The sequence below is a fragment of the Magnolia sinica genome, chromosome 2, assembly GCF_029962835.1.
Source record: "Magnolia sinica isolate HGM2019 chromosome 2, MsV1, whole genome shotgun sequence".
Lineage (NCBI taxonomy): Eukaryota > Viridiplantae > Streptophyta > Magnoliopsida > Magnoliales > Magnoliaceae > Magnolia > Magnolia sinica.
The window spans coordinates 132,506,115-132,578,203 of NC_080574.1; the positions used below are offsets into that span (position 1 = coordinate 132,506,115).

Consider the following 72,089-nt stretch of genomic DNA (forward strand, 5'->3'; position numbering starts at 1 on the left):
AAGGTTCTAGGAAAGAGGGATAGACTAGATGTGATATGGAGCAAGGGGATGCCTCCCTCCATCCATAGTTGATAAGTTCCAGGAGTTCGAAGACACTGTAGCTACAACACGAAAACACAAAGTGAAATAACTAGTTGACTACAGCGGGGAAGAGCACATCCTTGGGATGTGAAGTTCCCCAATCCTTGCTCATTAACTAGATTTGACTAAGTTAGATGAGAGAGGATTTGTCTCATTTGCTGTGAGAGGCGTAATTGGACCGCTTCGAACTCCAAATCACATCTCAAACTCAATGTAGCTACGGCTAGCATGCACTGATAGTGCATCGCAACGACGGCTAAAGGCGGATTATGACATGATCCATTCTACGGGAGGTGTAGCTGACCTCGCCCTTGTCTAGTAACCATTCTAAGGGGGATACGAGTAGCATGAGATGATTAAATCATCGAACTTCATATCTGGAACTTGTTTGGGGGGCTACCGCGAGATAGGTTGACCCTTGGAACAAATTTTGATACCCACCCGTCACTAGATAGGGCTGACCTATAAGCGCTGCATCAAAAGCCAAATGAGTCTTTCACTACCTATGTAGGGCGATGTGTTCTAACTCCTCGTTAGACAATATCGAATTGAACCACCATTTTTCCATAGAGCCTTCCTGTCCCCTATTTGAAAATACTTAGGTGGGGTAGTGGGCTAGGCTTACGAACGAGGCCGGTAAGTGGGCAAAGATGCTTGCTTTGGGAATGAGAAAGAAAAAGGCAGCATGATATGATGTTATATGTGCGTACGTACCATTCCTTATCTATGGTCAACAACTCTACTAAATGAGTACGAGTACTTTGTTGAATCGGAAAAAAGAGAGATTCTAGTTATAAAATATCTAATGAAACCATTGCTAGAATTGAGATCTCATTCAAAGATAAAGATATCAAATATTTGGAGTTTCTTTTTGTATATTATATTGATGATCCGATCCGCAAGTTACTAGGATGTTTTCTTTCTTCTGGACTTTTGCCTTCTTCTGCTTTTTGGTTCTTCCTCTGTTAATCTGCCCCAAACACAGTCGTCACAATCGCAGATGTCCCACCAGATGTGGCCTGATTCATCTTTAGTCTGTCGGAGAGGGGTGCCATTCAAGTAATAGGCAACAATAGGAAACTCCCAGTCAGGTTATTAGCCTTACGAGTCTTCCTTTCTCGAATTGAGGCACCGAAGGTGTCGGTGAATGTACTGATAGGTATTCACTTTAATGAAATACTGCGAGATTGACATGCTTCCCTGCTTTAGTGTGCCAATCTCATTTTCCAGGAGTTGTAGACAAGCATCATTTGCCCGGGAAAATAGCACAGCAAATGAGTCCCAAGCTTCTTTCGGAGTCTTGGCTTCCCGAATGTGCTCTAATAGTTCCTTCTGCACCGATGCTTTGATAACAAACATCGCCTTCCCAGCTCAAGTTAGAGGAGAAGATTAGCAAAGCGGGAAAAGACAGAGGGAGGGGGAGTAGCATCTTATTCTCTTCGCTAGAACTTCTGGATCGGATAAGCAACAACGGTCGGCCAGGGACTGGCAGAACCGATTCTATAAAGATTTTTTAATCGTCATCGAATGATTCTTGACATTCCTGGTTCCACTCAAATGTCGGCATCTTTGCGAAGAAGTCGATGAAATGGCTCGCACCTCGTGGCTCTAAGCGATATGAATCTTATTATAGCTTGGATGCGGCCCTGGATCACTCCACGCAAACTAGAATGTGTTTGCTCCTGGTTGAATGAGTCTGTCCAGACTCCACATCTTAAACGGTTCAACTGCTATTACCAGGTGATAAGGCATGGCTTCGCTCTTCCATCTGCTGGAGAGATACCAAATCAACTTCCAACTATAGGGAGGGCGGGGCAGAGTTTTAAAAAGGGGTGCAGGAGTAGAAGCAACTACAAAAACACACGGCCTCGTCAAGGGACTAAGAAGGCGAAAGAATGATGATGGAGAGTTGACCGAAATGAGCACTGTAGACTTTTTGACTCACCTACGGACTAGTAAGGCGTACTTACTGATGGGGTTGCGGTCGCTGCTAATGGGGTTGCTGCTGTACTGGAGGCTGCTGCTGAGGTCGTTGCTGTGCTGGAGGCTGCTGTGGCCCTCTCAATTGCTGCAGATGACGGCGAGGGCACTTAGACAGGCGGTGCCCTGTCTCACCGCATCTAAAATAAGTCCCTACAAATGGCTGCTGGGGTGGCGTTGGAGGCGCTGTTGGTGCTCCAGTAGGTGGGTGGCTCCTATACCTTTGTGGGTGTCGATGCTGGTGGGAGCTACTGGAGGGGGCCTGCCTCTTCCGACCTCTCCTCTAATCTCGATTGCTCTGCCCGTCGGCCTACTCAGTCTCATAAATCTGAGCCCTCCGCACTACTGCGTGCAAAGTCGAGAGCTCGTGAGTAATCACACGGCCTCAAAGACTGTAACGTAAGTCGTTCTTGAAATGGTGGGCCTTCCGCCCCTCATCATCAACCATATAAGGCGTGAACCTCGATAGCGCCACAAAATGGGCCACGTACTGTGCTACTGACATATCTCCCTACACCAAGGTCTCGAACTCCAGCGCTCTCTGACATCGAATGTGGTCAGGGAAGTACTGCTCCTCGAATCGGTCGATAAAGTCCTCCCATGTCTAGACATAATCAGGTCCTGCAACACGGGTAATAGAGATCCACCAGTGCTCGACCTCACCCTGGAAAAGAAATACTACTAACCAGACTCGCTGCTCGGTAGAACATAACATGGTATCGAAGATCTTCTCCACATCGGAGCGCCATCTCTCGGCTACAGACGGATCTGGCTCGCCCTGAAAACGCGGAGGATCGAGCTGTCGGAACTCACGAAGAAGGGCGCTTGCGCGCTCCTGTTCGGCCTGGGTTGGAGAAATAATTGGGTGCTTGCCCTGCCCCTGAAGCGCAGCAGTCACAGCCTGCAACATCACAGGCACAGTCGGATCCGCACCGGCATCAGGTGGAGGAACGTCATCCTCAGGCAAGAGAGCAGGGATCTCTGGCGGTAGAACGGGAAGCGCAGGTGGTAAAGCTGGAGCCTCAGGTGGTGGAGTGGGGTGCACTTGGGTCGCTCTCCTGGGTGGCATGTCCTATAGGAAAGAACAATGACACCAATCAACCTTGAGAATCACACGTTAGGGAACTCAATCGAAAGGTTTCGCACTCGGAACTTAATTGTCCTAAACTCATAGTAAACATGTGATGCCGTTCTTGGTTATTCCCTAGTTATGCTCTGATACCAACTTTTGTCATGCCCCAAACTTAGAAACCGGGCTCACAAAACTTTCGATCGCCGAATCCGGCGCCGACAGCCTCCGTATAACCTCATTCTCGGCTCCCGGCACCCATTTACCAGGTTCTGATCCTGGGATCCTACAAGGAGGATTTCTAATGTCAGTTTGATTTGTAATGAGCATAACCAAAAGCATAACCCACGAACAATAATCACAAGAACACCATCACCAAATCCACTCCAGCCATTAGATTCCACGGTCCAAGATCGACCAAATGAGTCCAATATGCGGCCTGTTTTTGGTGAGTAAAAAGATCCAGATGATTTTCAATGGTAAACACCACTATTACCTATGGTATGGCCCGCCAAAAAATGGGATCAGCTTCATTTTTTGGCTCAACGCCTAAAATGAGCTGGGGAACGGAATGGACGGCTTGGATTATATGCATACATCAAGGTGGGGCCTACATGAGCAGCCCACCCCAAAAGTAAATTTTTTTTATGGCTTTGTTAGTACACACCCACGTCAGTACATGCACTCCATATTAGCCAACTCATGTCCAGCGTCCAGGGACGTTGGACGGTGCAAACACAGGCATCATGGTGGGGCTCCACATGCACGTGGCCCACCTGCATGTATATACATATATAATATATATCTTATATTATATATATACAATATATATTATATTATATATATCATATATATATACATATAAAATATAATATATAGAAAGAAGGGTGTATTGGGTCCATCTAAACAGTGGATGGTGTGGATCATCACCTGTAATAGGGTGGGCCACACCGTCTGATGTTGATGGACGGGGTAGATATAACACATATTGGTGGGATCTACACCATCATAATGAAAGGAGAGAGAGAGAGAGAGAGAGAGAGAGAGAGAGAGAGAGAGAGAGAGAGAGAGAGAGAGAGAGAGAGATCAGTGGAGTGGAGGGACCCTGCCACTATGGGCCCCTCTTTAATCACATACACATACATCAAGTAGGTCCCATCATAAGTGGGCCCCCTTAAAGAGAGAATTAACGGTGGATCACCCACCTATCGGCCTTCTGCTTGCTTCCTTAGCCTCCTTAGCTCCTATGATCAACCTCCAACGGTGGATGATGGAGTTTCGATGGTGAGGATGAGAGATGAGAGGGTGGGCCACACTTGGCTTGGGAGAGAGAAGCTTGGACGTGTGGGGTTGCTTGGGAGGTTTGAGAAATGAGAGAGAGAGAGAGAGGATGGGATGATATGGAGGGGGTGATGTGGTGGTTGTAAGGAAAGGAGATGGAGGGGTATGGTTTGGTTTGAAAATTTTGTAAAGAGGGATGAGTTTATTTGAAAACTTGTAAAAGAGGAGTGGTGAGGGGAGAGAGAGGGTTGACTTGTGGGAAAAGAGAGAGAGGCCACTTGTACTTGTTATTGGGTGAGGTGGTATGGAGGTAAGGTGGTGTACTTGACTTGATTTGATGTGACATATCGTAGAGATTCCCTTGAAGTTCGCAATGCGTGGCGTTTCTTCAGAATGAATGCAGACTCGCAACTTCTAGCCTGGGTATCGGTTCGATGCGCGACTCGCGACGTTGGAACCGCGGCGACGGCGCAGTTGCTAGGGTACAAGTTTCGGTTCGAGACGACTTTAATATGCGGGACCCAGTTTAGGATCGGGCGCAAATGTTGGATACGGGTCGAGGGTTGCCAGAATTCAACCAAAAGAACCGCGGAAGCCAACAGAACGGTATAGACTAGGACATGGATCTTACACCGTGTCTTTCCAAATCCTTAAACATTTTCTGCAGATTCTCGATTTCTGCTCTGTCTACAGCAGCCATATCGGGGGCCCGGAACAAAGAGACCCCTCTGTCGAGATCACGCACATCGAGGACGAGCGGGAACTCTTCTTCCAGGGCCTCCCGGTTGTCGATCTTGGGGGACGCCCTCCTGCCCTGGGTTGGTTTGGCCTAGGATCCCTGGAGCGAGGTAGCTAGGATGAGAGGTACCTCATTAATGTACCTACTCTAGCGGGATTGAGTGAACATACTCCCCATCATTGACTCCTTTTAGATTTGTGCATCTTTCTTTCCTTTCTCCCCTGCTTTCTGTTGGTCAACAACTAACCAACCAGTTAGTTCTTCACTACTTGGATAGGGTGGGTTGCTAATTTATAAAAATCTTTCTTTAGTCCAATCTTTTCTAGCGAGTGGAGTGCATAAGCCCAACAGCTACAGGGGCGAGCCTTAAGCTGAAGGATTTTGGCTCTTCTTGAACTCTTTTCCGTAATGCCGGTTGGCTCTAGCACCCTAAACCCAATGTGACTTTTTCTATTTTGACTTGCTCCCCCACCATGATCGAATGGGAATGGATAAGAGGCTCATGGGATTAACGTGAGAGGGTAGGGTGTGCAGGGGAAAAGGAGGTCAAGGCCATCCCAATAGGTTACCAGAATACCTCAGCCTCCCGTGATAAGGCGTAATGGCAGTCCACTTCCCCTGGGTTGCGGAATGAAGTCCCAATGGAAGCAGGTAGAGGGTGATTGCCCCTTCTGCCGATCACGACCCTTGCCTTAAGTGCCTATGGACTGTTGAGATTCTGCCGTAGATCGAGTTCTGGATGGGACGAAGGTCTGATCCTCGAACTCCCAGCGACCAATCAATTTGGTCTAGTTAGGTACGGAGTTACCTCATTAAAAAAAGGGACTTCTAGGAACTCAAGAACCCAGGGGAGTGCTCATGGGCTTGGAGGAAAATTCTGAAGCTAAGAGACATAGCTCGGGGAAAGATGATATCTGTAGGAGGTGATGGTAGACCCAAGATGTTGTGGTTGGGGTCCCCCAATGGTACATTCTCAGTTAGTAGAGCATGGGAGGATATCTGGAACAGGAGTACGCAGGTGCCATGGTATAGAGTGGTGTGGTTCAAGGGTCAAGTACCCAGACTCCATTTATATTGCTACGCTAAATCGACCTAGATTAGGAATAACACAATTTTCTTCTATTTACGTCGAGTGTTAGGTCACAAGGATGACTTTTTCTTTTCTTTCTCAGTATTGTATTTACCTTCGTCTATGCCAAGTCACTAAACTAAGGAATACTTAAATATAGGGCCTTGCCATATACACCACAAAAGTTGGATTACTAATAAATACTTTTGTAAGTTTTTATTTTTAACTTTTGTGAGTTTTTTATTTCTATTTCAATTAATGCAACTGAGTTCCTTATACTCTCACTTTACGCAAATTGGGTTATCTTTGTTACTACAGGGGAGAAATGACGACTGAAAAATAAAAAGAACTCATTAAAATAAAGAACCATTTCCTTTGCAAATCATCTAATTTCATTTACAAGTGTTTGAATAGACGGGCGAATTGCATTGATTCTTGGTCATAGAGGACTGCTCACCGTCTCTTTTCTATGTCGACACTTGGGGTCATAAGTATTTAGTTTGGATTGAGCTATAAAAGGCTCTGGCACACTTGACACTATGCACACATACCAATGACCGAATTTTGAGCCAAACTGAGTGGGATGCGGTTCAGGTCTTAGTTAACCCGTGTGCTACCCAACCAATTCAAATAGGGAAGTTGAAATAGATATTTCATTACGTGAAAGGTACTTCTAAGGTAGTTATTTGTTATAGTGATAAACATTTAGAGTTAATTAACTTTGTGAATGTAAACTATATAAGAGAACTTGATTAAAAAAATATTTATCAAAGATTATGTTTTCTCTTTGTCTAGTGGTGTAGTACTTAAATATTGAGATTGCAATCAGTGGTGGTAAGAACACTGCCCATTAACATATAAGAACACGAGCACATGTAAAAGATCTAATATTTATATCACGTGGGATACACCTTTTTAGATTTGTGGCCTATAAAGGAGCCACCTAAATCCTTATGTGGCTCACTAGAGTTGTGAAACTGCCTGATTTTTTTTTTTATATAGAAGATCTATAAAGTATTTCCAACCACATGGAAAGCTTTGATCTTAGACAAGGGTTTTGGTATCGACACGTACCTTGCTCATGAATGGGATCAGCTCCATACTTCAATGGACAAATCGCCTAAAGATGTGAAGGAATGCATTGTTGTGGATAGAATGGGTTTAGGGACTGAATTGGATGTAAATGAGGTAAAACACTAAACTTTGTCTAGTAAGCTTTTTGGTGCCCAAATATTTTTATGATAGGCCTTTCTTTAAAAGCATAGATTTTGTTTGGGTAAAGTAATTAGGGCTGTCAACAGGTTGGGTCATGTAGTATACCTCACTACAAGAAAACCGGGTATCGCCAATGTTTGCAGGAGATCCTTTGCCGGCAGGAGATCCTTTGCTGGCACTAATTAAAACTACAAGCTGGTAAAGTATCCTTATAAATAAAAATAAAAATAAACCTACCCCTGTTTTCGACCAATCTCTCCCGGCCCCCAACTCTCTCCCTCTCTCTCCCCTCCGTCATGGCCGTGCCTTCTACTCCTCTACTCAAAGACGAGCTCAACATCATCATCCCCACCATCAGGAACTTGGATTTCTTGGAGATATGGAAGCCTTTCTTCTAGCCATACCATCCGATTATCGTCCAAGATGGATATATGATTTTTTTTTTCAAGGTCCCTGAGGGATTTGACTACGAGCTCTATAACCATGATGACATCAATCGGATCTTAGGTCCCAAAGCGTCTTGCATCTCCTTCAAGGACTCTCCACCAATAGAAGAATCTCCCAATCTTCAAGATCTGTTGAAGTAAGTTCTGAAAATCCGAATCCCATTTTTGATTTTGTAGATTTGACTTTCGTTTGGATTCATCTATTTGAAATGCAGATTTTTGTGTTGTTCATAGCTGAGTTCTAGGGTTTCTTTAGTTTTTATATTGGATTAGGGCAGATGATTGTCCTTCCCCCTTTTTTGGGCTGTAGATATTCTGATTCTTTGGTAGCTTTTAGGCATCTATTGTTTGGATGAGTTAAACGTGTTGTAATGTGATGAAAGAGAGGAATTTTTTTTTTTTCATAGATGCACAGGGGGATGACAAGAGAAGCTGGGGATAAGGGAGGGATGGGAAGGGTCAAAGAGCCATGGGAGGAGGTGAGAATCTCCTCCAACTATTTGAATAGGCGCTCAAGCTCGAGAGCAGTCATTTCAAGACCAAAACTGGGAGGGATGATTTGGTCAGGTGAGAAGGTGGTTAGGAGGGACATGACAGACCCTTTTTGTTGTTACTTGGAGCTAGCTTTTACTGTAAAGACAGTAATAGAAGGGGGTCAGATGTGAGATGTGTTGCTGCCACTTTGATGAGTGGAGCTCAACCTGATGGTGGAATCTGAAAGCAGAGTGCCGTCAAAGCAGCAGCGAGGAATAACAGAAAAGGATATTTAGCAGATCTTGCCAAGTGCCAACTGTAATGGAGTCATAGAATTGTCATTGGTTCTTTTATGTTTGTCAAAAAGGACTAGCAGACCTTAGCTATATTTATTCTCAAAGGTTTAATTTTCTTATGGTTCTACTTCTTGTGGGAATGTAAGAGGAAATATAAAATGTTCAATTGACATTTGCTTGGCCCTATAAATGTGGGATCCACCTTAGGTGGTCTAAATAGTTCATATTTTGGCTTCATTGCGCATAGAACATCCCCACAATGTTCCTCTGTCTTCTACTACAAGTTTTATGTGTTTATATCGGAAAGCCATTGTTTTATGTTATGTTTGCAGCTTTTCATGCTGCACTTACACTTCCTCTGTTTTCTACTACAAGTGTCATTCATGTTGAGTTTGTATTACCATTTTTCATATCTTTCTGATTTATTATTATATTTTTTGATGAGTCACATGATTGATGATGTTTCTTGGCCCTGAAAGTTCAGAGGAGATTTTCTCCAGAGGTTTTTTTTTTTTTTTTGGAATGTTATCTGGAAAATCTCAAAGAAAAAATATTTTAAGAGTTTCTTATACATCTAAAATTTAAATATATATTTATATATTTGTATAATAAGCCTGTAATGTTTTACTATTTCTCATGTTAATGTTGGCATAGGAATGTGATATTTAGAATCTGGTGAGTTTTTGAAAATCTTGTGATGGTATCTCAAGATTTTAAAAATCGTATTTCTTGCACTGACCGGAACCATATAATTTCTCACAATTTAATTATGATATGAGGTCATATAAAATATATGTTTAGTCATGTGATATTAAATCCTTGTCAGATCTCGACCCTTTGAAAGCTTTGAGCTGTTGGCCAGTGATGATATCCATTTACAAAAATACCACCTTTCGGGACTGAATGGCATTGAAGCCTTGTTGTTATTCTACAATTTTGAGGCCTTTCAATTTATTGATTGTAAAGCTTGTACTATAGTTTCTGTTTCATTAATTTTCAATATGTTTGATTAGTCTGTTTGAAACATCCAGCCCTTGGTGGATGTTAGTGTGTTAGAAAAAACACTGTGTCATTATAATTGCCAGCAGTTACACCATCCAGGCATTGCAATACCTGGTAATTGAAATATCTAGTGCATCTAGATGCCCCCAATTCAAATGATCCTGAAGTAATCTCACATAGTTTTGTTTCTTAAAATTCTAAAGAGTTACCTTTATAATTGGTAAAATTGGAGAAGCTATATTGGTGGGTATTTTGGAAGTGGCTTATTTCCCAATGTACTCATTAAGTCAAAGCACAATTCTAACTTACCTAAAAAAATGCTATGATTAGTTTGATATTTTCCATGTTTCAGGACTTGCACATTTGTGTAAGGACAATGGATTTTTAATCTTTTAGAGTTTATTAACTACTCCCAAGAGCAGTTGAAGTTGGCAAAGCTAGGCCTTCTCTCCTTGTTCAGGTCTGTTCATGGCTCTGGAGGTGGATGGTCCCTTGTAGGACAATGGTTTTGAAGCTTTTTAAGAGAAGGGGCTTTTTTTTGGGGAAAATTTAGATTTTTTTTCCTGAATTTCACAGGAATTTTGGAAAGCATCCATGTCATATATGAAATGCTGCATGTATCAATCAATGATGCAATTTTCAAGTTATTTGCTCCCTCATCCTTGATATCGTCTACAGTTTCTTCATTAGTCAGAGAGAGATGCTTAGTTACATACTTGCCACAGAACTTATGTTATCCATTTTCTCTTATGCTGCAAGAAACAATTGAATGGAAACCTCCATTTTTTGCTTTATTTTTTTGGGGTTGTGTGGCTTGTTAGCCCTTCGGTTTTTTGAGACTGTTTGCCTGCTTGACGGAATTTGTGTGGTTAAACACCTGATTTTTGGTAAAGTTTTAGTTCCCATTTCCTATTATTGTGGTAGATTTGCAAGTGAGTGTAAAGTGTGCTTAATAATAAAAGTTTAGTTTTTAGCTTTGCTACATACATTTGTTGGTTGACTAGTGCAGTGCTTGTTCTCCGTGTTCTACAATAAGTGTTCTAACTTGGTTTTTGAAGGGATTATTTTTCTTAAAATTTGCAATTACCTCTCTGTTATATGTGGTCTATTTTAGCTACAAACTGATAATTGCTAGGTTCTCCTAATTCTTTTGGTGACTTGGCCTTGAAAGATGCTCTACTTCTTTTAGTGGAAAGACGATTGAGCTCATTGATGTTACTTTCCATCAATGTATGATGACAAGGTTTAACTCGAAAATGACTATTAGTTTTGTGCCACCTGATGGTGAATTTGAATTAATGAAGTAAGCTTTTTATTCCCTCACAAGGCTTATTTTCCAGTGTACCCATTTTTGTCCTTTGCCGATTACTTCCGGCCGAAGTTTTTTCTTTTAGAAAACGTGAGGAATTTTGTTTCTTTTAACAAAGGGCAGACATTCTGATTAACGCTTGCTTCACTTCTTGAAATGGGTTATCAGGTATTGTCCCTTTGCATGTACTTGGGATCTTCTTCTTCTTCTTCTTTTTCTCTTGTAAAGCAGCTATATAATTTCTGTGTGTGCCTTTTTAGGTGAGATTTGGTGTTCTAAAGGCTGGAGCATTTGGTGTTTCTCAGTCTAGGAAACGAGCATTCATATGGGTAGCTTCTCCAGAAGAGACACTCCCAGAGTGGCCATAGCCAATGCATGTCTTTGCAGGCCCATAACTGAAAATCACATTACCAGGGGATGTACAATATGCTGCCGTCAGGAGTATAGCTGGAGGGGCACCCTTCCTTGCAATAACCGTGAGAGATACAATTGGAGATCTCCCACCTATTGGAAATGGAGCATCTAAAACAGAGATGTATGTGAGTTTTTTGATGAAATCTTGTCCTCAGTTGTTTGCACAAAACAAATTTAGTTAAAACTTCTAGTGAAGGAATACACTTTGAGATATCCTTTTCACCTTCATTTTACCAATGGTCTATTTTCATTGCTCTACCAAAAGAAAAGGTACTTACATCACTGATTCCAGTGCTACTAACAGTGATGGATTAAACTAATCAGCTAACAAAATACTCTTTGACAGTACATGTTGGATTTTATATCAGTTTTCCTCCAACTTTTTAATAAACTCAAATGTTTGTGGTGTGATGCCTTACAATGTCTACAAAATGCAGGTTAAACTGTTTACTAGTCAAATGATGGATTTGATACCTTGGTGCTTGCAACGGAGCAGAGCTCGATAAATGCTTGCATGAATGGAAAGAATCAGGTGTCTGTGATATGAAAGAAGTGGAGATCAAGTTACCATAACATAATTCAAAATGTCCAACTGTTCCTTCTCCACAGCATAGTGTAAGTTGAAAATCCTCAACCCGACCGAACCTAAACTTTACCTTATATGCAGAACATCTCTTCATAGTGAAGAATCCATACCCCAACTTACATGCACAATGGGATTTTGTTCCCTTAATGAGTTTATTCATTGCAGTACTCTTGCTGGTGTGATCAGTAAGAGCAGTGGGGATGAGGATAAGATCAACTATGTGATGCCAAGAATAAATTTTGATCTTATCACCTTCCCTAGGATGGTCTTCAGACTCTTCACTTTAAGAATCTGAGTTTTAATCAGGACAATGAAACAGTCCCAAAAAGGCTAAAGAAAAATATGAGGTTCACATCCTCAGTTTCGTAGCACTTAAAAATGAAATCAAAATGAGTTGGTTGTTGTTTACATGTAAATATATCCCTTGAATTTGTGGATGATGTGATTATGACAATATATCTCAAGATTTACAAGATAAGCTTATATTTTCCTCATAAAATGAGCTTATGGTCCAATTTGACAAATTGTCTTTTACTAATTTCTGTGTAGTTTTGTGTTTATGCTACTTCTATTAGCTACATGAATACAGAACTGATCCTTATCCATTTGTCTTAACAATAGTGAGAATGAGGAAAGTGAACTCCCTGCTGCAAGCTCAACAAATTTGAAAGAAGAAGGATCTTCACCATCCCTAACTCTGATCAGAAAGTAGGTAGATATGCTATACCAGCTCATAAATTCACCAGTTAAATGGTTAGTCTTGTAAAATGTGGAATGTTGATTATAAAGTTTTCTATTTTCAGGCCAGTGATGGATTGATGTATGTGTTATATCCTACAAAAATCCTGATCTGTCGGACTTTGTTGCGGATCCCAGCAACACTTGTTTATATGCTATGTAGATTCAAAATTATTATTTGTAGTTTATCTTGGGTTTGGAATTTTGTTTCTGTACTTGATTATTTCATTGCTTCATGTATGTTTAATAAGTTAATAATTTCAACAGTTAAATAACTGATTAGAGTTTTTTGTCCATTCAAAACATTGGAACTGATGGTTCTTTCATTTTCAGCTGACTGAGAGGATCACTATTCTGTCTACCTACTATTACGGTGAGGATCAAATCACCCAAGATCCCAGAAGTTTATGATGTGCTCCTTATTTCTTTTTCGTTTCATTTATTTCTATGAATAACGTGATGGAATTCACCATATCTTCCTGCCAATAATGTTTTTGGGATTTGAGTGTATTCTAAATCCCCATTTTGCAAGGTTTTTAAAATGCAATTCTGAGGTGAAGACTCTTTTTTGCAGTATGCTCTGTTCCAATCCCTCTGTCCAGTCTTGGACTGTCATTGCTGCCTGCTGCAACTTGTTTTTGCAAGTGTCAAATGTGTCTTTGATTTTGGCAGCATTAGCCCAATGATGTCATTAGTGCATTTAAGTGTGATTTTCTATTTATGTGGTAGAACTGATAGTGCCAAAAGCTTGCTAGATTGTGATTGTCATTACCTTTAATTTGGTTGTCTTTAATGCTGTGATGCTGGTAGTTGATTTATCTAGGTTGTTAATTAGAAAGATGCAGAAGTGCTGAAAGATGCAAAGGCCTTGGTTGACAGAAATTTGGTAAACATCTTCAACCAATTGCAGGCTGGTACGTTAATGCTTGTTGAATGATTCAATACATTTTTCCTTCTCAAATTATTTCCTGAATATAATTTTGAATACAACATATATCTTTTACATTAGAGGGATTCTCATCTCGTTGGATATTCAGGTCCATTTTCATAAACATGGATGGCACATTTACTTCACATGGGTTCTTTTGTAAGACATTTACTTAAAAATATTCATTTCAAGCTTGGATGCTCTACTTTTGATAATAAAGGTTTTGTTCTATGCATTGATCTTCTTATTTCTTCTACTATAGTTATTCTATGATTTCTTCTTTTACACCTTATTTCATGATTAAATTTTCAGGTTTCAAAGTTTAAAGATCCTCGTGATGCATGTGCTGTAATTGTTGCTGAATCCTATCATCTTTTCTTCCATGATCCGGTTTATGAGTCTCATTGTTCCTATTTGGCTAGTCATGTATTTTATTTTAAGTAACCATTTTGAATTCCATGCCAGAAAAGTGGGTCTCACATTTCAACAATCTATTTATTGGGCTGTTGAGTCTCACCGTGGATGGAGAATGCCCAAAAAATCTCTCACATTGGATCTTTTTCAGTTGAATATGGACCATTGTTCAATTTCTCTTCTTAACTGCTTCTATAGGCTACAAATTGGTAGATTAAGATTGCCCTATCAGTGGGATTTTTAAGGCATAGTCCAATTGTTGATGGGTAAAATTGATCAAAGGTATGGATTCTAATCCACATAACCCGCTTGTCTGAGTTGAAAGCTTGTGTATACCATGCAAAGATGCAGGCCACATATCTTGTAATTCCTCAATTATGGCAGTTAGCTTAATTGATGTTAAATTTGGATATGCAGGCCACATATACTGTAATTCCTTAATAACTGATTAGAGTTTTTTGTCTCTTTCTTTTTTTTTTTTTTTTCTTTTTCTTTTCTCATGATAGGCTGATATGGGGCCTGAAGACCAGTGTCAGGAGGAGATCGACTTGGCTTTGTTCAGCTTTATGAAAATGTGTCTATCAAAAATATCCTTTAGCCTAGTTAGTGCGACATGATTGATGTCTGATATAACTGCATACTGGAGACAACAAAAGCCATTGGCATCTTCATGCAGGACAACAATCTTGAAGCATCTGCCTCATGGCATACCTGAAGCAGTTATTTCCAGGTCATGGTTATACAAATTAGAGGAGTGAAGGATTTAAAGATACTTGAAATTGATCTGTCTGATCATCAGTGAAAGTTAGTGGGCCATGCCAAATACTATTTTAGGTCTCACTATTATAATGCTATAAATTTTTGGCCAACAGGGAATAAATTTGTTAGCAGGAGTGGAAGCAGTCATAAGCCATTAGTAGTGAAGGATTTCCAGATCCCTTGTGCTCATGCACCTGCATTGGCACCTCTTCCTCTAAGCTCATCCTTATTCCCAAGATCTACTGCTGAAGAGGTTTGTAGATCTCTCATTTCAATATATCAGAAAACCACGTCTCCTTTTCTTCTTCTTGTTTTTTTTTAAATAATAAAATAAAATTTATGAGAAAGATATGCCGTATGGCTACGGTTTAACCCGTAGCCTTTGACCAATTTCTGAAAAACTTAGATTTAGGGGCGTCTAGTACAACCGCAAGTTAAGGTCCTTAAACGCTAGAAAAGCCTTTACCGACGCAACTTTTACCGGCGGTTATTTGACCGCCGTTAAATCCTCATTTTTGCCTAGTTAAAACCGCCGGTAAATTCCCGTTTTATTGTGCTGCCTATATCCAGCCTAACTGAATTTGGGTCTTGTGGGGTAGGGTACCCAACGGGTCTTTAGTTATAGGTTTCTACTTAATTTGGATCATATAAGAGTTCTTATATGGTTGGCCCACTTAATGGATGGCTTCTATGACTTGAGAAAGCTTATTCAATTGCTAGAATAAATAAGATATTTTATAAGAGATACTTTCAAGTCCAATTAATTGGATAGACCATACCTCAGGTTTAACCCATTTAGATTTTGTTAATTTAAATTAATACCATGTAGAAAAGAATTATTTTATAACTTGAAAAAAACACCATATATACTTTGCATTTATTATTATATTTATTTATTACATTTATAACACCAATTTTTATTTCATACCACTTATTTGTTACTAGCAATAACATTAATTAATCGCCACTAATTGAAGTGGTTGTATAGTTCAACGGTTAAACTAGAGAGTTTCTCATTATATGTACTATGAGCTCGACCTCCCCGGAAGCTCACATGAGGTTGAGCTTTGTGGGCTGCATTGTGATGTTTGAAGGGCATCTAACCCATCAATCAGCTGCACACTTTCATGTTGAACTATGGACCTAAAAATCACGCCAATCCATGACTTAGGCGGGCCACACCACAAACAAAAGTTGAGCTTGGATGCCCACCTATTGAAACCTTCTTGATCATATAAAGGGCCTCGTAAAATGTGGTTTAGACATCTAGCGTATCCATTATGTGTCCCCCACTTGGATGAGGGGTCATACCAAATTTCAGGCCGTTCTAAAATTCAGGTGAGCCCCACCGAGTGCTTTTAGATGGTGTGGACTACCCAAGTTCTAGATACAGCTTATTTTTTAGTACATCCCATGACCTAGAGAGGACCTACCAAAAGCACAGTGTGGGTGTACATCACACATCATGGTGGCCCCATGGAGCTTGGCCTCATGGGAAGCTCCCATGAGGTCAACCTTACAATACGATTTCCCATATACAGGGGTGTGTGTGCGCGCGCGTGCACATGCGTGTGTTGAACTATACCCCAGGTCTAACGTGGGTTCTAACACCCATAGGTGGTGAAATCCCACTACGGAATGAGTGTGTGGGGTGTGTGTGCGTGTGAAAAAAAAGGGTCCTTCCTGCTTAGAAATTGAAATTTAAATAATGATTAATTAATGTTAATTAATACTGGTTCCATTGTAGTATTTATGCGAAATCCACCATGACCATAAGGGGAAACACCCTATGTTATGCAAAAAAAAAAAAAAAAACTTAATCCTATCTGCGATTCAGGTGCACCACATGATTTGAAATAATATAAAAGGCAACACTCACCTTCTAAATTGTTTCTCTTAGTGTGGCCCACCTGAATCACAAATGACCCTAATTTTTAGGTCCAATGCCTAAGTTTTATTGTGTCATCTAATGGTTACAGTGGATTGCATATAATCACCCGGGCGAGCCCCATAAAAACCAAGAGTGGACGTCTATCTCCTAACTGTTTCCCTTGGTAGGGCCCACTTAAATTACTGGTCAGCCTGATTTTTTTTGGCTTTAAGCCTGATGATAGATTTGGCATCTAATGGTTAGAAAAGACAAGAATTTCAATTTATGTGAAATGCCGCAGTGCTCACCGAGAACTACAAGTCATAATGCTTCTAGTTGCTTAATTTGGAACCCTTGGATAATATAATCGATCAATCTGAACTGTCCATCAAGTCCAAGTCACATTTCATAGGTTACCACCTTTCAAAAATCACTCTGGTTGCGTCAATACACTACACACTTTACTTGGTTAGGATTAAAATTAAGATTTTAATCGTGTAGATTTAGGATTTTGGTCTTAGATCTAGGTTTAAACAAGAATAATATTAAGATATTGAAATTGAACAGGATTTAATACAAAATCATAAAAATAGAACAACAAGACACTCACATGTTAGACTAATTCAAGCTCGGCTCGACTCAGTTCAACTCGGTTGCACCATAGGCTGAACTCGGTTTCTTTCGAACTCATGGCCTTCCAAACAACAATTTCCAGCGTTGCTGGATTCGGCTCGACCTAAACCCGCTCGGTCTTTAGCAACACAGCCCTGAGTCGACTCAGTGCACAACTCGTTGCTGATTTCCTTTTCTCTTTCTTTCTCTTCTTCTTCTTCTTCCTCCTCCTCTTCTTTTCTTTTCTTTTCTTTTCTTTTCTTTCTCTCTCTGTTTCGTCCAGAGGCTGGACTTAGATACTGGCCATGGCATCAACACAGTCAATGAACCTCACTGACTCGACAGTTGCTCTCTCTCTCTCTCTCTCTCTTTCTCTCTCTCTCTCTCTCTCTCTCGGAGGGGATTTTATGAAGTTATCTGCTCTATTCCAAACTCCCAGAAACCTCCTACGCAATGGTTTAGGGTCGAGCTGACGCGGAACAATGTTAGTCACGAAATGTTTCTTGGAAACTATTTGATTGAGGTATGCGGATTTTGAATTGTATTTTCTTGATTGAATGGTGATCAAATGACGTATCTGAGGAATGGTTTGGATTTCAGATCAAAGGCCACATCAGCATCTAGGTTGGACATTTATCTGTGAAGAAAAAGGGCTGTCTTAATTGCATTTTTCGTATCGAGGAGTTTTTCTTCAATCTGATCTTCATGGACGGTCAAGATACGTTGTATGAAGCTTCTGGGCCAAGAATTTAGAAGGTTCTGATCGATTTTCGTGGTGGGGCCCACTGTAACGTATGTTCCTTACATCTGTGCCATCCATCTTTTTTGACTAATCATTTTAGGGATGATCCAAAAAATGACACAGATCAAAATCTTAGGTGGACTGAACCACAGGAAACAGTTGTGGTTGAATACCCACCATTAAAATTTTCTTGGGGGCCATCGGAATGTTTATTTGCCATCCAACCTATTGATAAGGTCACAAAGACCTGGATGAAAGGACTGTACAAATATTATCTTGATCCAAAACTTTCGTGGCTAACAATAAGTTTTTAACGGTCAACACCACTTTTTATGTGGCATGGTCCACCTTAGAATTGGATCATGCTCAAAATGGATGGACAGCATGGATGTAAGGCTCATTATCAAGGTGGGCTCCACTCCACAGTCAGGGCTGGGATCCGCCCACCTTGATCTACCGAAGCTGCTCTGTAGACGTGGCCCTCATCGTGGGGTCTACCTTGATATATGTATTGTATATCCACACAGTTCATCCATTTTTCAATATCATTTTATGGAATGAGCCAAAAAATTGAAGCAGATCCAAACTTAAGTAGACCATATCTTAGAAAACAGTGGTGATTGAATGTGCACCATTTAAAACTTACAAGGGCTTACCTTAATGCCCACAGTATCTAATTGATAAGGTCACACAGAACTGGATGAATGGCAAAAACAAGTATGAGCTTCATCCAAAACTTCTATGACCCACAATTAGTTTCTAATGGTTGGTCACCACTGTTTCATGTGATGTTTTCCACATGAGATTTGGATCTGCTTTGTGTTTGTGCTTAAAATGAGTTAAAAAAACAGAGTAGATATACAATAAGTGAGTGTTGAATTTCTGCGTCGATGGCACAGGATTCTTTGGGTCGTAGGATTTCCTGTTTTGCATGAAGTTCTTGCACTGGAAAAACTTCAGTAGGCCACCTTGAAGTTTGTTAGAAATCCACCCTGTCTGTCTGTTTTTTAAGCTCATTTTTGGACATCGGGTAAAAAATGAACTGGATGCAAGACTCAAGTGGAGTGGGCCAAAAACGTGAGGACTGACTGTAGACACTTGATATATTCGTGGAGCCACATAAGTTTTGAATCAGGCTAGTATTTGTGTTTTCAATTCATCCTAAACGGTATGGATGGCATGTAAACATCATTGTAGACCTAGGGAGGTTTCAACTGTAGAAATTTCTTTACATACCTTTACCTTTACTGTGGCCCACTTGATTCATGGATACTGTTCACTTTTGGTCTCAAGTACTAAAATGATCTCAAAAAGAAGATAAACAAATTAAATTTATCATAAACATCACCTTGGGCTCTACTTTAGTCTTCAGCGCAGGAGCTTTAGCAAGAAATCCCCGTCCGATTCTTGCGCTTCCCTTTTAATTAGTTGAGGATTACATACTGACAACATCAGTAGCGAGGTGGTCATATATATATATATATATGAATGAACACCGTAGATCTAACCCATACATCATGGTGGGGCCCACTGAATTTCATCACATCAAAATTTCTTTTCTCTGAATTGGTTACTACACTCAACTCAATTTCAAGGTATCTGTTTTTGGGTGCGTCTGGGTGGTGACCAACCACTAACCAGCTAGTTGGTGTCAAAGTTCTGCAGGTCCCACCATGATATATGTGTTTTATCCATGCCGTCCATCTATTTGGATAGCTCATCTCAACACATAAGCCAAAAAATGAGGCGTTCTAAGTGTCTGGTAGACCACCCCAGCAAGAAACAGTGGTGATTGAACTCTCACCTTTAAAAACTTCATAGGATCCACTATAATGTTTATTTGCCATCTAACCCGTTAATTAGATCACATAACCCTAAATGAAGGGAAAACAAAAATATCAGCTTAATCCAAAACTTTAGTGGTCGCCTAGAAAATTTTAACATGAAAGGGTCTTTACTCTTCCTCGGGTGGTAGACTCTCAAGAGTTTCAACACCCAGTCAAGGGTTCGAGTACCCATAGGTGGTGAAATTCCGCTAGGCGTAAGTGTGTGGGGGTGTGCGTGCGTGTGTAAAAAAAATAAAAAAACATTAAGAATTCAATCCCCATTATTTCCCATTCAATCCCCAATGTTTCCTATGATGGGGTCACTGAAGCTTTTGGTCTTTATCAGTTTTAGACTCATGCACTAAAAGGAGCTGGAAAAATTGATAGACAGCATCGATAAAACACATACACGTTAGTAAAGCCCACACACCGGCTGTATGGTTGGCGTTGGTTTAACTCGTCAGAGCCAAGCCGTGGCTTCCATTTTGGCGGTGCATCCGTTGCTACCTCCTGTACTTGGCAATCCAGTTCAGGGATGGAAAAGCGGTGCACGGATGTAATAATACGTACATGACCAAAGTTTAAATAATTATGTATTTTTATTTTTTATTATTTATTTTTCTTGCTGACCTCATTGGACACCATAACAAGTGACCTTGACTAATAATAGGAGGCGGCTAGGAGCTCGCTGTACCTTCAGACGATCCGCACCCACAGAAAATGAGGGGAGACTGTTTGTGATGAGGGCACAAAAAATTCCAGCACCGTTGCTTCTCCTTGTCGCTCAGCTAGCAAGATGCGTTGGATTTCTCTCTCGTAAATACATTACTTACTGCACAGCATAATCTTTTACGTGTAGAGGTTTGTTTTTGAGTCCCACCGTCATTTTTGTATTATATCTACACCTATATAAACAGTAATAATTGGACACCTACTATTGAAAATTTCTTAGGGCCACGTAAGGCTCTGATCAAGTTTATATTTATTTTTTTACTTCACCAAGATCCGTCACATTACGTTGAGGTTAAATGGCAAATAAACCTAACAGTAGACATTAAGAAGGTTTCAACATTAGTGGTTCAATCTCGGCTACTTTTTTTTGGTGTGGTTAACTTGAGATTTGGATGGGACTCATTTTTGAGCTTTCGCTCTAAGAATGATCTGTAAAAATTAATGGTCAGTGTGGATCTAAAAGTCATGTTGTGTATCACGCAATCTATTTGGAGAGAAATCCCGCGTGTCTTGTTAGCTGGAGTCATCCGCACAGACTATCCTCACTCACAATAAAAATATCAAGGTTAGCCGGTCCTAACTTTATTAGTTACCGACGAGACACCTTTGTCTCTTGCAACCATTTATTATTCGAGTCGGGATCATCTGTTATCAAGTCAACGGACTCATTCATATCCCATCTCTCCCTTGCTTTCTATTCCCCTTACCAAACTCTCCCTTGTTATCAATTCCAGTCCCAGCAATGGAAGAAAAAGGAAAGCTTCACATCGTTATGGTGCCGTGGCTAGCTTTTGGCCACATGATCCCCTATCTAGAGCTAGCCAAGTCCTTAGCTCAAATGGGCCATCGTGTCTCCTTCCTCTCCACCCCCAGGAACATCGACAGGCTGCCAACTGTCGCTCATGATCTACGTCCCCGTATAAATCTAGTGAAGCTTACCCCACCTCCCGTCGATGGCCTACCTGAGGATGCTCAATCCACCGTCGATGTCCCACTTGATCACCTTCCTTTCATATTACAGCTGTTGGATGGACTAGAAGGACCCTTATCGTCGTTCCTCGAAGACGATCCACCACCAGATTGGGTAATCTACGACATAAGTGTTTACTGGGCCCCACGTGTGGCGGCTAAGTATGGGATACCGACCGTCTTCTTTGCACCGTTCAGCGCAATGACCCTTTCCATCTTGGGGCCTCCATCGGTGCATCTGGACCTTCAGCCAATGACGCCCGAGGAATTAACCCTGACACCTCCATGGGTTCCATTCCCTACTAACGTGGCTTTCTCATACTATGGAGCCGAAGGAATCGCAAAATACATTAGGAGACGTCAATCGAGTTCGGGTGTGACTGGAGGACAGAGGTTAGGACTCACATTCCAAGGATCTCATGTCGCCGCCATACGAAGCTGCCTGGAATTCGAACCTGAGTGGATCCTACTCCTTGCCGAGCTTTACCAGAAACCCGTTTTCCCGATAGGGTTGCTTTCGCCGCACATACCCAAAATCGACAATAGAGAACATGAAACGTGGGTGGATCAGGAGTGGCTTGATACACAAAAGCATGAGTCTGTAGTTTATGTTGCGTTTGGGAGTGAATTGCAATTCAATAAAGAACAAATGCATGAGTTAGCAATCGGGTTAGAGCTATCCGAGTTGCCCTTCTTTTGGGCATATAGGGGGGACCCCAGTCTGCTCCCATTAGGGTTCGAGGAGCGGACCAAAGGCCGTGGGGTCATTCGCTTTGGCTGGGCCCCACAGGCTAGGTTACTGGCGCACACTTGTATTGGGTGTTTCTTGATGCATGGTGGATGGGGTTCTTCCGTCGAGGGTCTTGCTTTTGGGAAACCTCTCATCATGTTGCCTATGATAGCTGATCAAGGGCTGATCACGCGTGTGATGGTAGGAAAGAAGGTTGGAGTCGAGGTGCCCAGAAACCATGAGGAAAGAAAGCAGAAAATAGAAATAAATTCTAATAAATTCGAAATTGATTGATGAATGATTAAAATCGAGTTCACAACCCTTTAAATAAGGGTATCAAGCATGGGAAAGAAATCATAATCAAACTACAACTCAAACTCCGAATCGACTTACTATAAATAGTAAACTTACTATTTATAGACGGTTGTGATGTCTACTTGTGCGTAAGGTTTTCAAAATAGTAAGTGTCCTCTTTTGGCTTCACCAAACCGATCCCACTAATTATTTTAAGCTCTTTTCACGTTGGCGCAACTCCTAAAGCCCAACGGATGAAGAGTTATAATCAAACTAAAACTTACTATTTATAGTAAAAACGAAATTAAAACAGGAAAACGACCGTCAATCAAGGGGTTTTTCGCAATTCCGGGCGGCGCAACCCTGCGTAGCGGGTTGGTTGGCTAAAGTAGCTCGTTCTACCCCAAAATCATATATTTTATGTCAGCTAACTCATTCCGGATTGCGAGATACGCCCGTATTGGGTGTTTCTTGATGCATGGTGGATGGGGTTCTTCCGTCGAGGGTCTTGCTTTTGGGAAACCTCTCATCATGTTGCCTATGATAGCTGATCAAGGGCTGATCACGCGTGTGATGGTAGGAAAGAAGGTTGGAGTCGAGGTGCCCAGGAATGAGAGAGACGGATCTTTCACGCAGGAGGGAGTTGCTAAATCTTTGAAGCTAGTGATGGGTGAGGATGAGGGTGGTTCCATCAGATCCAATGCTAGGGAGATGATGAAGATCTTTGCCGATAAGGAACAACACAATCAGTACATCAAGGACTTTGCGGATTACCTCATCGAGCATAGATGCCGAGACTGCGTCCCAGCTCCCTTGGCCTAATCATCTAATGAGAGATTCATATGAATGAGGCCTACTAACTCCACCAACAGGCAGTGTTGGATAATCAACGGTCGGATGGTGGCTATTTTAATTAGTGTACGTGGCTATGTTAGCTAGATGAATAAATATAAGACCCATCAAATCCAGATCAGACGGTGTTGGATGATGGGGCCCGCATGTTCGAGTGTAGTAGTTTGTACATCTGGAAAGGAAACACCTAGTCCATGACCGGATGGTGTCGGATGTTGGGTGTAGATCGAATTAGTATGTTGGGTATCGATTGCATTAGTATGCCATGTATCGTATGTCACTAATAAGTAGTTTGGTTGTGTAATCTACTCTTGTTAGCTACACTGGCCCATACGTGAACCGGCCACTAGAGAAAAGTACAGAGGTTACTGGCCATGCTTAGGATTTCAAGTCTTACTCTCGACGCACGTACCAATATTGCATGTTTGTGTGATATATGGAATGTTGATAAGCTTAACCTCACTCTCGCACGATCTGAGTCAAACACGCACTTGAAGTCGTTTACTATCCCAATTCGAATTTTTGAATAAAAGATTTTACTGATTGCCTCGTAATTTGGGACATGCAATTTTATTTGTCCTCTTGCAAATCAGCACGATGGCTTTGAAAAACCTAGCCAAGTGATTTGTCTCCTTGAACGCTCGTGGAAACTTTTCCCTGGGCTGCCCATTAGGTGTTCGGGTTAGACCAACAGTTGCATGAGTCAAACAATGAATATATTTGTGTATGATGATAATTATAAAATTATTATATACTCAATCGATATATGTTATGTCATATGAAGGTATATATCCAAAGTCTATTCAAATTCAGTGAAACCCATAGATAAAATCTGCATACTCAAATCTTACAGAAGAGTTGAGAAGATATGACAATTATTTTATGTACTAGGTTGATACAAACAGTGGCATATGAAGGCCCAGATTTGAAGTCTATCCAGATCTAGTAGAACCCATTATAGCTGGACACAAACCAAGCCATCTTGAAAACTCGGCTCTGATATTGGTTTGAAAAAGCTTGGCTTGGATTAGTTTGAATAGAAGTTTATCATTAGATCTAATCTTTGATGTTGATTGTCCATCACATGGCCCCACCTTGATGTGGATCATCTATCATGTGGAGCCCATCTTTGATGTGGATTGTCAATCATGGGGGCCCCACCTTCAATATGAGTTGCTCATCATGGGCGCTCACCTTAGATGTAGGCTATTCATCATCACGGGCTAACATTTGATGTGGACTGTCTATCATGTGAGGCCACCTCAATATGGGGAATCCATCATGTCGGGCCTAACTTCAACGTCCACGGCCCACATATGGAGCCCATCTTCTTTAATGTATGTACTGTCTATTATGTAGGTCCCACCTTTGAAGTGGGTCGTCCATCCATCATATGAGCCCACTTTGAATGTGGGCTATTTATCTTTTGGGCCTACCTTTAATGTGGGCCATCCATCATGTGGGGCTCACCGTCGATGTGGAACATCTATTGCATGAGCCCCACCTTTGATGTGGACAATACATCATGTTAGCTTTATTTGATATGGACTGTGAAAGAGCCTACTTCACAGCAGGGGAGAAAAAGAGAGAAAAGTAAAAAAGTTATTAGTTACAAAACTTATAATAATAATAATAATAATAATAATAATAATAATAATAATAATAATAATTCAAATAAAGATACACATAAGCTACTTTTACCATGATGCGTACCAAACTAATATAAGTGAAAAAACAAGTAACTTAATAAATTAACATAAATTAAAAAGTAACTTATTTGGTGGTATCCAAATAGGGACACAGTGAAAGCCTTTAGCAAGAAGTTCCTCTGCAAGAATGTTGAGTGGGGCTATTGCCATGTTTGTGAGAAATCTACCCCGTTCACCCACTTTGCTAGATCATTTTAGGCTATTAGAGCAAAAATGAGGTGGATCCAAAAATCAAGTGTACCACATGAGAGTAAATAGTGGGGATTTAGTGAGAACCGTTGAAACATTCCTATGGCCAAAAAACCTTTTTTTGAGGCTAACATTTTTGTATTTTCACTTCATCCTAGTGTTGATGACCTTATAAACAGTTTGGATGTCATATAAACATCATTATTGACCTAGAGAGGTTTCAACGATAGGAATTTCCCTACCCACCGTTTCTTTTAGTGCAGCCCACTTGAGTCTTGAATCCTACTCACATTTGGTCTCAAGTTCTAAAATGAGCTCACAAAACGAATGGACTATGTGGATTTCTTACAAACATCAAGGTGGGCCCCACTTAGGTTTCTACTGCAGGAACTTCATGCAAAAGGCTTTGTAATCTGCATCCCTAAATAGGGAAACCGATTGGCCAATGTATCACACACCAGCTATATAGCTGGTGTAGGTATGTGTCATTCAAAGATGAGCGGCTGAAGCTCCTCGAGCTTCGAGTTGTACTAATGGTTCAAAGGAGATCAAAGTGATATGGCCTCCAAAATGATGTATGTATTATATCCACACCATTCATCAATTTTTTGAGATCATTTGAAAGCATGATCCAAAAAATGAATCATATCCAAAGCTCAACTGGACCACACCACAAATAGCAGCAGGGATAATGATTTTCACTGTTAAAACATTCGTATAGGGCCCGCCATAACATTTATTTTCCATCCAATCTATTCATAAGGTCACAAAGAGGAAAAACAAATTCCATATTGATCCAAAACTTCAATCCCCTGCTGCCTTTTGCAGTGTGGTCCACTTTGATAGTTATATCTGTCTTATTTTTCGTCTCAAGCCTTAAGAGGATATTTCCGCTTTGGATATAACACATACCTCATGATGAGACCCACAAAACTTACGTCAATACACTACTACACCTGTGTGCTACACCAGCCAATCCGCTTCCCCCAAATACGCCCTTAATGGGACGCGGATTAGATACTGTCAATGTCAGTATCCGAATGGCTATTGAAGTGACGTCACCAAGTTATGTGGACCCCACCATGATTCTTGTGTTGTATCCATATTGTCCATTAATTTGTAGATATCGTTAGATCTAAAATTCAAGTGGACCCCACAATAGAAAACAGTGGCAACAGTGACATCATCGTTCAAAACTTCTTAGGGCCAGAGAAGTTTCAGATCAAGCTGAATATATATATATATATATATATATATATATATATATATATATATATATATATATATATATATTTCACTTCATCTTTCTCTATGTTAACTTATGAACAGGTTGGATCTCAAAAATACATCATGGTGGACCCTATAAATGTTTCAACGTGGGTGTGACTGTTCCCACGGTTTTCTGTGGTGGGTCCGATTTAACTTTAGATCTATCTATTCTTTTTCTCATGCCATAAAATGATCTCTACGAATGGTTGGATGGTATGGATACAACACATGCATCATGGCGGGGTCCACATAGCTTGGTGACGTCACTTCAGTAGCAATTTGGCTACTTAACTTAATGTACCTGATGGTCGGAAAAAGCGGCTAATAATATGGCGCGTGGATAAATAATGATTTGAAAAGGAAGCCATCTGTGCACTCCAAGAAGGAAGCAGTCTGCTTAGAGTGTTGGATGGCCTGTGGAGGTTACCATGTTCTATGGCCCCTCTATGTTGTATGTGTTATATCCAAACCGTTCATCCATTTTAGGAGATGATTTTACAGTATGAGCCAAAAAAATGAAGTATATCCAAATCTCAAGTGGACCACACCACATAAAGAAATGGGACAATGATTCCCATATTGAAATTTTTTAGGGCCCACTATGATATCTATTTGCCATCCAACCTATTCATAGGATCACATAGACTTAGATCAAGTCGTTTTAAAAAATTGAGCTATGGATTTGCCACATTTTTATTTTGGGAAATTGACCCTATGGGCCTCCATGTATGGTCAAATTCCCTAAAGAGATTCAACCATTCAAATATTCCAAGAGTGGCCTTGTGACAAGCTTTTGAAAATTACTTAGACCAAAATGCCCTTTATCCTCCGTTCAATAGTTGTATGGTTTTCGGTGATTAAGAAGTTACGTCATATTTAATGACGTATATGGAACCCTTTTTTAAGCATGGGCAAGGCCCAACTGGTGGGGCTCACACTGATGTATGTGTATAATCCATTCCGCCCATCCTTTTCTTGCCATGTCATTTTAGAGCTAGGGCCCAAATATCAGCTTAATCTTGTGCTCGTGTGGGCCACAAAATAGAAAATAACGGTGACTGTTAAAACTTTCAAAGCTCACTATGATGTTTGTTAAAAGTGGACACTATCCAAGACAAGACTTTTTAGGCCCACGACAAGCTGGCCGACAAGGTAGATGGATCAGATCACCCCATGGTGGGCCGTAAGCTATGGTACTAATGGTTTGGTAGAAAAGGAAGTGAACACGTTGACAACATAACAACCACGACTATAGGTGGCACCGAGTCGAGTCAGATCGGATTGGGTCCAACTCGACTCGCTCCGAATTTTCAAGTAACTAACTCGAACTCGATCCGATCTGGGACCGAGTCTAGGTCAGCTGACTCGATCCGATCCAATGTACGGCTGGCTTGACCCGAATTGAGTCCGACTCGATCAGGGAAACCGAGTCGGATCGGGTTGGGTATGGTTCGGATCAAGTTAATGGTGAAAATCATTATCCTCGCTGCTATTTTCAGTGTGGTCCATTTAAGCTTTAATATGATTCAATTTCTTTTTTTTTTTTTTTTTTCCTAATGCTCTAAAATGATCACGAAAAATGGATAAACAGTATGGATATAATAAATACATCATTGTGGGGCCCATGTAACTTTGATCTCATTTGAGTCATTTGTACAACTCGGAGCTTGAGGCGTGTCTGCGCTCGTCTTCTCATGACACGTATCTGCACCAACTGGTGTCGTGTGAAAACGACATCAGAATGCGTGTTACTCAGTACGGGCGTGGATTAGATACACTGAAGTGATGTCACTAAGCTCTGTGGACCCCGCCATGATGCATGTGTTGTATCCATATTATCTATCAATTTGGAGAGATCGTTTTATGGCATGAGAAAAAGAATGAGATAGATCTAAAGTTCAAGTGGACCCACCATAGAAAATAGTGGGGACAGTGACATCCACCGTTCAAAATTTCTTAGGGGTCATGGAAGTTTCCTATCAAGCTTATATTTTTATTTTCACTTCATCTATCTCTATGTTAACTTATGAATACACTGGATCTAAAAAATACATGATGGTGGGCCCTATAAATGTTTCAATGGTGACTCTAGACTCCCCTGTAGTTTAACTTCTATAGCACAACTTAAAATGGTGGTGACTCGTGATATTTAGGCGCTGACGTAGAGCTATCCAGACCATCCAAATTCCAGTCGATAAATGTATTGTGGACGAGCATACTGCATCTTTAATATCACACTAATCAAGCAATCCTAACCATCCAGTTAATGCCGATTAAATGGATGGTCAAAAGTGGCATAGTCAGTGGTCTAAATTCGAAGAGAAAATCAGATGGTTTGATATTAGTTTTTCGAGTGCATATCTTACGTCATGCTCCATCAACGGTTGGTTCAGCTTTTTGGAAGGTCTATGTTTCCTTAATGGTCACGTATATGTCATGTATATCATGTGAGAGCCACCACCTTTAAAATTAAGAGGTGCATGCCTGTGGGAGCGGTACCCCTAAGCTTACGGTGGTAGAGGGTAGAACTGGTGTGCACGTGATGTTTATGTATCATCCGCACCGTCCATCAGATGAATCACCTCTTAAAATACCTAGGACCCGAAATAAATGGGATCAAAAAATTAGGTGGTCCATAGAATAGGAAACAAGTTTATATGGGATGCTCACCATTGATTTTTATAGGGGTCAACTTGAGATGCCTTCATATTTTTTGTCTAACCCTTCATCTGGACAGAAAGAAAGGTCTGAACGTCATGGATTTTATATAAAAAGCACAGTGGGCCCCCAACCAAATCAACAGTAGGTATCTCCTCTCTCATTGATCTCACTGTTCTGTGGCTCACTGAGTTTTGGATCGAGCTTCATTTGGCCCATTGAGCTTTTTTGAGGTGAATCATCTGATAAACGGGTTGGATTGTATTGATACATCAATTGGAATCCACATCTGACCGTTGAACTTGCCCCTTAAATTAGACGGTTTAAAACGAGCAGTCTATCCCGAAGAATTATAGTGTCTTGCGGCGAGACTAGATACGTTTAGCACAATTTTGAAAATGGTGGTGTTGTCCTCCTCGCTTTAAACTTCTACCCAAATTCTCTCCCATTTTCCTTCTGCTACCGATGAAACAGATACCTTCTTCTAAATCCAAATCCTCTCCCATTTTCCTTCTGCTACTGACGTTGTTAGTGTTTCATGCTCTGTGCAGCTTAGGAATACATTTTTATATGAAAGCTTCTACTGTCAGCTCCGGATCAGGTCAGATCGAATCCATTCGAATCAGATTGGTCCGGATTGACCACGATCCGAAAAACTGTTGGATCTGAATGGCCCTACTCGATCCGCACCGATCTAGGCCATCGGTTCGGTTCGGATCGGTTCGAATTTGGTCGGATCCAGTCGGATCCACCGGATTGGGTCAGACATGCCCAACTCTAACCATGACCCATATACCATGGCAACTACCGCCCATGCAAATCATGACCTAAATGGGCCCACATTAATGTATGTGTATAATCCATGCCGCCCATCCTTTTTGTCGTGTCATTTTAGGGATAAGGCCCAAATATCAGCCTGATCTGGCGTTCGTGTATGCCACAAAATAGAAAATAATGGTGACTGTTGAAACTTTTCATGCTTACTGTGATGTTTGTTAGAAGTGGACACTGCCCAAGTTACTACTTTTTGGGCCCACGACAAGCTGGCCGACAAGGTGGATGGATCGGATCACCCCATTGTAGGCTTTAAGCTATAGTACCAATGGTTTAGTAGAAAAAGAAGTGAATATATTGAAAACCACGATCCATACAACATGACAACCATGACCCATATAACATGACAACTATGACCCATGTAAACCATGACCCAAATGGGCCCACATTGATGTATGTGAATACTCCATGCCGCTCATCCTTTTTGCCGTGTAATTTTAAGGGTAGGGCTCAAATACCAGCCTGATCCAACGCTCGTGTGGGCCACAAAATAAAAAATAATGGTGACTATTGAAACTTTACATGCTCACTGTGATGTTTGTTAGAAGTAGACACTGCCTAAGTGTTCACACCTCAAGTATAGAGTTGTGATGTAGTAATAATCTCGGTAAGACCGAGGTCGAATCCACAGGGACTGAACCTTGTATGTTATCTGAAAGTACCCAGAACTAGAACTAGAATAAGATGTAATCTAAATCAGGTGAATTTGAGTGAATAATGGTGAAATAGTAATCTAAAACTTCTAAAATTTAAAGGTGGGGAACTAGGGATCCAGAGGATCCACATGTCGAGATCAGGGAGATCTACGTTTGATTCATGAACTTAACTGGACTTCAAGTCCCATCTTCATCCAGTTGGAAGATATAACCATGAAAATCAAATTTGAACTTCTTTTGATCTAGTTTTCAAGAGATAAGAAGGATGTAAATTAGAATGGATTTCATCATAACAATAGAATTAAACTAATCTACAACCAATCTGAGAGATATATGAATGTTAGGAAGGATTCCATCATCCAACCATGTCCAAGGGGGTGATGATGAACAACAGGGCTTCCTAACTTCATTATCATAATAAGGCAAAGAACATGCTGAAAGCTATCATAGATCCATTGTAATTTAAGTCACAACAAACCATTAAAAACTGAAAGCATTCCTTATATCAACCTAGAGTCAAAGATGGTTCAACATGAATCAAAGCCGTAGAAACCCATTCATCACGTTGCAAGCTTCACCTCTTAGCCCTAGTGAAGAGGTTTATCCAATCATGATTAAGATTAAGCTAGATCTCTTAAAGACATAAGATAAAATAGAATTAAGAAAGGAAAGGGAAGAAAAACTCCAAAGCTGCTTCATGTTCTAAATGCCTCCACGGCTGACCTTGGCTTCTCTGCGCCCCAAGAAGATCTTGCCTCCACGGCTACCCTGTCTACTCCTTCCCGTTCCAAAAGATGGATCGCTGCCTCTTTCTTTCTTCTCCTTTTATAGACAAGGGAAGTCAGTCGAGTGGAGTCGGTTTGGAGCTTCACGCAGCTCTCCATACGCAGCCAATAACCCATGCGAAAAAAAAGACATCACTTTCCTCGATTCCTTTCCAAAAAAATAACGTCACCTAGGACGTTTTTGGATAGCCTACACAATGGACAGGTTGAATCTTCTCATCAGCTAGCCATGGTGGCCCACCTGGATCGTCAGGAAAAATCGTAAAACAGAGTTTACGTAAACTCTGTTTGCGCTGGTGAATGGTGGGGCCTAGGATCAACGCCGGTCAGGAAATCCATTTCGACCATTTGATTCTTCTCGAAAAAACAGTCTGATATGATGCAGTTCGTCTCGGATTCGGTGTGGCCCACCTGGGTTTTTACTCTACCGTCCATTCTTTGTTTGGGTTCTTCAAGTACATGCAACATTTGAGGAAATCAGGCTACAGATCATACAATAGGTTTGACCCACTCAATCTAATTAACAGTGTGGATCATCTAAATAAATGATGATGGTGGCCCACCACGAGTCGAACATAACTCCCTGTTTGTGTAAATCCAGGCTTTCAATTTCTGTCGGGTCAGTGACCGCTGACCGTTTTCATCGGTCCAGTGCACCTCCTATACACGTGAGCTATGCACACTCACGTCATGTAAAGTGGGTCCCATATTGATGTGTGTTGGAAATCTGCTTCGTCCATTCGTTCTGTCACCCTATTTAAGGGGTTGAGACCAAATTTGAAGTATATCTAGATATCAGGTGGGCCCTAAATTGAGGATTTATTGGCTGATCTGTCTGTTTGGCCACTTTCACAAGGATTCAATGGATGAAATTTGACATGTATGGTTAATTTATGGTCCTTAGGACATATATGAAGTTTCGATCTGAACGGATGGTAGGAACCCTGTATCTTGCATTCTGGACGGTTTTTTTTTTTGAAGACACAGGGTGTCCCCACCTCTTTTTTGAAGTGAGACTAATCCCTACGGATACACGCAATCACCTACTACCACGTGTATCAGGTAAAGCTAAGGAGGGGAATCGAACTCTCACCTACAGGGAGCAAACCTATGGTGAAGACCATTCACCCAAACCTCATTGAGTATCACCGACCTCTTGCATTATGGATGGTTTTTAGGCCCGTTTTGCGTGAAATACTGGATTTTCTCGAATTCCAAGCGTGTAAATTCTTCGATCTCGGTCCCCTGAAGTCTGTCCCTTGCCTTGGTGACTTCTGAGCGTTAAATCCATGCTTTTAGTACCCTTTTTTAGTCCAGGCTCCTAAATTCACCTTGCAACACAAACACGATTAAAATAAGGCATTAAATAGTATCATGTTCGTAAAAGCAGGTAATAACTGGGGTCTAATATGCAATATTTGACCCTTAACATAACCCTCAACCAGCATTTTGCTAGTCTCGAGCAAAGTATGCGGAAAATAAGTTGAGAATTATAGCACAATTTCTATAAACTCGAGCGATTTTTGAAAAATAATCCAGATATGAGAATTCTAAGATTCATGAATGTTGGGTATTACTTTCTCCTGGAATCAAGCGCACGTTAAACTTCATAATCAAGTTCAAAGTATTAATCCATCAATTAGAAAAATTCTAAACATCGAGTTCCATGGGTGTACGGTGTAATCTTGGCTTATCATCATTAAGATATCCAATCGTCAATTTCATGATAACATTGATAATCAAAACGGGTATTCAGGATAACCAAAACTCTCCTCATAGAGCATCCTTTCATTTTGCTAACTTTTGATTTTTCTATTAAAAATAACACCAAGGAGGGGAATCAAATCTTCACCTATAGGAAGCAAACCTCTGGTGAAGACCATTGCCCACCCCTTTCTGAAAGTCAACATTGGAAAATCAAATCTTCATCTATAGGGAGCAAACCTATGGTGAAGATTATTCGACTAACCCTTTCAATTCTTCTTTATAAACATGATGGTAAAATTTCTCAGGCTAGTTCCTTTCATGCTTAGTGACTACCAAGTTAATCCTTCAATATCGTATTGAAACCTCAATGTGTAAGCAAGATGTGACATGTGAAATCATGATTCAATCAATGTTTAAAACTTCTAATCATGGATTGATAATTCAAACTCAACTGTGAAATCTATCAGACAGCTAAATCCAAGAGATGTAAATCCCCAACACTCTGCATCTTATAATTTTAAATCAACGATGGTCGTCAAAGTCACTTCGAATGCACAAGAATTTTCAGAAAAATTTTCACAATTTTTACTCAAAACCGAGAAAACACTTATTAGGTAATCTAATCTCCCACCCCCAACCTAAAATCTACATTGTCCTCAATGTAAAAGATGTAAGCATGCAATGCACATAAGACAATGAAAATAAGGGAGAAGTGATGGAAAGATAGTACCTGGACGAAGGAATCAAGAAGCTTTTTCCAAAGACAACGCAGTGTGAGAGCGGGTTAGCACATGAGTGAAACCAACGAAAAGCAAACTATCCTAACGGCATAAAGCCGACTATCCTAGAATGTGTTGAGGGTCAAATATTTCATATTAAACCCCATTTATTACCTGATTTTATAAACACGATATCGTTTAACACCCTATTTTAATCGTGTTTGTGATGCAAGGTGTATTTACGAGCGTGGACTGCGAAATGGTACTAAAAGTGTAGACTTAACACTCTGAAGTCACAAAGGCAAGGGACGGACTCCAAGGGACTGAGATTGATGATTCTACACGGCCGTGATTCAAGAAAATCATGTGTCACACTAAAGAGGCCTGAAAGTCGTCCAGATTGCAAAATCACAGGGTTCCCACCATCCATTTAGCTCAAAACTTTAGATCTAGGCCGGGGACCATAAATTAATCGTACACGTCAAATTTCAGCCATTGGATCCTTGTGGAAGTGGGCCAACAGACAGATCATCCCATGAATCTCTAAGTTGGGGCCCACCTAACATTAGGATATGCTTCAATTTTGGTCTCAACCCTTTGAGTGAGATGGGAAGGTAGATGGACGGTGTGGATTTATCAGAACCATCATTGTGGGGCCACACGAGTGTTGCACATGCACTGCAGCAAGTGCACTTGCAGTGCACTGAACTATAACATGCGGTCAAACGTCGTTTGACTGCACCAGCTGAGTTTCCTATACAGAAATGGAACCTCTCTGTTTCTTTCGCACACAGTCCGTCCACTGCTCCATCAGCGGCCCACCTTCATACATTGGACGGCTGATCCAAACCGTCCAAAGTGTCCAGAGGAGGGTGCCGACCAAAACCTCCTATTCCCTTGCAACCATTTATTCAGATAAGATCGTCAGAGTTGGATCTTTTGCCAGATGTTGATCCACGAGGTGGCCCACCAAAAGCTCAGATCCATTCCAAATTTCGAATATTGGCCTAAACGGACCCTATTAAGATAATGATCGATGCAGATTCTCTGAAAGATCACTGTAAGTGGGCCCCACAGACACCACCGAGCAGCCCAGCACAATAACGTGCCAAGAACGTCCTCGCTGCCGGTTTTCACGGCTGACGTGACCAACTGTCCGTGAGTCTAATCAGTGATCTGGACCGTCCATCATGAAGGTCTGCTGTCCCAGGGGACGTTATCCTTTTAGAAAGAAAGTAAGGGAAGGAAGGGAATGTGGCACCATTTTCTTGGTGCAAAAGTCCTTACGCACAGCAACCGCCTTCTACTGCGTAGACTTATGCACGAATCCGAATTTCTCATTGCCTCTTTGTGCGAAAATCTCCTCTCCACCGCCCTTTCATGGCTATAAGAGACACGAGAGAAGAAACAAGGGGGCATTCAATCTCACGGTTGAGACGTTTGGAGAGAGAGAGAGAGAGAGAGAGAGAGAGAGAGAGAGAGAGAGAGAGAGAGAGAGAGAGAGAGAGAAGTTCAAGTAGCTATTTCCTTATTCACTGTTTTCCTTTTTTTTTTTATGATTTTTTAGGTTAGCCTAATCATGGTTGGCTAAACCTCTTAGCTAGGGCTAAGAGGTGAAGCTTGTGGGGTGATGGGAAGACTCTACGACTTTGATTCATTACTAAACTGATGTTGATCTTGGTTTGATTTTAAGGAATACCTTTAGTTTTTAATGGTTTGTTGTGAATTAAATTACAACAGACTGCGATGGCTTTGAGTATTTCCTTTTTATTATTGTGATTATGCTGTTAGGAAGCCCCGTTGTTCACCATTGCCCCTTGGACATGGTTGGAGGATGGAATCCTTCTTAACATTCTTACATCTTCTGATTGATTATGGATTGGTTTAGTTCTATTGTTTACTTTGTCTCATGGGCATAGTTTTGTATGAAATTATCTCTAATTCTCATACCTTTCATCTCTTTGAAAACTAGATTAAAAGAAGTTCAGATTTGATTTTCATGGTATATCTTCCAACTGGATGAAGATGGGACTCGAAGTCCAGTTGAGTTCATGAATCAAGCGTAGATCTCCCTGATCTCTACAAATGGATCCTCTGAATCCCTAGTTTCCCACCTTTGAATTCTACAAGTTTCGGCGTATTATTTCACCATTATTCCCTTATATTCATCTGATTTAGATTTTATCTTATTCTAGTTCTAGTTTGAGTTACTTTCAGAAAACGTACAAGGTTCAGTCCCTGTGGATTCGACCTCAGTCTCATCGAGATTATTACTACATCACAACTCTATACTTGGGGTGTGAACAAGTTTTTGGCGCCGTTGCCGAGGACTGACGGTTGCATTTTTCTGAGATTAGCTAGTTTTATAATTAGGTTAAGACTAGGGTTTTTCTAAGTTTAGGTTTTTTCTATTTTTTTTCTTAAAAGGACCTATTTCATTGATTCTGGACAAAAGGGCTATACAGCCTACACCATACTGCAGGCCCTTTGAGCAGCCCCAGCTACAAAAATAAGCTTGGGGGCCTATCATATAGGGACTCAATCCGGCCACCTATGCACAAGAGAAAAAAACTCAAAAAAATTGCCAAAAAAACCAATCTAGAAACAGGACTAGACGGTCCTGACTGTACCTAGCCCAACCCCATCTATGAAAATCAGGTCGCGCACGTGCCTTGGGAGAGAGGCCGTGTGAACATGGAGAGAAGTAGCCTGACTGTCACTCCCTTCCCGGTCCATACCATTTGTCGGGTCATTTCCTTCTTGCTGAATATGATTGAAGGTGAAGATGCCGAACTGCATCAACCGCTTGATCATAGCAGGCCAAGGCTTCCACCTCCAAGGGATGCTAAATTTCCCTAAGAGCAATTCTACTATCACTTTCAAATCAGATTCGACTGCCACATTCTTCAGCCCTCTGTCTAGGTAAATAGACATCCCATCATAAATCGCTCGCAATTCCGCTAAGTTGTTGGACCCTACTCCGTAGCCTGTAGAGAAGGCAAGAATGAAGTCACCATTGTTGTTATGACAAATTCCCCCTCCACCTGAACTTTTGGGGTTCCCTCTCACCAACCCATCAACATTTAAGTTGACCTAACCTGGGGGCGGAGTCTTCCATTTGATGACAACAGAGCTGAGACTATGGTGATTCGTCTACCAGGATGTGGGGCTGGATCTCTGAATATCAATGGTTGGGCTGAAACTAATGTCTTCTCCAATCACTAATTTAGCCCACCATTTGATACGGGCGATGGAGGCCCTGATATGCATATGCTTGTTATCGTATATGGATTCATTTCTAACGCGCCAAATTTCCCATAATATAAGGAAAGGAAGCTAATATCTGACTTTGGCAGGGGCGAAACTAGGGGCCGCTGCTCTTCTCCATTGAAGCAATCTTCCTACAACCGATTGGTGAGGCTGCGTGGCCACCCCAAATCGCACACTGCAGTGGGACCAGATGAAAGTCGCCTGATGGCCATAAAGGAAGAGGTGGGGAATAGTTTCAATGTCAGGGCTTGCCGATTGATCTTCCTCATAGCACCGACATTTGGAAGCTAAAGCAATACCTCTAGATTTAATTCTATCATCTACTGGTGTTGCCCCCTGCACCAATCTCCAAATGAAAAGAGAAATTTTTGGAGGAAGTTTGCTTTGCAATACCGAGTTGGGCCACATTGCTATCGGGGACGTCCCTCTATTTAATTTCCAAGCCGATTTGAGTGTGAAAGCCCGCGAAGAGTCATATGGCCAAAAGCACTCTGCCCTATCTTCCGATATTGCAAAACCTCCTTGGAATATCGCATCGAGGATTTCTTGGGGTAATAAGGCAAACACCCCAGATGGTGGAAGAGGCCCTACTAAACCCAAGAAATCCCTCACTCATAGGTCTGTCAGGGCCTCCAGGAGAGACCTATCAACAAGCTGCTGGAGAGGGCCCAATCTGGTCCAGTTGTGTGTCCACAGATTGAGGTCTCCCCTGCCAACCTGCCACTGCACGTTGTCTGACAGAATGGGGAGGAAGTCTCTGACTTTTCTCCAGATGGGGGAGGATTTGAGAGGCGTGGGACTAAGGTCGTCCGTGTATAGGTCCCCATGTTATTTGGTCCACATGAGCGACGCCCAGGGACCAACGTTCTCACCATATTTCACAACCTAAGCCATCTTCATTTTAAGGGCAGCCATGACCTCTTTCAGTCTTCTAGTCCCCAACCCACCTTCCTCAATTGGCCTAGACGTTTTCTTCCACACTATCCATTACATTTTGCTTTTACCATTGGTCCAGCCCCAAAAAAATCTAGCAAAATGTCACTTTAGATATTTTAGCACCTGACCTGGAACATGCATCACTGCCATGATGTGAATCAGAAGACTCCGCAGTGCGTGCCTGTTGAGTGTTGATCTCCCAGCTTGAGAAATCTGCCTACCCGCCCAACCACCGATTCTTCTGTTCACCTTGTTAAGAAGAAACTGAAATTCAGCTATCTTAACTCTGCCTTTAGATAGGGGAGCCCCTAAATATTGGACACCTTCTCTAGCTCGGCCAAAGCCCAGGAGCTGCTCTATAGCTCTGATTTTACTCGCCTGAATGTTCTTGGAACAAATGAAACAACTTTTGCTGTAATTGATCTTCTGGCCCGTCGATGATTGGAATATATGAAGGAAGTTTTTGGTTGCATTGAGGGAAGCCCGGCTTCCATTCAGGAAGACTAGAGTATCATCTACATACAACAAATGCGAGATGAGGGGGCTATCGCGAGGAAACTTGAATGGTTGACAGCAACCTCTATCCACCAATTGCTTCCAACTAGTGGAAAAGGCTTCCATTGCAAGAATGAACAAAGCAGGGGATAGCGGGTCCCCCTGCCTCAAACCTCTAGTTGATTTGAAGAACCCCACTGCTTCTCCGTTGATGAGGACTGAGAACCAATTGTTCCCCCAGCATGATTCCAAAAGCGCGATACATCTGCCATTGAAACCGAATTTTTAAAGAACCTTTTTCAGAAAATCCCAATTAACTCTGTCGTAGGCTTTCTTTAGGTCCAGTTTGATGATGAGATTACCCACTCTACTTTTTCTGTCAATCTCTTACATCGCCTCTTGAGCCACCGCAATGTTTTTCGAAATGGATCTAGGTTTTTTCTGTTTGATTTCTAGAAACTAACCTGTTTTTCTTGTTTTGTAGGATCTTGACATAAGCTTCTAATTTGGTAATCCCTTTCCAATTTCTCTACTTTTTCAATTTTTTGAATTAAGGTTTTAGTTTTAGAAATTTTCTATTTTCTAATTTTAGAAATTTAGATTCTTCCTTTAAGTAACTTTCTATTTTCTAGTTTTAGAAATTTTTTTCCTTTTTAGAAACTTTCTAAATTAGATTATCTTTAGAATTCTTCCTCTTTTAGAAAATAGTTTGCTTTCTATTTTTTTAGACTTTTTATTTTTAGAAACTAACTTGTTTTGGTTTGTTTTGTAGGTTTTAACTTAGGGACTCCAATTTGGTAACTTCTATCCAACCCTCTCCTTCTTTCTTGATTTTTATTTCCTTTCTTAGGATTAGGTTTAAAATCTGTATTGAGGGCTACGAGTGTTTCATGCCTAAGTGGGCTTGTGACAACACTCAACGTTCTTTGACTGAAGGAGAATTGGTTGAGGGGTTGACTATCCATCGCAGGATTAGACACCACTCGAAATTCCCTAAGTTAATTGAAGTGATGGCTGAAAACCAACCTCTTTTACCCCAACCTAGGGTGGAGGACATTCAGGATGAGAATGATGTGCATCAAGCACCCCCGCCTCATACATTACGTGATTATTTACAAGCGGCGGGGGTGAGTACGCCCTCATGCATGGTTTTTCTTAAGAATAAAGGACACATGGATATCAAGCCTAGAGTGATCCAACTCCTTCCTAAATTTCATGCGCTTGGGTCAAAAAATTCATATTTACATCTAAAAGAGTTTGATGAGATTATAGCTACTTTATACTTTCCTAACGTGTCTGGTGACACGGTCAGGTTGAAACTCTTTCCTTTTTCCTTGAAAGAGAAAGCTAAGACGTAGTTACATTCACTATGTCTTCAATCTATTGGTAGATGGAATGACATGACAAGGGAGTTCATAAAGAAAATTTTCCTATACCATAAGACCAACACCCTTAGAAAGTCGATCATGAACTTCGCCCAAAGGGAAGATGAAACATTCTTCCAATATTGGGAGCGGTTCAAGGATCTTGTCAGTTCATGCCCACAACATGGTTTTGAAACGTAGCGCATCACGAACTTTTTCTACGATGGACTGACATCTCCCATGCACCAATTAGTCGAGACGATGTGTAATGGGGAGTTTATGAATAAAGGTGTCGATGAGGTGTGAGACTACTTTAATAAACTTGCTGAGAACATACAATCATGGGACATCTCCCTTAGACCAAATACTACATCTAGGCTGACTCATTCCAAGGAAAGGGGTAGAATGTATCTCCTTAAAGAGGATGATGATCTTAATGCTAAAGTGGCTAATCTCACTAGAAAACTCGAGGCCATGGAATTAAAGAAGGATAAGGCTAAGGAAACTGTTTGCGGTATTTGTGCTTGCAACATTCACACTATTGAAAATTGCCCAACTATATCTGCCTTTTAAGAGGTATTGAATGAGCAATCCAATGTTGTAAGCAATTACCAAAGACCTTTCAGTGGGCCCACCTCTAACACATATAACTTAGCTCGAGAAATCATCCAAACTTCAATTGGAGGAATGGACAAACCGCTACACCTCAAGGTTTCCTAAATCAAATTCCAACTCAAGAGAAACCTCAAGAGGATTCGGTTCTAAAACACTTTCAAAAGCAAGAGCTTTTCAATCAGGGTATGCTACAAGCCTTTCAAGACCTTACAAAAGCGATCCAAGGACTTAAGGCTAAAAATACAATTTGGGAACAAGGGAAGTTTTCCAACTCAACCTCTTCTCAATCCTAAACCGCAATATGAAGTTAGCAACCCAAGCTCTTTAAATAAGATGGAGCAGGCTAAATCAATCACCACTCTGAGTGGGAAGATCATTGACAAAACCATTCCGGTGAGAGCTGAAAAGTCTAAGGACTCGGAAGTGGACAAAGAAGATGGATTTAGCCATGCCCCACCAGAGTTAGAACCAGAACCTCAAGGTAAGCTAGTTGCCCCATTTTTCCAACGGTTGGTTGCACCAAAATCTCTCTCTAACTCTCAGGATATTGTAGAGGTATTGAAACAAATGAAGGTCAATATTCCTCTACTTGATGCCTTGAAGTAAATACCTTTATATGCCAAATTCCTGAAAGACTTGTGCACGACCAAAAGACGGTAGAATATTCAAAAGAAAATCTTCTTGACTGAGAAAGTGAGTGCCATCCTATAACAAGATGTACCGCAGAAATTCAAGGTTCCTGGTAGCCCAACCATATCATGTGTAATCGGGAACTATCGAATTGAGCACGCATTCCTTGACTTAGGAGCGAGCGTCAATCTGATTCCCTACTTGGTATACAAATAGTTGGGTTTTGGTGAATTAAAACCCACCCTAATCTCACTACAACTTGTTGATCACTCTATTCGTCTACCAAGAGGGGTAATTGAGGATGTATTGGTCTAGGTTGATAGATTTTACTACCCTATAGATTTTATCATCTTGGATACCGAACCCATCGGTAACATGAGCACTCAGATTCCTGTCATTCTTAGTCGCCCATTCCTTGCCACCTCAAATGCAATTATCAATTACAGGAATGGTGTCATGACTATGTCTTTGGGGAGTATGATATTGGAGTCAAATATCATTTTCAACAGAGGAAGACGGTTAGAGGATGATGACGATTTCCATGACATTAACATGATTGACACTTTCGTAGAAGATAGGACACCCTTTACCTTATCCTCTGATCCTTTAGAGATGTGCCTGGCCCACTCCCATGATTTTGATGATGACATGATTAGGGAGACGTGCGCTGGTGGAAGCCACAATTTGAAGAGTTGCCCCAAACTGATGTAGTGCTTCTACCGTTTAACCTCAAGCCACCGCAGCTTGACCTAAAACCTTTGCCCTCTAATTTGAAATATGCAATTTAGGTCAGGATGAGACATACCCGGTGATGATTTCTGCCTACCTAGAGAAAGAACAAGAGAGTATGCTCATATCTACTCTCATTAAGCATAAGGGAGCCCTTGGATGGACGATTGTGGACCTCAAAGGAATGTTTGTCTTCTACCTCTCTTGGATACGGTGTTCGGTATCTAAAACGGTCTCGACAATCACAACGTAGGCTAAATCTAAACATGAAGGAAGTGGTTAAGCCCGAAATTCTTAAACTATTAGATGTGGGTATCATATACCCTATATCCGGTAGTCAATGGGTGAGTCCAACTCAGGTGGTTCTAAAGAAGTCCAGGATCACCATCGTAGCCAATGCCAATAATGAACTCGTGCCAACTAGAGTTACTACTGGTTGGAGAATGTGCATTAACTATAGGAAGTTGAATACTTTCCTTTACCCTTCATAGATCAGATCTTGGAAAGGTTAGCTGATCATTCCTATTACTGCTTCCTTGAAGGGTACTCAGGATACAATTAGATAGAGATAGCCTCTGAAGATCAGGAAAAGACTACATTTACATGTCCCTACGGCACCTTTGCTTACCGAAGGATGCCATTCGGACTATGTAATGCTCCTGCCACCTTCCAGCGATGTATGATGAGTATCTTTTCTAACATGGTGGGGCAATATCTAGAGGTCTTCATGGACGATTTCTCTGTTTCGGTCCATCTTTCAGCGAGTGCTTAGAAAGTCTTAAATGTGTACTGAAAAGATGTGAAGAAAAGAACTTGGTACTTAATTGAGAAAAGTGTCATTTCATGGTTCATAAGGAAATTGTCCTTAGACATATCATCTCATCCAAAGGAATCAAGGTGGATAAGGCTAAAATCGATCTTATCTCTAACTTACTTCCACCCAAGAACATACGGGACGTGCGATCTTTCTTAGGACATGTTAGGTTTTATAGAAAATTTATAAAAGACTTTAGTCTCATCTCTCATCCTCTATATAATCTACTTCAAAAGGATGCACCATACGAGTGGACTGAGCCATGTCAGGAAGCTTTCACTAAGCTTAAGGGCATGTTGACCAGTGTACCAATTATACAGCCACCCGACTGGAGCATTCCTTTTGAACTTATATACGACGCGTCTAATTATGCTCTTGGGGTGGTTCTAGGCTAGAGAAAATATAAGAAACCCAACATTATTCATTATGCGAGTAAGACTCTAAATCCTACCTAAGTGAACTACTCGACTATGAAAAAGGAACTCTTAGCCATAGTGTTCGCTTTGGACAAATTTAGGTCTCACTTGATTGGATCCAAAATCATAGTTTACACAGATCATGCAGTACTTAAGTATATTCTTGCTAAGAATGATGCTAAGCCCCACCTGATAAGATGGATCCTTCTACTTCAAGAATTTGATTTAGAAATTAAAGATAAAAAAGGAGTAGAGAACATAGTGGTTAACCATCTTCCCCGCCTTAATCCCTCTGATTCCCTTGAGACGGCACATATTAATGATATGTTCCCTGATGAACAATTATTCAATGTCTCCCATTCACCTTGGTTCAGTGATATTGCTAATTATCTTGCCACAAGTTTCACATTGACACATTGGACTGCGCAAGATAAGAAAAAAATTTCACCGAGGTACGTAATTTCTTCTGGGATGATCCGTATTTGTTTAAATATTGTCTAAACCAAATCTTAAGGAGATGTGTGCCAGACGATGAGCATCAAAGTTTCATCTCCTTTTGTTACTCTCAGGCTTGTGGTGGTCACTTTTTTGCTAAAAAAACCACGGCCAAGATTCTGCAATGTGGCTTTTACTAGTCCACTATGTTCGGGGACACTCATGATTTTTGCAAAGCTTGTGAGCGTTGTCGAAAATTGGGAGACTTGTCCCATTGAAATATGATGCCCTTGAATCCCATTCTTATCATAGAGGCATTTGATTGTTGGGTCATCGATTTCATGAGACCATTACCCCAATCTTTTGGGAACCTATATATTTTGCTCGCCAGACTGTCACTAAATGGGCCGAAGCGATTCCGTGTCGGAATAATGACCATCGCACAGTCATTAAATTCCTAAAAGAGAACATCCTTTCCCGATTCAGAATGCTTCGAGCCATCATTAGTGATGGGGGTTCATACTTTTGTAATAGACCATTTGAGAGTCTAATGAAGAAATATGGTATCTCTTATAAAGTGAGCACTCCATACCACCCACAGACAAGTGAGCAAGCTGAGATTTCCAATAGGGAGATCAAACACATTTTTGAGAAAATGGTTAACCCCGACGTAAGGATTGGTCAATCCGATTGACCGATGCCTTATGGGCTTACCGTATTGCTTTTAAAACCCTATTGGAATATCTCCCTTTAGACTTGTCTATGGGAAGGCTTGCCACTTGCTTGTGGAGTTGGAACATAGAGCCTATTGGGCAATAAAAATCTGAATTTCAATTTGGATAACATTGGCTCGCTACGCAAACTTCGATTGAATGAACTTGAGGAAATATCGGAATGATGCGTACGATAACTCAAGAATTTACAAGGATATGATGAATGCAAGCAGCTCTAGCTCACTTTTTTGCATGGATCATTTACGCCGTCAAAAAGTCCTTTTGTATAATTCTCGATTACATCGCTTTCGGGTAAGCTCCAATCTCGTTGGACCGGCCCTTTCACCGTTATCAATGTTTATCCTCATGGGGTGTCGAGATACGGAATCTAGACAATGACAATGAGTTTAAAGTGAATGGACATCGCCTAAAGCCATTTGTTGAGAAAATTGATGCAGAGGACATGTCCATGCCTTTGGTGATCCTGTTTACCGAGGATTGATCTCCTAGTCGATGGAGATATAGGTAGGTTTCTTGCTTTCATAGGACTAGGGTAGTTTGCTTTATATTATTCTAGGTTAGTTAATTTTATGCCATTAGGTTAGTTTACTTTCTACCTTTGTTTTAGGATAGTTTGCCTTTGTTGGGTTAACTCTTGTGCTAACCCGCTCTTACGGTGATATCTTTGGAAAGCCTCTTGATTCTTTCATCCAGTACTATCTTTCCATCACTCCTCTTTTACTTTCGTTGTCCCATGTGTATGGCATGCTTATTTCTTTTACATTGAAGACAATGTAGATTTTAAGTTGGGAGTATTAGGCAATTAGGTCACCTAATCAATGTTTTCTTAGTTTTGAGCAAAAAAATTGTGAAATTTTTAAAATTTTTGGATATTCTTATACATTCGAAGTGATTTTGACGGCCATCATTGATTTAGAATTATAAGATACGTGATATTGGTAATTTATAACTCTTGGATTCAGCTATCTGTTAGATTTCATAGTTAAGTCCGAGTTATTAATCCATGATTAAAAGTTGTAAACATTGATTGAGTCATGATTTCACATGCCACATCTCGCTTATACATGAAGGTTTCAGTTCAATATTAAACGATTAACTTGGTAATCACTAAGCACGAAAAGAAGCAGCCTCAGAAATTTTACTAGCATGTTTATAAAGAAGAATTAAAAAGGTTGGGCGAATAGTCTTCACCATAGGTTTGCTCCCTATAGGTGAAGGTTCAATTCCCCACGGTTGACATTTAGAAAATATTGGGCGACTAGTCTTAACCATAGGTTTGCTCCCTATAGGTGAGGATTTGATTCCTTTCCCTGGCATTACTTTTAATGGAAAAATCAAAAGCTAGTAGGTTGATATATGACGTAGGTTTTGGGTTAGGTTTTGGTTGCAATGAATTCTCTTGTTGGTTACCAATGATATCATGAAATTGATGATTGGATCTCTTAATGATGATAAGCCGAGATTATACTATACGCCCATGGAACTCAATGTTTAGAATTTTTTCTAATTGATGGATTAATACTTTGAACTTGATTATGAAGTTTACCATGCGCTTAAGTCCAGGAGAAAGTAATGCCCAACATTCATGAATCTTAGACTTCTAGTATCTGTATTATTTTTCAAAAATCACTCGAGTTTATAGAAATTGTCCTGTAATTCTCAACTTATTTTTCACATACTTTGCTCAGGAATAACAAAATGCTGGTTGGGGATTATATTGAGGGTCAAATATTGTATATTAGACCCCAGTTATTACCTGATTTTACGAATATGATATTATTTAACGACATATTTTACTCGTGTTTGTGATGTAAGGTGTATTTAGGAGCACGGATGAAAAAGGGTACGAAAGTATGAAATTAATGCTTTAAAATCACCAAGGTAAGGGACAGACTCTAGGGAATAGAGATCGATGATTTTACACGACCAAGATTCAAGAAAATCACGTGTGTCACACTAAAATGGTCCGAAATTGGTTCAGAATGCAAGATCACAGGGTTCTCACCATCCGTTCGACTAAAAAATTTATATGTGACCTTAGGACCACAAAGTAACCGTACATGTCGAATTTTATCCTTTTAATCCTTGTGTAAGTGGCCCAACAGATGGATCATCCCCCAGATATCTGATTTGGGGCCCAACTGGTATCAGGATGTGCCCCAGTATTGGTCGCAACCTCTTAAACCTGATTAAAAAATGTATGGACGGAGTGGATTTCTCATAGACATAAAGGTGGGACCCACCTCAAGTGGCCAGTGTACACTGAAGTCAGCGGACCGGCTGATGCAGTCAGCGGGCGCTGACCCGATTTGAATGCGGATTTCTTTCCGCCCGCAACAGAGACATGTGGACGGCTTCGGGTGGGCCACCATCATCATATGTTTTTATGATCCACACTGTTAAATGAGTTCAGGTGGTCAAAAAGACCACACACTGATATGGGGTCTGATTTTTGCAAACAGTGCATGTACAGGAAGTTCAAACGCCGGTCGGACGGCTGAAGAACGGAGTCAGTGGGCGGCAGTATTGGAAATAAAAATCCATTCCTTCTGCACTGAAATTCCACTGTAAATCCAATGGACGGAATGGATTCTCCATTTTCATCGCTGAAGGGCCCATTAAATCACACCGCAAGGAGTACCCGCCGACTCTGTTCGCAAACAGAGCTTGCAGACAATCGTTGTGGGCCACCATCAAGGCCCACAGAGATGATCCGGACCGTCCATTCTGTTCGGGGCTCCGTGCAATCCAAAACCATAAAGTTTAAAGGATCCATTCAAGACGTAGAGCGTGTAGGCACAGTCGCAAAGGAAGCCGGTTCTTGTTGAAGCCGGCAAGATCTCAGTCGTTCTGAGATCAACAGGCCATTTGAAACTTTAAAATCCTAATGCGAAAGTGCTAACATTCTCCGACAGTATACAATGGCTCAGATTCCACAACAAAATGGATTTGCAAAGAAAATGAACAAGACATTGTTAGACATGGTAAGATCAACGATGGCACATGCCAATTTCTCTACCACATTGCGCTAGAAATCGGTAGGAGAGATGGAGAGCTTACATATTCGCAGAGGAGTTGAAGCTCATCTTCCATTAAATGCTGGCCTTCTTTCACCTTCGAAATCCACAGATCCAGATCCATCGAGAAGAGAGAGAGAGAGAGAGAGAGAGAGTTTGAAAAAGGTCGGAGCGAGCGGAACAAAGGGAAGGGGCAGAGAGATAATACTCCGGCAGCGTATGACGCTTGGTACGCTGCCACTTAGAAATCATACACGTGGCATATATTAACTTAACTTCAACCGATTAAGGTGTAGAATCCGCTGTCACCAAGTCACAGTTCCAAAATCAGATCAGTTTAATAATTCTAGTGACTTAAATTACAATAGATCTGCGATGGCTTTGAGTATTTTTTCTTCATTATTTTGATTGTGAAGTTAGGAAGATCTGTTGTTCACCATTGCCCCTTAGACATGGTTGGATGATGAAATCCTTCCTAACATTCATACATCTTCCTAATTGGTTATGAATTAATTTAATTTTGTTGTTTACTTTGTCTCATGGGCATGGTTTTGTGATGGAATCATCTCTAATTCTTATACCTTTCATCTCTTTGATAACTAGATCAAAGAAAGTTCAAATTGAGCTTTAGTGATATATCTTTCAACTGGATGGAGACGGGACTCGAAGTCCAGTTGAGTTCATGAAGCAAGCGTAGATCTCTCTAATCTCTACAAGTGGATCCTCTGAATCCCTAGTTTCTCACCTTTGATTTCTACAAATTTTAGTTTCCTATTTCACCATTATTCACTCATATTCACTTGAAATAGATTTCATCTTAGTCTAGTTCTAGTTCTAGTTATTTTCAGACCACGTACACGTTACATAATGGACACAGACAAGGCGGATATAAAATCACTCACTATAGGAAAAGGGGGATTCTTTCTGTCGATTAGATCATGCAGTCTCCCGTTCAGGGAGGGAACAGAATTCTGGAGAGAACTGTACTACCCTAGTCATTTTTCTCGCCAATTCAGCTTTGATCAGGCAGTTCCCGAAGACTATGAACTTGTAACTCGAATGATACAGAGTTATGGCACTGGCCCATTTAATTGGGCGATGGTCTGGAAGCAACTATTAGGCCGAGCTAATTCTTCTTTCATCATTCCGAGCTGCGACCGTATTCCTCGGGCTTCATATAACCACATGAGATGGTGGTTTCACCAGTCATATCTGGTAAGGAAAGGTTTGCTAGTAGCTAAGCCCATCTGACTTCCACCACCTAGACTTAGGGGTTGCACAATTGAAGAGAGAGTAGGCTTCATAGCGGAGACAAGTCATGCTCCTTTTGCTGGTCATCATTGCGTCAAAATATCTGTAGATGAACCCATCTGTGAAAATAAGCCTGACAATACCCTGGAAGGGTGGATAGCTTACGGTGTCATTCGTGAATTCGAAGAAGTTCCTCTCCACCGTTCAAGAGGAGAAGAAACCACGGAAGTTGTTCCCCCATGCCAGAGAATGTTTCCAATCTTCAAGACCAACCCACCTCTTCTACTCATCTTCAACATCAGTTGACCTCTTCTCTTGCCCCCATGACTGTCCATCCTAGTCCTTCTTTGCCAATGACATGATCTTGAATGCGTGCCCAAGCTTCTCCCTAAGAAGGGACCATTGCCTCTGCTTCTCCAGTCTTAGCCAGTGCAGATCCTCAACTGGAAAGCAACCAGTCTCTTCTTTCTAAAGGGAAACAAGTTGTTATTTAAGAATCCAGCGAAGGAGATTCGAAAAGTGAAGGTTCAGCTTATTCGTCTAGAAGTATTGTTTCTGATGACTATGAGGTAGGAGAGAATCAAGACGATGACTATGAGGAGGGGGAAGTTGATATCATTGTAGAAGATATTCCTACTGATGAAGGACATATCCTCCCGACCTCCGAGACTGTTCTTGCAAAGACTTCACCTATAGCGGGGGAAGAAGAAGACGAACCCCTAGACTACAGGGAATATGGTTATTCACCATGTAAGACAATCTTGTTATTTTTGTTTACTTTTATTCTTTTCTCATTTCCTGTCTTACATATTTTATTTCAGGTGATCACATTGTCAATATGGAGGCAGATAGTACTTCCCCTTATAGATTTACCTCCCATCGTACCAGCGGCTTCACTAAGATTCTCGATGCCCCCACGGGCAGTGGCACATGAAGTTACTTTTCCAGTGGAATCAACTGATCTGCCAACTCCAACAACCAAAGATTCAAGCACGGAGGCCAGAGCGCCTTCTTTTACTAATATGTTAGGAACTGGTTCTTCTATGGTCCAGGAAGTTCCACCTCCTGTCAGTTGTACTTCCGCAGTAGGTGTATATATATATATCGATTACTTTATCAAGATTTACACATCTTTTAGCCCTGTTATCACTATTCTGAATTCTTTTCTTCTTTATATTATAGGAACTCCTCCTTGTAGTGGGACAACAAGCTCTAAAATTGTAGCCACTGCATCTGGCAAAGGTTCCCATACACAAAATGCTTTTAATGAAGAACTCCATGTCGGCAATAGTTCATATTTTCAAGGATCCTGAACAATGGTCGGATTTGGATATTGCCATAGATGTTTTAGACAGTGTTGCACGGATGGCTAAAGTTAACGTTTCTTCTGTATGCGATGCTCTCCTAAGATTCCATAATTCAGTAATTGTTCTTTCATCAGCTAAAACTGCGGTTGCCCCACCTAAAATTTTAGAATATAGGAAGCAGCTTGCATACTCTAAGGAGAAGGTTTCTCAGATTGTTCCCATTGTCTCTCATCACGATCAAGAACAACTATCTTTACAGGAGTAACTGAAGACCTTTACCAATAACAGGACAAATATCTAAAATGGTATTACCTTTTTTAAGCAAGAAATCACTCAACTAGAGAAGCAGGATATGGAGGAAGATCTGAACATTGAAAGAGTACAGGAGAAGATACAATGTAGCTTTCATTCCATGGATGTTGAAAGATCTAAATTGACTAAGAATGAAGAATTAATTGCCTCCTTAGAAGAAAAACTAGTTGGTATCCCGGACCCTGCCAGAATTATTTCAATGCCATACTAGAACATGCGACTGCTTAAGTTAATCTTCAAAAAAAATTTGCAATAGTACTTAGTAGCATTAGGCATAACAGGAGAACTGTGAGATGTAAAACTTTGATATTTTCTCTCTTGTCACTACAAGTACTCTTGGAATTTTGCTAGTTATACAAGTATTTCATAATATTCTTGATAACGATGCTCATATTCTATTTATGCGATGTTCTGATTGATGTATCATGCTTCTTCTCTATTTTTTTAATGACTTGTTAGTAAGGGATCTCCTACATGATTTCTGTCTTAATTGGCGGCACTAATTTTAATTTAGTCAGTTACACATAATTTAAGCTCTTGAGTAGTGGAGCCCACGTAGTTTTTTTGACTCTTGAGTAGTGGAGTCGGGTCTCACGTGATGATCTCTGTAACTCTTAGGAGTTCACTAGACTTCTCACATCTGGTGAGCTCACAAACCGCGATCCATCAGGAGGGGCCCATTGAAGCTACCGGGGCCTTGAATTCGGTTGGATTTACGCACAAGGTTAGCCGCAGAACTCTCTAGAGTTCATGGGGCGTACAAGGCGACCTTTGAGGCACCAAATCTAGGGCCATCCATTAATGAGTAGGTTTAGGCCATTTCTCATGAGTTAATACTGAAATCAAGCCAGATATCTGGGGGGCCTTACGCATGGTTGGCCTATTTATGGACATGGCCAAAGTGCTCACACTGTAGCCCGTGTTTTCTTCGCTGTAAGGTCGGACCCATTCACGAGAGGGCATTTTCATCCGTTCCCTATGATGCTTTCGAAAAGCTATACAGACGGCATTGGTCTCACGCATGATTAGTTTGAGGACTTTTTGGCCATTTAGGGCTTTTAGTCGGCTCCATCCGCTACCCACATGGGTATGCATATGATGACCTTCATGGGCTTTTTAGGGTCACCGGCTTCTCACTCTGGCTGAATGGTGAAAATGATAGGTCTTATGCGTAGGGCCATTTTTAGGGCTTGGCTAGGCTACCTAAAGATAATAGTAGATGGCCATCGTTGTCGCGAGAATGATAGACATCTCTGATTACATCACCACTTTTACTAATATCTTCAACGATATTCATATGTGTTGCTCATAATATATCGCTTGGTGACGATACCAATTTCAACAAAATTTTATAAGAGCTTGCTTGATGATGATAACGATGGTCACTTTCCTTTTGCAACACTTGTTGGCACATAGTCTTGATGTGCTCGTGAATTTCTTCTTTATTCATTCATCTTACCAGTACATGACCATGACCTTGCCTATTCTTGCCCCCTTTTGATGCAAAATCATTATTCTTAATATTCTAGATCAAAATTAGTAGCATCTTCGGATGATTTCTTTTGATGAAGCAAGCATTGACCGGTATACTGATACTTGTCCATCTTGATCTATAACTCTGTACGCTCCATTGGAGTATACTTCTTTTATTATGTACGGCTTGTCCCATTTGGGCTCGAATTTGCCCCTTGTTCGTGGGTGACCACTATTGGTCTTTTCAACATCAATACCTATTCCCTTTTTTAAAAGAGCGATACTTGACTCATTTATTAGAGGCCGATATCCTTGCTTGATACGATTGCAATCGCTGAGTTGCTAAGCGTTTCTCATCAAGAAAATCCAGTTCTTTAGCTTTATTTTTGCATTTTCATCATCCGTAATTGATTGATGTATGCCACTCTGAGTGACACAACTTGTATTTTGATCGGGATTACCACTCTACACCATAAACCAGTGAATACGGTGTTACTTTTGTTGTTGTCCGGTAGGTAGTTCGTATGCCCACAATACTTCTTGTAACCTTTCGTCCCAATCACGCTTATTTTCACCATTTTCTTCAGTTCTTGACTATCATTTTATTAAACGCTTTTACTAATCAATTGGCCGGTGGATAGTAAGGTGTTGAAAATGAATAATGAATGCTAATTTTCGACATAGCTTTTCCATGCCTCTATTTTTCAAAGGAGTGTCATTATCTGTGACAATTTTCTTCAGAATACCATGGCGGTATATTATTACGGGGATGAAATTTATCACATCTTTCTCTTGGCACTGGCGGTGCAATCGCTTCTATCCATTTGGAGAAGTAATCTGTTGCTATTAGAATATACTGTTTTCCTTTAGACGAAGGCGAATTTATAAGACCAATAACGTTAAGTCCCTTGCCAAGAGGTGACTCACTGATGCAGGTCTTCTGGAGGAATGCTTATAACATCTCTGTGAATCTGGCATTCATGACACCGTTTCGCATAATCTATTGCATCTTTGAACATGGTGGGCCAATAATACCCCATTCGATGTATCTGATTGAATAAATTTTGGCCAGCTTGATGTGCTCCACATCCTCCAGAGTGTGCCTCTCGTAACATCTGGCCTAATTCTTATTCATCTAGGTAACGTAGCAGCATCCCATTATAAGATTTTTTATACAGCACTTCGCTACATATGATGAATATGCTCGATCTTTGCTTGATTTGTTGTCTCGGCATTGGGTCTTTTGGCAAGATATCATATTTGAGGTAATCTATGAAAGACTGACGCCAATCATCTGTCGTCACCTCCAAACACGATATAGGAAGTACCTCAACAATTTCATCAATGACTACTAAAGAGGGTAAAAATCTTCTTTCTTCTATAGTCACCTGGAAAGGACTTCGATTTGGACAAGACAAAGCTGCTGCTAGGCTAGCTAAAGCATCTGCTTTTGCATTTTCAGACCGCGGTACATGCTTGATTTTGACATGACAAAACGCTCCAATAACTCTGTACTTTTCGTATGGAAGAGCTCTTGCTTTCTTATCTCGAATTCAGTCATCAATTGATTTATGATCAATTTAAAATCCCAAAAAATATGTAGTATTTTTATCTTCATTTCTTGAGCAATTTCCATTCCAATGATGAGAGCTTTATATTCGGCTTCGTTACTTGTACATGCAATTCCTAACGTGAAGGAGTAAGGTAATAAGTCACCTTAAGGAGTAATGAATATCACCTCAGCACTTGCCCTTGATGCTCGAGAAGTACCGTCAAAATACATCTGTCATGGACTTTGCAACCTGGCTAACATAACCTGTTCATTGAGAAAATCATCAGTAATGGTCTCGCCTACGGGGTGCGTTGCAAGGAACTCTGCCACTGCTTGCCCTTTTACCGCTTTTGCTGGCTCATACGTAATAGTGTATTCCGAAAGCAACAGCATCCATTTGGCCAATCTCCCAGATAACATCGGTCTTGTCATCAAAAACTTTATCAGATCTGCTCTTGATATCAAAGTTATGTCATGAGTGAGACAATAATGTCTTAATTTCTGTACCACGAATATCAGCGCCATACATTCTTTCTTGATTGGAGAGTAGTTGCATTCCACACCCATCAGAGTTTTACTTAAATAATAAAGAGCAATTTTTTTCCCGAATTCATTCACCTATGCCAACAAAGCTCCTAAAGAATTCTTGGCTGCACATATATACAAAATAAGCGACTTCCCTTTTATTGGGGCTGTCAATACCGGCGGTTGTTTCAGCAATTCCTTTATCGAATCAAACGCATTCTAACAAGCTTGGTCACATACAAATTCTGTGCCTTTCTTCATCAAATGGGAAAATGGCTGACATCTTCCTACCAGATTTAAAATGAAACGGCGAATGTACGCCAGCTTTCCTTGCAAACTTTTCAATTCTTTTAATATCTTTGGTGGCGGCATATTTTGAATGGGTCTAACTTTCCCTGAATCGATTTCAATGCCCCTATGTCGGACAACAAATCCGAGAAATTTACCTAAAGACACCTCAAATGCACATTTAGCTAGATTCATCTTTAGCTGTTTCTTTTTGAGTCGACAGAAAACCGATGCCAAGTGTTCGCAATGCTCCTAATGATCTTCTGACCTAACTACCAAGTCGTCGACATAACACTCAACATACTTGTGCATCATGTTTTAGAAGATATTCTGCATCGCCCTCTTATATGTCGCCTCGGCATTTTTAAGACCAAATGGCATAACTTTATAACAATAAATTCCCAATGAAGTTCTGAATGTTGTTGCTTCTTCATCTTCAGGTGTCATTTTAATCTGATTATACCCTGCATAGCTGTCCATGAAGGACATGCTAGCATACTGAGTTGTACTGTCAATTAGTAATTCAGTTATCGGGAGAGGAAAATCATCTTTCGGACAGGCTTCGTTCAGATCTCTAAAGTCAACGTACACCCTGACTTGTCAATTTTTCTTCTTCACGGGGACAATGTTCAATATCTACCTGGGATATTTGACCTCTCTGATAAACCCAACTTTTATCAACTTATTCACTTCTTCTTCTATCAGGGGAACCAAGTCTGGATGAAATTGTCTTTGCGCTTGTTTAATTGGCATTTTCTCTTTAGAAGTATTTAATCGGTGCATTGCTATGGAAGGCTCCAAATCCGACATCTCTGCATATGTCCAAGCAAAGACGTCTTTATTTTCTTTGAGAAGTTGAACGTATTTCTCAGACTCCTGTTCAGAAAGACTGGTGCTGACGAATGTGTTCCTCGGCTCTTCTTCAGTACTCAGGTTTATCTCTCGCAAACTATCTATCATTGGCTGCCCCCCGTCTTTCATCTGCTTTGGAGCCATTTCAGGATGCTCACTTGTTTTAGAATCTTCTTCCGATAACTGCTTAGTTGTAACCATATTCACCGATGACTCTGCCCTCAATCCTTGAAATTTTCTTCGCTTTTCCTGACTGACCTCAATGGGAATTTGAATTCCTCTCCCATGATGCAGGCCGGTGGGTTCTTCGTAATCAAAACCCATGTTTCTCATAATTTTCTTGCTTGCTAGACTATATTTTTTAAGATCTTGCAATGTTAGCTTCCCGCTATACACATTATTCTTAGCCTCTTCCCCTATCTTTACTTCTGTTGGAGCATAGAATTCTATAGGCTCCTGGTACTTAGCACTTTCCCTGACCTAAAACCTTCCCGAAATAGCCGAAAATTGCTTATTTCTTTCAGCATACGGCAATTGTAATGTATAATTGGACTGTAGAATCTTCAACTATTCAGGTGATAACAAAGCTAGCGGCGGCTGCCCTAGTTGCCTCAGGTGTTTCGACACAAAATAGAATTTCTTCTTTATTTCTGCAACTCCGGATGATTCTGCCTTTTTCGTTTCTTCTTTCATTGTCTTTACTTGAATGTCTTTCAGGACTCTGTTTTCATCATTTTTTTCTTTCTTCTTTAACAAACCCCTTATAATAACTGGCGTCTGTAAAGAAGGCCTCAACTTCTTTATAGGGTTTCGCATCAGCCATTATTTTATACTGTATTCTATTTTTACAGTAATTAAAGCATTGATGCAGAGTAGATGGTATAGTACCGTACTGATGTATCCATAGCCTTTCTAGGAGAAGATTGTACGTCGTCACTGAGTTTATAATGTGACACACAACATTAGTAATTAGCTATCCTATCTCCAATGTCACTGTAATTTTACCTAGTGCACGTTGTCCATCTTGATTGAAGTCCTGTATCATTATTCCACTAGGGCGTAAATCGGAACAACGATAACCCATTTTACCCAACATTGAGAGTGGTAAGAGGTTTATTGCAGACCCATTATCAAGCATAATCCATTTAACCTTTTTGTGACGGATATGGCCTTCTATCATTAGTGGCCTATTATGTCCTACATCGCAGATCAAATCATCATCGGAGAAGGAAACGACTGACAAGTAGTCTTTTTGCTCTTTATACTCTTTGTGTTCCATCTCTGTCAGTAAAGTTTCTCTGACATCGTGATTGGACAACACTTGAACCAAGCTCTATCGAAATTCCTCTGACAACTTAAGCGAATCATAAACGCTTAATCGAGCCGGTATGCCCTTCAAATGACTTACTACATTGTAGGTCACTTTTGCCATCTCATTCTTCTCTTCTTTCTTATCATCGTCATTCTGTCTTTCAACAACTTCTTTTCTTATAATTCCTGTTTTCTGCTTCATAGGGGTTGTTATCTTCTTTCTTGATCGTAGCGTAATCACTGCTACGTTTTTTGTCAACTTATGGTCTTCTTTCTCTTTCTTTTCTCGGGCCTTTTCCCGAAGTGTGAGCATATTTACCATCGTCATTGTACCCCTTTCGTTTTCTTTTCCAATTACTATTTCACCTCTGTCTATCATCCGTTGTATTATACATTTCAACGTATAACAATTCTCCATCGGATGTCCCACCAGGCGATGATAGTGGTAAAAATTTCTTTCTTATTCTTGTCACGTCTTCAGGGCATTTGGGTTCTGGTAATTCTATCGTACTAGCTTTTAGCAATTAGTTCATCATAGGAACAGCATCTTCCCTATCGAATGTGAACCCTTCATGAGAATTGAGCATTTTGGGCCTTTTTCCACTGTATCTGTTTCTTGGTTGATTCAATTCTTCTGTCCGTCCCGGGCTTTGATCTCTCGAGTCTCTTGTATCTTTGCTTCTCTTTTCACGATCTATGGTATTTGTGGCCATCTTGCTGGGTGCTCTCCTAGCTATCTTATAATAAAATGCTAGCATCTTCCGAGTCATCAACTCTAAAGCATGAGCCTTAGTAGCTAGGTCATAGAAAGTTCTGATATCGGCGCTGGTGAGTCCAAACATGATTCCCGTTTCTATAGAGTTCAGACACATCTTGACCTATTCCTTTTCTTTCGGCAGCTGCCTACACGAGGCTCCCAATGTCTTCCATCTGTCTATAAACTTTTCTACCAGTTCCCCCTCTCTCTAACGCACGAAAGCCAATTCCGTAATACTAACATCACGCTCCGAAGAGAAGAAGTTTGACATGAAGGCCTCCTGCATTTGTTCCCAAGTACATATCGACCCCAGGTCTAGGCTGGAATACCATCGGAATGCTTTGTTTGCCAGGGATGACCCGAACAACCGCAAGTAATACCGCAGATTGTAGAAAAATTTCCCATGCTAGTAATAAAGTGCAATAAGTGTTCTTCGGTGACCCTTCTCCATTAAACTTCGAAAATATGGATGCTTAAAGTTGATATGAATGGGATGTCTTCTACCTCTCTTGGATACGGTGTTCGGTATCTAAAACGGTCAGTATCTCATGCTCCCTCTCTATTCTGACAGCTTCCTCGATGACTTGTCTCACCTCGTCTTATGTTATGGTTCTCGCTATCGGGATCATACCTCCGGTGGTTGAAAGCCTTCTGGTTGGTTTTCTTGCCCATTCATTATGCCCATCGTCGGGAGAGCCGTTATCTGAGCTACATTGTGTGCGAGAGTTGCTAATGCTTCTCTGAGATTTCTGCACTCTTCTATTAGTGTTCTTCGTGCTTCTGCCATTTTATTCATATGGTCCTCTGTAGTTGACATATTCCCCTGGTTCATTCTGGCCATATGTACTGTGGCTTCTCCACTCTTCGACGAAGCCATAGTTGGAGTGGGGCGGGAATATGTCGACGTAATAGGACTTATGAAGAGAGGGGAAGATGGAGTTTCATTCGACTTCTCTGTGCTCCCGTTGCCATTGATTGATTGGGGCGATATAGACATTGGTGAACCTGTTAGCAATGCCTTACCTTTTTGCTCTTTCGTCCATTTGACTCTTAGGGCTACCAGAGTTGGGAAGTCGTGCGACGTTAACTACGGAACTGTTGCCTGGGATATATCGCAAGAGGGGCGAGTTCGGGATTCCTCCTACAAGCATTGCGTGTTATTGGCCCTTTAACTCTTGGCAAAGGCAGATTCATTCTGGGGCTTCTTGTATTCCATGCTCTCGTCCTGCGAGACATCACAACAGTCTAGTCCTTATCACCTTCCAGTGCTTGAGGCGAAGCAGATACAACTTCAGCTATTGCTCGGGTTAAGTTATTTTTGCTTGTAGGAAGTTGACACTACATGAAAAATAGAAAAAAAGGACGAATTTTGAGATGGTCCAGGACCGTCTCTAAAATTTCTTAGTTTAAAGACGGTTTAAAGACAGCCGTAAGTTGTCTTTAAAATTTTAGACGGCTCTTGGCCGTCCTTAATATTGTCTAAAAATGTTGAATGTTTACAAAGCATTTAAAATGGTCAAAGACCGTCTTATATGCGGTCATCTGAGATGGTTAAAGACCATCCGCATTAGAGACAGTCTTTGACCGTCTTATATGCGGTCATCTGAGACGGTTATTGGCCGTCCGCATTAGAGACGGTCAGTGGCCGTCTTTTACTTGTAATCTGAGACTGTCAAAGACCGTCTCTATTAGAGACGGTCCTTAGCTATCTTATAGCCCTATCAAAGCCCATCTCTATTAGAGACAGTCAATGACCGTCTTTATTAGAGACTGTCAAAGACCGTCTCTATTTAGAGACGGTCTTTGGCCATCTTATAGCCCTGTCAAAGGCCATCTCTATTAGAGACTGTCAAAGACCGTCTTTATTAGAGATTGTCACAGACCGTCTCTATTAGAGACTATCAAAGACCGTCTCTATTAGAGACGGTCCTAAACCGTCTCTTATGCTTAGGTAAAAAATTAAGAAGCTTAAAAAAATTATGAATTTCGAAAAAAAAATTAAGAAGCTTAGAAAAATAATTAACAATGTTTAAGAAAATTTTATATTTTGAAAAAAAAAAACTGTTGATAATTTTGAAAAAAAAAAGATTTCGATAAAAAATGATATTTTGAAAAAGAAAATTTAAAAAATTAAACAAAATTGTGAAAAAATTGACAAATTGTAAAAAAATATATATATTTTAAAAAAGAAAACTAGATTTTGTATTTTGACATGAAAAATTGAAAAGTTACATAACAAAAGTGAGATTAAAAAAATGATATTTTGAAAAAGAAAATTTTAAAAATTAAAAAAAAAATTGTGAAAAAATTGTAAAAAAATATATATTTTAAAAAAGAAAACTAGATTTTTTATTTTGACAAGAAAAATTGAAAAGTTATATAACATAAGTGAAATTTCGATAAAAAAATGATATTTTGAAAAAGAAAATATAAAAAATTAAACAAAATTGTGAAAAAATTGAAAAATTGTGAAAAGATATATTTTTTAAAAAAGAAAACTATATTTTGTATTTTGAGAAGAAAAATTAAAAAGTTATATAACAAGATTTCGATAAAAAAATGATATTTTGAAAAGGAAAATTTAAAAAATTAAACAAAATTGTGAAAAAATTGACAAATTGTAAAAAATATATATTTAAAAAAAAAGAAAACTAGATTTTTTATTTTGACGAGAAAAATTGAAAAGTTATATAACAAAAGTGAGATTAAAAAAATGATATTTTGAAAAAGAAAAAATTGACAAATTGTAAAGAAATATATATTTTAAAAAAAGAAAACAAGATTTTGTATTTTGACAAAAAAAATTGAAAAGTTAGATAACAAAAGTGAGATTTTAATGATGTGTTGTATATCCTTACCGCCCCTATGTTTCTCCAACCTATTTTTGGGCCGGGTATAAAAAATTGTGTAGATTTAAATCTTAAGTGGACCACACCATTGGAAAGAATGATAATATAGTACCTTGCTATTAAAAATTATAAAGAGCCCATCGTAAGGTTTTAGTAATGTTTTTTTGCAATCCAGCTTGTTGATAATGTAAAGAAGATCTAGATGAAGGTAAACTACAAAGATCAAATTGATCCAAAACTTTAGTGGCCTTCAAAAGGTTTTTAATAGTTATTCATCATTGTTTTGATTGGTATAGCCCACCTGAGATTATTGAGTTCTTATGATTTGAAATCATATCCTAAAATATAATGAAAAAAATATATGGATGGTGTCGATATACATAAAATATATCAAGGTGGGCCCTACACGGTTAGAGTAACACCCATGAAGGAGTTACCTAAATAGTGAAATGGTACTATAAGGTCACCTCATGGGAACTTCTAATGAGGTTAATCTGTGTGCGCCCCACCATGATGTGTGTAGAACATCAACACCATGCATTTGATGTGTCCCCTTTAAGTCCAAAAATCAGTCGTATATGAAACTCAGGTGGGCCATAACATTTAAAACTATGTGAAGACGAATCGGGGTTTTGGGCATAAAGATTCCACTGACCTGTAAAAAGTGGGCCCAACCCTTGGGGATACGGTAATACATCTAAGAAATTATTCCATCTGACGTACTCCCCCCTTGATCTAGGAATAGCGACATGAACTAAATGTCCTGTCCAAGCCAACGAACTTACTCCAAAGAGTCCTGACAAATGATGATTGAGACGAGATTCGGCATTTTTGAACCACGAAACGCTTGGTTTCCATTTGGGTTGTAGGTGTAACCAACCCGCAATTAAGGATATGGCAGAAAGAAATAATAGAAAAAGAGCTCCAGTATAAAGATCTTCATTAGTGCGTAAGCCGATTGTATACCACCACTGATAAACACCGGAATAAGCGATATTCACGAGAGCACCTCCTCGAGTAAAGGCTTCTACAGCTGGTTGACCAAAATGAGGATCCCAAATTGCATGAGTAATAGGTCTTACATGTAAAGGGTCCTGCACCCATGACTCAAAATTTCCTTGCCAAGCTACATGAAACAGATTTTCAGAAGTCCACAGAAAGATTATTGCTAACTGCCCGAAGTGAGAAGTAAAAATGTTCTGATAAAGATGTTCCTCAGTAATATCATCATGACTCTCGAAATCATGTGCGGTAGCAATACCAAACCAAATACGACGAGTAGTGGGGTCCTGAGCTAAGCCTTGGCTAAACCTTGGAAATCTTAATGCCATAATGCCTTTCAAATCCTCATAGCCATTATCCTACTACAATAATTCTTGCTAAGAAGAATGCCCATGTTGTAGCAATTCGACCAAGAAGGTAATGGGTTACTCCTACAGCACGTCCTTGTACAATGCTCAAGGCTCTTGGCTGAGTAGCAGGAGCAACTTTTAATTTGTTATGAACCCAAATGATGGATTCAATGAGTTCTTACCAATAACCATGGCCGCTGAATAGAAACATTAAACTGAAAGCCCAGACAAAATGAGCACCCAGGAAAAAAAGGCCATATGCAGATAATGAAGAACCATATAAGACTGAATTACCTGAGATGCCTGTGCCCATAAAAAATCCCAGAGCCACCCATTAATAGTAATGGAACTCTGTGCAAAGTTTCCTCCTGTGATATGAGTTACCACCCCTTGATCACTTATACTACCCCAAACATCTGATTGCATTTTCCAACTTAAATAGAATATGACTACCGAAATTGCATTGTACATCGAGAATAGACCTAAGAAGACATGATCCTAGGCAGATACTTGACATGTCCCTCCTCTTCCAGGTCCGTCACAAGGGAAATGAAAACCAAGATTTGTTTTATCAGGTATCAAACGTGAGCTACGAGCAAATATAACACCTTTAAGTAGTATCAATACGGTCACATGGATCGTAAATGCATGAATGTGATGTACCAAAAAATCTGCGGTTCCTAATGGAATACTAAAACATATAAAAGCATTTAATTGGTGGAGCCCACATGAGTTTTGGATGTGTATGAAACTTGAGCTGACTCCTCATCCAAGTGGGACACACATAATGAATGGGTTGGATCTATGAAACACATTTAGGTGGGCCCAATAAATGATTATGAATGTACACCCATTCATTATGTGGTGTGGCCCATAATGAATTGACTTTATTTTTAAGCTCGTGGCCCAAAGTCATGGATTGACTTTATTAGGTATGTGGTGTGGCCCACCCATTCATTAGGTAACCCTCTCAACTATAGTGTGTGGTGTGGCCCACCCAAGTCATGGATTGACTTTATTTTTAGGCTCGTGGCCCAAAGTCATGGTTTATATATCCACACTGTGAATCCATTTTTCCAGATCATTTTAGTGGTTGAGTCCACAATTAAAGCATATACAAAGCTGAAGTGGACCATACCACAGGAAACAGTGGGAATAATGATTTCCACCGTTGAAATCTTCCTATGGCCTACAGTGATTTTTATTTGTCATCCAACCTGTTCAATAGATCACAAATACATGGATGAAGGGAAAACTAAAATATCAACTTGATCCAAAACTTCAGTGGCCTTCCAAAATTTTTCAATGGTAGACGTTCAATTTATACTGTTTCATATGATGTGGTCCACTTCAGATTTTTATAGGCTTCATTTTTTAGCTTATGTAATAAAATTATATGTTAAAATGGATGGATGGAGTGGATAAAATGAATAAATCATGGTGGGCCCCACAGGATTTAGTACGCTTAGGAACGGATTGACTACTCCCCCTGACACCAGCCAATGGCTGGTGGTCGGTGCTCTGTGGCCCCCACCATGATGTATGTGTTTCATCCATGCCGTCCATATATTTTTACAGATAATTTTACAATATGAGACCAAAAATGAGATATATCCAAATCTCAAGTGGACCACATTACAGGAAACAGTGTTGAATGAGCGTCAACCATTAAAAACATTTTGGTAGCCATAAAAGTTTTGGATCAAGCTGACTTTTATTTTTTCCCTTAATTTGGTCCTCTATGACCAAATCAATAGATTGGATGTCAAATAAAGAGTACAGTGGCCTTAGGAGGATTTTAATGGTGGATATCCAATCACTATTGTTCTCATGTGGTGTGGGCCACCTGAGATTTATATCCCTCTAATTTTTGGCATAAAGCTTTAAAATGATCTTTAAAAATGGATGAACGGAATGGATGAAACACATAGATCATGGTAGGGCCCATAGAGTACCTTCCCTGTCCCGCCCAAAATTGGGCGCGCGCTCAAATAAGAGCCGCGCCCAATCCCTCTGCTATGAGCACTCCCACACCCCAGCCCTCCGCCCTCTCTCTCGCCACCCTCCCTCTGCTCTCTCTCTCTCTCTCTCTCTCTCTCTCTCTCTCTCTCTCGCCGTCCCGGATGGACGGTGTGGATATAATACGTACATCACGGTGGGGCCCACAGAACTTGGCGATGTCACTTCTGTTACTCTGTAGCATTAGAAGGCATCTTCATACACGCCCAATCTCTCTTTGCTTTTCTTCTCTTTCTTTTCTTTCATCAGTTCCGTCTCTCCTTCCTGCGAAAATGAGAGAGTGCATTTCCATCCACATCGGTCAGGTCGACAATGCCTGCTTACTGCCTCGAGCATGGCATTCAGGTCAGTCATCTTCCTCAGATCTGATGCATTTCCTTTCAATATCTGCTTTTCCTTTCGATTTTTTGGAATTTTTCTTTAGATCTGCTTATTTTTCTATGTTTTTTTATTGATCTCTGGCCAGATCTAGGGTTTTGTTCGAATAATGCTTTTACGTTTTCAATGATGCTGTGTGCGTTGTTGCAATTGATAGATCTAGGGTTTTCACATCAGAAGCCATTAGATCTGTTCGTTTCTGTTGTTTTCTTTACCTGATTTGGATCGATCCGCTAGCATTTATATTTGCTTATGCATTTCATCTAATTTTTATCAGATTTACAGATTTCATACAGATCTGATGATTTCTAAGCGATTTATCGCTGTTTAGAGTTTTTTCAGTATTTTCTTTCATTTTTTTACCAGATCCGGTGATTTTATATGTGATCTATGAATGCATAGAGATCTTTCTGCATTTTTGTTAAGATCTGATGTCTTTAGTTCTTGAAATCTCGGATCTGATCTCAATGGTGGTTGCATCCATCCCTGCTCTGATGTGGTCCAGTTGAGTTTTGGACTGGCCTTTTTTTTAAAAAAGAAAAGAAAAAAAAAAAACTCAGGTCATAACGTAAGCTTGTGCAATTGATGGATGGGTGGATGCCACGTATCCATCATGGTTGCCCCATAAAGCTTATTGTTGAATATGATCCTGATACTATGGACATTAACACTTCTTTCACCTTTGCCCTCCAAGAAATCTGCTATACAGGTGGTTGGTTAATAGTACAGAACCCATGCGGACAGGAGTCTAGTTGTAAGCGGAAGAATCAGATGGTCAGGACTGCCCAGTCAATGTAATTTTCTGGTATTCACAAAAATTCAGATGATAGATGATAAAAATCCATTGATTCCTCTCATTGTAGCATATAACGAAATGATTTAAGAACATTTTGCACCACATGGGTTATTCCAAAACCAAAATCATAGAACATCTGTTGAAGAAAGGATAAGGGAAAATCCGAAATACCCTTCTCCATGACATGAATAAGAATTCAAATTGAAACCTCAGAAATCCATCGTAACCTATCATTCTACCATGTAACAAAGAAGAAAAAACATAAAAGATTTATTTCAGTGTCATGGGTCATTCATATCAAACAAAATACAAACAAACAGAAAAACAAATTGATAGGTTTATATTATTCTAAAAAGAACGGAAATCCAGAAGACCTCTTATGAAGACACTTATGCTACTGGTAGTCTTGGGAAGAACCTTTCCAAAGATCTTGACTATGATTTCATTTGTTTTTTTTATATATATATATTTCAAGTCACAGAGTGGATCTTTATAGACAGATTGACTTGCGGTGTGAGGAGATGCTTACAGGTACTCTTTGCAATTGCATAATGGTATGGTATTATCTATTATTTTCCAAGGAATATTCTCTACTTGGGAGATGCTTACAGGAAATGAACTAATTTGCATGGAAGTAGGAAACTGACTTTGCTATTTATTCTAAACAATCTGTGTATAGATGTGTACAGTGCACACATGTGAATAAGGCACATGTGCTCAGTGCTCACATGGACAGTCCATGTATTTGATGAACTATATACAAGCCGCTTGATTACTTCTGCTGGTAGTATTATCAATAAGATCAGGTGTCAAATTTTTTATTTTAAGGATAGGCTTTTATTTATTCAAACGAGATCAGGCCTCCTGGCTCTAAAATTTTGGAATACTCTTTGGCATGGCTGTCAATCTTTGTATGGCTAGCCAATATCTATCTTCAATTGCATTTCAAAATACATCTAAATGTAGACATTAGTTGTCACCAACTCATATTTTATTGTCATGAAGTGATCTAGGTGTTACTTTCGGTAGTTGGTAAGATATTGTGAATTACTAAAGGAATGTACTTTAAATAAATCTTGACTGTCAAATTTTAACCGTTGACCAATGTACCCAATTAGCCTGATATGACCGTCGATCTACAAGATCAATTGGTTCAATCTCAACCATTAATTTGGACATATCCAATCCAACTATTCGTTAACTAATAAATCCAACCATATATTTAACCATTCATCCAACAATACAACCATCAAACTGTCCATATGCTGAAATCATCAGAATACTTAACCATCCATCTAAACTGACCGTCCATCTCACCAATAATCCACAGGTACATAACAAAGTCCATTCCTCGATCCCATCTAGCCGTACATTTACCCATCCATCTACCCATACATCTATCCGTCCATCTATTATACACTAATCCATCCATCCATCTACATCATCCATGTACCATCAAATACATCCCAACCACACACATGCACCAAACACATCATGCACACATACCTTTCACATGTGGCATACATGCATCATATACATCACATACATGGACCACACACATGTGACACATGTGCCACACACGTGGCATGCATGACACATTACATGATATTAATGGTGCACGTTATTTAAATCTTAAAAAAAAAAAAAAAAAACGTGACCAAATGAGATGAAAACCGAAGCAACAACCGTTGCCTTCTCCCCCACGTGTTTAATAGCCAGTGAAATAAATCACTATAAATAGGAGTAGGGTGGTAGGTGGTGAAACGTGAGGTGAGGTGAGGTGCTGTGACGTGAGGAGAGAGAGAGAGAGAGAGAGAGAGAGAGAGAGAGAGAGGTATTGCTGGACATTCACGTTGGAAAGAGAGGGAGAGAGAGAAGAGAGAGAAAAAGGAAGAAAGAAAAGAGGAGAGAGAAAAAGGAAGAGAGAGGAAGAAAAGAAAAGAAAAGAAAAAGAAAAGACTTCTTTTTAAGAAAAAGTGAGTTTCTCTCACTTGATATTTTCTTTATATATTTTCTTATATTCCACTTGGTTTCCTTTATTTTTATTATTATGCAAATCAGTCAATAATTGTGCATTTTTCTCTTATTGATTTATTTATTTGATTCATATTTTGTTGTGTTTATTTAACATGATTTTTTTTATAGTTCTCCTTATTTTAATTAGCAAGCTATGAATCAACTCTAAACTTATATTTTTGTTTACCCATGCATTAATAATTCTTTTATTATTATTTTTATTTTTGTAATTTATAGAAAATCTGAATTTAGAGCATCTAAAAAAAAATAAAAATAAAAATAAAAAATTCAAGTTCAATATACTTTTTTAGACCATCGAATCGGATTTGACGGATTGCATTGCATAAATATATTTTCACATAAGAACTTTAAATCATGTACAAACAATTTACAATGATTAGAAACAATTTGTCCTTAGAAATATTTTGCTCATGAACTATTAAAATTATATTTACTCCGAACAGTTTTTGGAACACCAGAAAATAGGTGCGGCGATCAAGTCCTCTGGGTTGAAAATCCCTAAAGCGTAAATAGGTGGGGCGATCAAGACCCTTGGGTTGAAAGTCCCAGAAACCCAATTGGTACCTTTTGGAACATCTACCGTACCCTTTGAGTGGGTGAGCATGTCAGGATTGCAAAAGGTTCCCACTGCCAGGTTCGGTAGGGTAGTAGTCTGACCAGCTAACGTACAAATGGGTCCCTCACCAAGTGCCCTTTGGATGGGTGAGCATGTCATGCAAGAGGTTCCCATTGTCAGGCTAGGTGTTGTATTGGCATGGGTGTTGGCCAACCGGTGTAAACTGGCCCTGGTGTTAAAAAGAATAAACCACACCTTTTATTATGGAGTATATCATATGTTGATTTCATTCATTCATGTTTCTTTGAATTTACGTTGAAATTTGGTGTTTATTAGATCTCCTCATTTGTTGTTTTACCTAAATAGATATTGTATCTTTTAATACTTTTATTCATGTTATATGAGGTTATTTTGAAACCTGTGTTGAGATTACTCACTAGGCTTCGCAGCTTACCCTGTTGGGATTTTAAAATTTCAGGATCAAGATCACATGGAGGAGCTTAAAGAGATTTTCTTTTATTTATTTTGCTTCTTTACCATTTTCTAAATAAGTGTAATGAACATTTAGTATGACAACATTACGATGATATGTGTTTGATGATAATCTTGAATAGTCGGAACATGGACATTTTTCTTTAAATAAATGTTTAATTATTAAAATTTTGGATTGTTATATTTTATAAATGAGGTTATTTTGTCAATATATGCGTGGAATATGAAGTGTAAACATACAAAACATAAGTCATGCCTGTGGGTACGGAATTGGGGTCGGATATACCCAGGTGCCAGATTTCGGGGCGTGACAGTCCCGCATACCGTATGCATCCATCCATGCCACCCAGCAGGGTTAGGGCCCACCAATCACATGGGACCCACCTGTGAAGTGCATAAGTGGTGTGTACGTGCTAGAACGTTGAGGCAGAGGACGCCGAACGCTCCTCTGCCAATCAGTTAACGTAAACTGATTTGTAAAAAGTTGAGATCTCATCAGCTATGATGAGTCTAGGAAATCCGAATGGTCCACATGAAGCAGCATCTCATAAAACCCCTTGGTTTCAAATTTTACTTTAAACCGAAACTTCGGTGGGCTGCAAGGAATGAAAACAGTTTCTTCCTTTAAATTGCAATTATTCTTGCTATGGCCCACCAGAATCTTGGGTCACGGTGAAAACTCACACCCTGAGGTTTCTTGGGATTCTACATCTTATGGACCGTTCGGATTTGACACCCATGTTTACGCAGTACCCACACATGAAGTGAATTGGCTGTGCATGCATGCGCCAGGGAGTGAAGATATGTCAGTTCACGTGAGCCACTGCAAAATTTTGAGATCTCCCCATGGCTGATGAATCTGGAAAATCTGAATGGTCCACTTGGAGCAGAACCTCATAAAACTCCATGGTTCCCATTTTTACGTTGAACCGAAACTTGGGTGGGCCATGGTTAATGCAAACAGTTTCTTCCCTTGAAAGTGCATTTATCTTTGCTATGTCCCACCAGAATCTTAGATCAGGATGAAAATTTACCTCTCAGGGTTTCTTGGGATTCCACATCTTATGGACCGTTCGGATTCAGAACCCATGTCACGAGTGTGAAGGAACGCACGTATATTCATATTTGCATGGTGAGTCCTACATGTGGGACCCACTTTTGTGCACGCTGAATACAGACCATCCCGGGGTCTGAATGTGGTGTGCCTGGACACACATCCACACCGTCCACACAGAACTCGTGTGATACATGTATAATACACATATATATGTACGTAGTACTGTAGGTTTCAATATCAAATACATAACGGATATAGGGATACATTGTGTGATGCATATGTACTGTATACAGTGTGTACATGTATACCACGTGAGATGTTATGTATGTGGTGTATACATTATATGCCATGGATACATACCTCGGATATATAAGGTATGCATATATATATATATATGTATATATATGCTATGTGCTACGTATGTAATGTATACATGTATATTACGTGATGAACCCGTCCTAAGGATCTAAGGAGAAGGATGAGGCTGATCTAGTGATCAAGTGGGCCCTGACTGGTCCCAGTTTAATTAAAAACGAGGGCTTATGCTTAGTGAGTTTGATTGCCTTGAGTACAGCCTAAGACAACCTCGGTCCAGGGTCTTCCTACCCTCCACCTATTCTTATCTGATCAAATTGGTGACTCATTATTTATTATAAATAAATTGCAGGGAGTCACGTGAGTGGTGTAAGTGCACCATCTCCCCAAGGAAACTTGCCCCCAAGAGCATTCTACGAATTGACTGGTGATGATTCTTTCCCCTTAAGCTTTCCACCCTTAACTAGATCAGAAATAGTAGCTTTATTAGAGTAAGTGGCTAGCTAGACTAATGATAAACTGTGTGTGGAGATAAACTGTATTCACTTGATTTATCTGTTTAACATGATAATTCTCATGCTTACTATTGTTTAAGATTCTTGATTTTCTCTGAACTGCTTAAGTGAATAATCTGGTCCTTTATGTTATGTAAATTCAGTTGTTATATATTGATAGAAACACATGTGTCATTCCTTATTTCTCTTTCATATTGCAATATATGTTGCTGTGACACACATACTGCTAAAATCTCTCCACGGGAAGTCCTAGTAAAGGAGAGTCCGTGCTTGGGGTGTAACTGGATTGGTTGTGACATGAGTAAGCTCCTAACATGGAGGTTTTGGTTGTGGTGCTTGACCATGGGGTTTACCATTCATGTGTGGTTTCACCTTAACTGACTTGGGATGGACTCCATGACCCTTCTAAACACCGATGTTTACTCGTTTTTGAATCATTCATGCCGACATGTTTAAATCACCACTTTTGGTAATTTCAACCGTTCACCCATAGTCGGCATTGGTGGTATCCCATCATGTTGAATTGATTGACTACATGTTAGTAGGTGCTACACACACCCTAAGACGGTAGTCTCATGGGCCGGAGATGGTGGTAATGGGACACTATGCCCGAGCCGTCGGCCTACGCTGGGCCATGTGCTCCCCGTAGTGATCATGAGCTTATTTAAATTGGCTGTTTGCAAATGGACTAATAATGGGCTGACAAGTCATACATACATGGCATATTTCGATGACTTGGATCACTCTGCCATGCGATTACGCTGAATGTTGCGCTTATGACCAGTCATTCGATGATGATATTGACTTGGATTATCATGCTCTGTGATTACGCTGAATGTTGCACTGATGACCAGTCTTATCCCTGGGTGACGACCCCAATGTCCGTCTGGATGTTTTTCCTGGGACATAGGCCATCTGGATGCTTTACCCTGGCCGACGATTGCATTCATACATTCATGCATTTAAAAAGACTGCATCTACTGTGTTTTGGATTATCTGTATGCTTTTATATTATTCCTTGTTTAGGGCAGCGGTGTGTAATCTTAACGGGAGATCACACTGAGTTGGCCACTCATTCATTAATATTCAACCGTACAGAGGACATAGGGACAGAGGGAGTTGCGGAGGAGCTGGAGGCGACGGAGGCCGAGGAGGAAGCTTACAATGAGGAACCGTACCAGGAGGCAGCTGCTTATTTTGGATTGAATCAGTAGCCTACTTGTTTATTAACATTTCAGTTCATTTTGAGAATTAAGGTTTTGTATATGGGCCCCAGCTGAGTGGCCCATGATATTATTATTGCTTGGGTTTTATCTATACTACGCTTGGTTCCGTTAATCGCACTTTGATTTGGATTTGATTATCCTTATGCTTATCAGTTAACACCTGGGTTTTCAAGAGATGAGTGATATACTCAGGTCTCGAAAACCGGGGCGTTACATACATACTCATACTTTCGCTTTATAAATTCAAGGCAAGTTACATTACTGAAGTGAAAGTGAACCTGACATATCTAAAGAAAATTTTAGCAAGTTTTTGTAAGTCATCCTATTGTTACCATCTCTCTATTCTATTCAATAAGTGGATTGGCCTAGTTTTGGGGAAAAAAAAAACTCATTTTCCACACATACTTTTTGGATTCCACCAATCCATGCAGGCAAGCAGATCATCCTTTTATAGGTTGTTGGATGATCCAAAATTTTTCATTGCAAAACAATCAGACAATGAAGAATGTTATTATTCAATAATACACTTATCTTGATTATACATATTGAAGTAAATTCCAAAGAACTGTGTCTATTTATGCAAATTGAAAACCTGTACATGTCATATATATTCTGTTATGGCATTGTCAACCACCTCCTTTTTTGTTAGATGTGTTGTATGGTTACTGAATTGCTTTCTATGATTGGCTGATTTATTTCGCAAACGGAACATTTAAACACCATAATTTCATCAAGGAATGCAAGTGGGACTCAAGGAAATGAGATGGAGAAGGGGCCTAGCAGCACATGTGCTATCCTTGTACAGTCGTAGGAGAACAAGCAAAGGGCAGCTGGTGGTTGAACTAAAAATCAGGTCAGCCTATTTATCAGGTGAGTAACAAGCTTACATTGAATGTCAATCAATAGTTATTTTCTTTGCAAACTTTTCATTTTGTGTTACGAATGTGGTGCAACCAATGTAAGTGGAGTGTTTGCCTTCCAGGTTGCAACTTAACAAACTTTGAATGTCTACAAATCTATGGCTGTCTCCATTTACAGAGGGGATTCGAGAAGGAGAAAGGCGATGATTGGCACAATATTGCATACATCCCAGATATTCAGATTGGATGGCCGCCCGATTGTAAGCACCACTTCTTGCTCAACCCTACCTTTGCTTTATAATATATGATTTTACCAAATACTGTCTTTAGTAACCATTAAGTACTGGAAAGTACTTTTGGGGTCTATTTGGATTGATGGAGCCCAAAGAGTAGAAATGGAGAGGAATTTTTTATATGTAAGGAAAATGATGGATAAGGAAATCCGTGTGAAAGAGTCGTAAAAGGTTGTCTATATTAGTTTCCATGATTTTAAGGGAAATGTGGAATCATCACTGATCAAAAAGTGATATTTCTCTTAAAAAGTGTAGAAAAGAAAATAGTTTCCCACATGTTACTTTATTGTCACACCCTCTAAAAAATG

At 40.2% G+C, this 72,089-nt stretch overlaps 1 protein-coding gene, 2 long non-coding RNA genes and 2 other non-coding genes across 8 annotated transcripts; 4 read left to right on the plus strand and 1 right to left on the minus strand.

Annotated features, from left to right (window-relative positions):
* Positions 1-7,421: 7,421 nt before the first annotated feature.
* LOC131237692 (uncharacterized) lies at positions 7,422-11,489 on the plus strand. Of its 2 annotated transcripts, XR_009167373.1 has the most exons (4): positions 7,425-8,017; positions 10,005-10,112; positions 10,229-11,129; positions 11,222-11,489. It is a non-coding gene; the product is annotated as an uncharacterized LOC131237692 (long non-coding RNA). The 2 variants fall into 2 exon arrangements; XR_009167372.1 differs by lacking the exons at positions 10,005-10,112; positions 10,229-11,129; positions 11,222-11,489 and adding an exon at positions 8,288-8,869 and having other exon boundaries at positions 7,422-8,017.
* LOC131238251 (small nucleolar RNA SNORD96 family) lies at positions 9,506-9,595 on the plus strand. The gene has a single exon (XR_009167657.1). It is a non-coding gene; the product is annotated as a small nucleolar RNA SNORD96 family (small nucleolar RNA).
* Positions 11,490-13,240: 1,751 nt separating the features above from the next.
* On the plus strand, positions 13,241-21,182 carry LOC131237693 (uncharacterized). Of its 3 annotated transcripts, XR_009167376.1 has the most exons (4): positions 13,243-14,323; positions 14,548-14,771; positions 14,914-15,053; positions 20,521-21,182. It is a non-coding gene; the product is annotated as an uncharacterized LOC131237693 (long non-coding RNA). The 3 variants fall into 3 exon arrangements; XR_009167375.1 differs by having other exon boundaries at positions 13,241-14,323; positions 14,548-15,053; positions 20,502-21,182; XR_009167374.1 differs by having other exon boundaries at positions 13,242-14,323; positions 14,548-15,053.
* A 70-nt stretch (positions 21,183-21,252) lies between these two features.
* On the plus strand, positions 21,253-23,889 carry LOC131227935 (UDP-glycosyltransferase 91C1-like). Its single transcript, XM_058223764.1, has 2 exons — positions 21,253-22,532; positions 23,025-23,889. The coding sequence occupies exons 1-2, from the start codon at positions 21,325-21,327 to the stop codon at positions 23,395-23,397; spliced, it is 1,581 nt and encodes a 526-aa protein (XP_058079747.1). The 5' UTR covers positions 21,253-21,324; the 3' UTR covers positions 23,398-23,889.
* Positions 23,890-40,102: 16,213 nt separating this feature from the next.
* Positions 40,103-40,209, minus strand: LOC131238257 (small nucleolar RNA R71). Its single transcript, XR_009167663.1, has one exon. It is a non-coding gene; the product is annotated as a small nucleolar RNA R71 (small nucleolar RNA).
* Between the last annotated feature and the right edge of the window lie 31,880 nt (positions 40,210-72,089).

What these genes read in the sequence shown, in the direction of transcription:
- LOC131227935 (XM_058223764.1), top strand. Translation starts at nt 21,325, where the DNA reads ATGGAAGAAAAAGGAAAGCTTCACATCGTTATGGTGCCGTGGCTAGCT. An exon ending in AGAAACCATGAGGAAAGAAA is followed by an intron (nt 22,533 to 23,024) that starts GCAGAAAATAGA and finishes CCGGATTGCGAG; the next exon opens with ATACGCCCGTATTGGGTGTT.